Here is a 72,089-nt window from a genome sequence, read left to right on the forward strand (position 1 = left end):
TAGTCAAGGAGGGAGACATAGAAGTTTGCAAAATACACACGGATCTGAATGTGGCAGACCCATTGACTAAGCCTCTTCCACGAGTAAACATGATCAGCACCAAGACTCTATGGGTGTTAGAATCATTACTATGTAATCTAGATTATTGACTCTAGTGCAAGTGGGAGACTGAAAGAAATATGCCCTAGAGGCAATAATAAAGTTGTTATTTATATTTCCTTATATCATGATAAATGTTTATTATTCATGCTAGAATTGTATTAACCGGAAACTTAGTACATGTGTGAATACATAGACAAACAGAGTGTCCCTAGTATGCCTCTACTAGACTAGCTCGTTAATCAAAGATCGTTAAGTTTCCTGACCATAGACATGTGTTGTCATTTGATGAACGGGATCACATCATTAGAGAATGATGTGATGGACAAGACCCATCCGTTAGCTTAGCACAAATGATCGTTTAGTTTTATTGCTATTGCTTTCATCATGACTTATACATGTTCCTCTGACTATGAGATTATGCAACTCCCGAATACCGGAGAAACACCTTGTGTGCTATCAAACGTCACAACGTAAATGGGTGATTATAAAGATGCTCTACAGGTGTCTCCGATGGTGTTTGTTGAGTTGGCATATATTGAGATTAGGATTTGTCACTCCATGTATCGGAGAGGTATCTCTGGGCTCTCTCGGTAATGCACATCACTATAAGGCTTGCAAGCAATGTGACTAATGAGTTAGTTGCGGGATGATTCATTACGGAACGAGTAAAGAGACTTGCCGGTAACAAGATTGAACTAGGTATGATGATACCAACGATCGAATCTCGGGCAAGTAACATACCGATGACAAAGGGAACAACATATGTTGTTATGCGGTTTGACCGATAAAGATCTTCGTAGAATATGTAGGAGCCAATATGAGCATCCAGGTTCCGCTATTGGTTATTGACCGGAGATGTGTCTCGGTCATGTCTACATAGTTCTCGAACCCGTAGGGTCCGCACGCTTAACGTTCGATGACGATTTGTATTATGAGTTATGTGATTTGATTACCGAAGTTTGTTCGGAGTACCGGATGAGATCACGGACATGACGAGGAGTCTCGAAATGGTTGAGACATAAAGATTGATATATTGGACGATGTTATTTGGACACCGGATGAGTTCCGGGAGGTACCGGATAAATATCAGAGTGCCGCAGGGTTATCGGAACCCCCGGGAGAACTAATGGGCCTACATGGGCCTTAGTGGCGAGAGAGAAGGGCCACAAGGGGCTGCCCCCCCCCCCCCGGGTCCGAATTGGACTAGGGGAAGGGGGCGGCGCCCCCCTTTCCTTCCCTTCTCCCTCTCCCTTCCTCCTTCCCCCTTTCACCAAGTGGAATCCTACTAGGACTTGGAGTCCTAGTAGGACTCCTCTCTCCTGGCGCGCCCTACAGGGGCCGGCCGGCCTCCCCCTCCCCTCCTTTATATACGGGGGCAGGGGGCACCCTAGAACACACAAGATCAATTGTCTTAGCCGTGTGCGGTGCCCCCCTCCACAGTTACACACCTCGGTCATATCGTCGTAGTGCTTAGGCGAAGCCCTGCGCCGGTAACTTCATCATCACCGTCGCTACGCCGTCGTGCTGACGGAATCTCCCTCATCCTCAACTGGATCAAGAGATCGAGGGACGTCATCGAGCTGAACGTGTGCTAAACGCGGAGGTGTCGTACGTTCGGTACTTGGATCGGTTGGATCGCGAAGACGTTCGACTACATCAACCGCGTTACTACACGCTTCCGCTTTCGGTCTACAAGGGTACGTGGACACACTCTCCCCGCTCATTGCTATGCATCTCCTAGATAGATCTTGCGTGATCGTAGGTAAATTTTTTGAAATACTGCGTTCCCCAACACCGAGGACATGTGCCCCCTTCTTTCAACAAATTCCAAAACATAGTTTCCGACACAGGAAACAATCCAAATATATTTGGTACGTAGGTATTAGAAAAATGTTTATTTATTTTTTTGAATTAGAGGCAAAAGATTTGCCTCATATAAATGAGGAAAAGAGTTTTACAAACGCCCAAATAAGCGGCATGACAATCACTCACCCGACATAATGTTTATTTATAGCCGTCATGGGGAAAACCGAGAAGCCAAAACTACAATTTTCGCAGTTGTGGGAAAAAAATGCCTGGGCTTGTTTTTTCTCACGGCCGATGTTCAAGAAACTTCACATTTGGATACAATTATCAGTCAACTATATGTTAGAATGTTTTTGAAGTTTTTTGATAGAACAGAAAATATATTTTCAAAAGGGGAACAATTATACAAGTGATCCCGAGCACCTTGTTTGGCTTTCTTTGAATCGATCCTTGTATAATGGATCCATATGCCGATAAGGATGGAGTTGGCATGCACCTCTTTGGCAAAGATCTTTAAGACGACTAGGGTTGACCCTAGAGTGACGTTTGTGACTTGGTTTATGAAGGGAGAGGATGGTTGACACTATTGCAGGAGTTTGATATCTCCTATAGGGAAAGAGAGTGTAGGGTGGCGCACCAGCCACCACAATTAGCTAAGTGCACTGTGATGTCCGTGCATACTCATTTTGGTAGTTAGTTACATCTCTTGTATTTTTAAGCTACTACAAAACTATTACAACAATATCTTAATCAAACTCCACATGTTTCCATGAGTTTTATGAAGATTTTGGCCAAAACAAGTACAAAGATGCTCAAAATCGATCAAAGATTCAAATCATACATTCAACCCCCACAAAGAAGACTACAAATCTGTCGATCATTATAGAGTTGTTCACCACTGACGGGTCGGCGGCCGGTCGGTAACTTTTTGTTAGTGGTGAGTGTCACCACCGACGGGTCGGCTGTCTCGTTGGCGGAGTAGGTACGACACTGTTGGGATCGATAGATATAGCCCACATGTACTGAAAATTGCAGGGCTAGCCAAGAGGTTGTTGTAACAATAGCAATACATGCAACATTTTTATTGTGAGGTTAGTTCACTTCGTTTCAAATACCTTTGGATTCCCGTTCACTTCCGTAGGCTTCGTAACAAAGGCTGGAGGACCCAATGAGTAGTAACTGGAAAGGAAAGCTTTTGTCATGTGGAGCGCGCCATTCTTATTAACACCGTTCTTTGAAATACCCAAAGGAGAACTAAAAAGACTGGAATTTAATACATCAAGGTTCTTCTAGTAGTGTGAGAAACACAAGAAGAAGTATCGGTTAGCTAGGTGGGATACTATGTGTCGCCCAAATGATCAGGTGGGCATGGGATTGAAGACATGGAGGTTTAAAACAAGTGTTTGCTCAACAAACGGTCATTCAACCTACTTAATGAGGAAGGTGTTTGGCCGGAGCTACTTACCAGCAAATATCTGAAATGAGAAGAATTTATCCCATGTAATGAAAAGAGCAACATACTAAACCTATTGTAAAGTTATAATGTGGGTGAAGGATGATTTCTTCAAAAGGGGAGAACTTGTAGTAGGCAACAACCAAACTACACGATTTTGGGAGGATTCGTTGCTTGGTAATAATCAGTTACGCCTATAGTACTGAAACCTCTATAATATTGCACGACACCAAAATGTGGCTGTTGCATTTGTACCAGGGGCGAGCCCATGAATATTGAGTTTCGAGGAGCGTTTTAGAAGTTTATGTTTTAGCAACAATATTTAGTTCCAAAATTTGCAGTTGCACGCACCATCCCAGCCGTGCACGGCCGCACGATCGTTTCATGATCCACAAAGTTTTTAGATTCGACACAAGGGCACACCAAATTTTAACTTTTATTTTCTGAAACTTGGGGACTTTTTCGTTCATTCGTATCAAGTTTCAGATGAAACTCTGAAACTTGATGGAGTTTTAAAAACTCGTCAAAACATATTTAAATGTGTTGTTATTTCAATGCCCTCTCGTCACATGAACACGATATGCAAATGAAACTTAATTTGAACTTTTGCTTCAAAAGATATAAAAGATTCAAAATGGAAAGCCAAAAGAAAAATGGGTTCGGGGCCCCCACACATGCGTGCCACAAATCCTCTCTCTATTTACTTAAGGGTGTGTAAAGAACAAACTGAACATGAACCCTAATGTTTTACTGTTAGACACTATTTAGTGAGGTCTTTACTTTCGTCGTACCCCAAAAAGATGTATGAGTTCGTCTGTATTATTCCGAATGTTAATAGAAAATATCTTTATTATAATTAGTAGTTATTGAAAATTTCAAAGATTGATTTATGTGTGAAAATTAGTTGAACATTGCGTGGGCTGATGGTGTATTCCATTTTTAGATTTTTAGAGCATCGTCTACTGAAATTGTTGTGCGCGCACCTCCATTTCGGGCTCACCAAAGAAAGAGTGGCGAGAATGATAAAATTGACATTATTGGGATGATTTAAATTGTTGTTCATGTGGCAACTGCTTTGTAACCGCCTTCCCTCAGGTACATATGTGGTTAACCGACATGGGGTAGACGATGGCCTTCGCCCTCTTTGCGTGGTTCCCGAGTGCAAATCCATAATTTCTTCTCCTGTCAGTTGCCCACTTCCTATGGAGCGTTCTTCATGAGGCTCTGGGACATGGGGGGTAAGCCCCGAAACTGGGCGAGTTTCTGGAAGCTCGGGCCAACTGTATCGGTAAGAAGAGGTGCCTCTTCTCTATTGTGTTCGATGCAATGACCTGGACCCTACGAACAACAACATGATGGTTATCATGGCGGTCTTTCTATGGCGTGTTTATGACTCTATTTGAATTACATTCAGTGCGTGGCACTCGCTTTGTGGGAAAAATGATAGGGAGTGGTTAGGCAGCATGATCGATTCTCTTCTAGCAGCCGGCCGCCAACTCGCTTCGTCTCCTAGTCGTTGATCTTTTTGCTCAGTGGAGCCTTGTGATGGTGTCCTGGATTATGGGTCATCCACCACGTCGTCTCCTGGACGGGTGGGCCAGGCCAAGGACCCCCATGGGGTACATTAAGGGGGCATCCTAAGAAGGCCCATGGTGATATACAAGGAAGAATCAAGAAGCCTTGTTGTTCAAGACAAAGACTCATCTCCATCGACGTAGCCGACTAGGACTCATGTTATCCTAGGTCTCCGGCAACTTATATAAACCGAGGCTAGGCTAGTCGACAGAGGATATTCTAGACAGAACAATTTCGTGGTAGACAAAACATATACTTTGTACTTCATCCGCAAATCAATACAAGCACACACACGACGTAAGGTGTTATCTCTTCGAGAGAGCCCGAACCTGGGTAAAAACCTCGTGTTTACTGTTACCATCGTGTCAAAGCTATCAGCTGGGGACCCCCTACCCGAGATTTGCAGGAATTGACTCCGTCACCTTGTATCACTTTTCTTTTGCTTTCCGAGCGTGTTTGTGATGTTGCTCCAGCAAACCTCTTATTTATTTTTGACAATTAAACTGCTTATTTGAACTTGATGGTTGCTTTTCATGTAAAGCAAGGCGAAAGCCTGTTTCTCAGATGATGTAGCCTTACCTTTCTAGCCTTGTCACCTAGATTAATTAGCGGTGGATGAATGCATGCATCGTCGATTGAGATCTTCTAAAGTCTTAGTACTATATTAGATAGACTATTTCGATGATTATTATTGTTGTTATTATTATCCAAACTATACTTCATCCATTCCAAAATATATTACATATTAGATATATATGTTAGGTCTTTGATCAACAATTACAACCATTATGTACTTTTGTGATATGAAATCATAATCACAAATACGTACCTGCGGATAGAATATATTTGACATCAATTTTAGGACAGATCTGGAGGAAATATATTTCTAAGGTCGACCCCACTCCACAAAGAAACAAAAGAGCAAAGTACCTTTTTTTTAGCTTCGCTACGAAGTTGATTGATGCTTATCTGCAACCATGTAGCCAGCCCATGCATGCGAGTGCAACTACGAAATTGATTGATGCTTATCTGCAACCATGTAGTATGTGACAAGAAACTCGACAGTTTAACTGTACAATGATGATTGTCTTCTTTGTATCGATAGCTAACCTCCCCAGGAGTGACCTCCAGCATGCATGTACCGTTTGATCAGGAATGATGGACCATTGGTAACCTCCAGAATTGACTCGGCCGATAAGTGTCGACGCCAGGTCAATTCCCATCACCTGAAAGTCAACTCACCTGGAATTTGTCGGACAGTATTTTGGTTGTCATTCTGGTTCCCACGAGAGCTCATATTTTTTCGAAAAGAAGAATAACCCCCGGTCTCTGCATTGAACGATGCACACATCTATTCTAAGCTCACATGCTTCCGAGACAGAGATGGAAAAACATGGAAGAATCACGTGCACTCTATTAAAATTTGAATTTATCCCTAACCATTATGAGTAATTTTAATTTTGAATCCCGCGTTGCTAACTTGACTTTTTTCTTTCGAAAATGAGGTTAAGCCCCGCATCATTATGATGCACACATCCATTCTATTAAACATGGCATAATACAATTATGCTAGATACAAAGATCAAAACCACAACCGGCTGAAAAAGTAGTTATGGCTACACCCACACGAAAACACACTATGGGTTAACAAGCAAGTTCTATATCTCCACCCCACATGTTGTTGAGATGCGTGATGTATTAAAAAAAAGAAGTAAGTATATGATTATCCAGGAATAAGAAATGCTTGCACAAGTAGTTGTATCAAATCCAAATAATCTTTACACAATTTCAATAAAATAAAGATCATCAATTAAAGTGATAAATAAAGTAATATACAGGAATAGTAAAAGATGAATTCTAGTAGAGGGAACTCTGGGAAGATAAAATTAAATTAAATTAAGTGGTAGGAATCTGTTAGCTGAATTACTTGTGTTATAATATTATGGGTATGGCCCTTTCAAGTTTGAACAGAACAACAACAATCAGAACTTAAGTTCCAATAATTTTTTCTTAAATTTTTATTGTAGTTTATTAAAGTTTCGACTGGAATTTTACTTTTGCGTTAACCGGGGATATGCCATTTTTTCTGAGTCGAGAACATGTAATTATCAAAATTGTTTTTCGTGCTCATAGTTAGGAAAGCACATATTACACTGCCAAAAAAATGACCATGGCCCACGCTGTTGACAAAGTTGAGTTGCACCTCATTTATGCTCAACCACGGCAACCTGCACTGAACTGGTAAATTTCCTTCTTGTTCCTTCTCTATGCCGTAGCTCTTCTCGTCTCGTTCATCCCCCTCCTGTCAATGTGCTCCTCAATGTTGCACCGTCGTTCATCGGCTCCTCCAATTAGTTGCCCCAAGTGGGCTATGTTGCCTGGTATGTTTCAAGGTGGATCTCCTACAAGTACGAGCATCATGGAATAAATTATTTCTTTCATCCGTAATAATTTGGTTGAACGAAAATCAGTTTGCATGTATTTCCATGTAAGAGCATCTACAGCCTATTCGCAAAAAAAAGAAAAGCATCTACAGCCACAAACCATCTAATTTGACCCCTCAAACGTCTGCGGACATATCCGGTCGGTATCCGGGTACCTCCGTTTTCATCCTCACCTTCTCTCTCCAAAACAATCTCACTCCTCAAATCCGAATCCTCATTCTATGGCATTTTAACGAACACGTTGTGTGCGACACCGTAGAGCACGCAGCCTGGGAAGAAAGAAGGCAGATGAATCCTTGCTGGATGCGGTGGCGGGCGGCCGGCGAGCGTGGCATGCGCAGGCACGAGCGCCTCGGCCATCACGCGGCGGCAGCACGCAGCCAGCACACGCGACGGCGGCATGCACGGCCAGCACGCACGGCTAGCATGCTGCAGCACGCGGTGGTGGCTAGCGTGCACCCGGCGAATAGTATGCACGCGCAAGCCAATAGGCAGCTGTGCACAGCCAGCCCTGACACGGCTGCGCGCGCCAACCAGCACGCACGGTGGCACGCCGCGGCTACGCACGGATGGCAGCATGCGAGGCGACCAGCCCGCACGCCGCGGCCACCACGAGCGCATGGCCAGCACGGCTGCACACAGCGGGCGCACGGCTGGGCTGGCAACGGCCGCCAGTGTTGGAAATAAGCCATGCATTGTCTGGGCATTATCCGGCCATTATCTGGGCATTGTCTGGGCATTATCCGGCCAACTCGTGGCAGCCAGCGCGCACGCGGAGGCCACACGCAGCGGCTGCACGTACGAGGCTGTGTCAGACGGACTCCGCCCCTGCTAGCTCCGGCAATCACCGGAGAGGTGGGGGAGAGAGAGAGAGAGATGTTTTTGCGCAGCTCAACTGTTTGCAGATTTTTTGCTCTTTCCTTTTATTCAGTCGTTGCAAACTCTAACAGAAAACGAGAGAAAGCCGGGCACGAGCAGGTCGCGAGTGCTGCCATCCCAACACTCCCTACTCGTTGCCCGTCATGGCGCCGTGACCGTTCAGTCGTTCCATCCATCCCAGGATCAGGTCAAGGCGCAGTGATCCTAGCTAGCTACTCCAATGCGCAACTCGGTTTATTCTGACGAAACTGAAGAAGGAAAACTACTGTCGAAATTGAAACTTTCGACACCTAAAACCATACTGTCAACTGAAACTGAAGTTTACCCTGACAATCACCCCCTTAAGCTGAAGGTTCAGGTAGTTAGCTCGACCATGCCGATGCTTGATCTCAGCTGCTGCAGTCGACCACGCCCAAGAGGTTTCGTGAGCATGTCCGCGAGCTGCAGCTCTGTTGGCACATACTCGAGCTCGATCTTCTTCGTTTCCATGCAACGGAAAGGTGTGAGGCTAGTCATAGTGGGAGTAACTTATCTAGTAACATAGCGCACTTCAAGAAAATTCTGTTTATGTGGCAAGTAATTAATGAGAGGTGGTAACATAATATGTTACTGCAACATAACGCTTTTCAAGACAAGATGAGTCTACGAGCTAATAAATGAAGCCATCTATGATAGTACTATTACATTACTTTGCATTATGAAGGTAGTAACTTAGACTAGTGTCATAAGTTACTCCCCACTATGACCAGCCTAATGACACCCGGGAGCCCCGGCACCCTTTTATCTCGCGCGTCCAGCCCTTTAAGGCCCCTCCCAATGCTCCACCTTGTACAGGTGCTAATGCTGCCATGTAGGCAACAAATCTGATGTGGCAAGGTAATTAAGAGGAGAGAGATGAGTGTGGTGACCCCAGGAAGAAACAATGCCAAGCGCGAGAACCTAGGCAAAACACTTAAATGGAAGAATCCCACCAATACATGAAGAACTTTAATTGCAAAATCATTAAATGAAGGATACTTAGCACCAACAAGTTAAGCACCTATGCATTGGGGTCTTTAGTTGCTAAAGTATTTAATATGCTTAGCACCTCATGTAAGCACCAATGCATTGAAAGCAGCCTAATGATTCGTGCGGTGGTGCAGCCAGGAGCAGGCCATTAGCGATGGCAGTTTTAATTAATCAGCTAAAGCGCAGTGCTGGACAGGGCATATGCAGACTAGGCTTTTGCATATGGGTAAGACAGCGGGCCATAGTTGATAGGACAGGTCACAGGTGGTGCATGCAGCGTTGTGCTTCTTTTGACCGGAGTTCTCATCATGTTATGTCAATCTCGTCTATCTCTACTCTTATAAAAAAATCGAGTTGGTGATGATGGTGTGCCTACCATCCTACAATATAGACCGTCCGATCTATATCTGGCGGATAGAAAGCAAACTATATCAATTTTACAAAAAGATACCCGCACCCCTCTCCACATTTGCAGATAAGGCCTTCCCTCGTTCATCTTTGTTTCCCACAAGATAAATAACTCGTATAAATGCATCTCGATGTTCCATGCAACGCATGGGCCTCTTGCTAGTTCTAGTATATTTTTCTGTGTTCTTCTTTTGATTGGAGAGAGGAGAAAGGTGAGGAGAGAGAGCCTCTTCTTTCAGTGAGCCCGTGTGTGAGAGAGGAATGGCGGGGGAGAGAGGAGAGAGAGGCTGTGAGAGAGAAGAGAGATAAAATAGCTTTTTTCCATGAGAGAGTGACGGGAGTTCGGGGAGGAGAGAGAGGTTGTGAAAGGAGTGAGGGGAGAAAGGTAAGGAGTGTTTTCTTTTTGTGAGACGTGTGTGACAGTGATACATGTCAGAAGAGAGAGGAGATAAAAAAGAGGTATAGTCACATCGATGCATGTTCCGCTGTCGGCAAGATTTCGTGTTTTGACCCTTTTTGGTAAGAAATTCAGGATCTGACCCCCGTTTGAACTTATTTCATGATCTGACCCTTTTGCCTACCGCCAGGGGGGCTGGCGGTAGGTGTGCACGTCCTACCGCCATCCTCTCTGGCGGTAGGACCTTTGACGACGACTGACGGTCGTCTGAGCTGGCTGACGTGGAGAAGGGCCTACCGCCAGGGGCTCTGGCGGTAGGGTACTGAAGCTTACCGCCGGACCCTCTGGCGGTAGGGTCCTGTGTGGTGGATAAGGTGGGGAGGGGCTGGTTTATGGGCCCCACCACCACTCTTCTTCCCCACTCACCTTCTTCCCCGTGCTCAGCTCCTCTCCCCTCTCTCTCCCACTCACAAACCCCCCTAGATCCCCTCCACTTGCTTGAGATTTCACCGGTGGATTCGGATCATTTTCATCACCCAAGGTACCTCTCTCATTCCCCCTCCTTTTGATTGGTTGAGATCTTTGTTTTGTGTGCATTTGCTTGGTTGCAAACCCTAGTTTATCATTTTTGGTGTGGTCAAATCAATTAATATGATCCATTTAGGTTTATGTTTGTGATTTCCTTATGTATGATGTGGTTCGAATTGCTTGTAGAATAGTTTGTGTACCTAGATCTAGTGCTAGTCTTCGTGTACATAATTGGGGTTGGGTTAGGCTTAAGAAAGCAATTAAACCTAAGTTACTTTAATAGCAACTTTTCGAAATGTAGGATGGCACGGTTCGTTTCTTTGAAGCTTCTGCTGAGGCGGCGGCCAACCGTGAACGCGAATTGATTGAGGAAAAGATGAACTTGTGGATCGAAGCCATTGATGCGTTGAATACGGAGTGTAGAGCCTTTTCACATTATTATTTCAATAATGACCGTTCCGAAAATTTTATCAAAAAAAAGGAGAGACAGATGAACAAGCTCAAGACGGCGGAAAAAAATTGTAGGCGTGATCTAGCAATGCAAATTGCATTGTGTGTGACAAGGGGAGAATATGCTGAGATAGACATGGGAAATCATGGTCAGGTCATTGATTGGTTAGTTCGCCAACCATTCTCGTCGGACGAGAACCGGGTTTCTCGTTGGGCATGGGTCAAAGAAAGAAATGATGTTATTTGTTGCAACGCGGGACCGTACGCCACGTAGAATTGCATGAGGCTATGTAATCTTTGTCATTTCGACTGTAATGACATGTACCCTTTGCTTGGTCATCATTTGAACTACTATGACTTGTACCCTTAACATTTGAACTCATTAAGAACTACTATGACTTGTACCCTTAACATTTCGAAATGTAGGATGGCACGGTATGTCATATCAAGTAACCAAGTGTTATACTCTACTCAATTTATTTTCTGTTTTGTTCTATGTCATCTTAAACCCGTTTATTCATGTAGGATGGACATTCGATCCATGACTATGAACATAGCGTGTGAGAAGCTCATTTCGGAGCGGCACCGTTGCTTGAAGAGGGAATGTGAAGCATGGTTAAAGAGTTGTGATGAGGCAAATGCGGCCATGAAGGATTTTAGCAAGTATTATGTTATCGGGGAACCTTGTGATGCTAAGGAGAAAAAAGCTTTCCAAAAGCTTGTGAACAAGAAAGAGAGGATGATTGAGGAGCTGCAAGACCGGGAATATGCTTGCAGACACGCTTTGGCAATTGAGATTGCATTCACTGCAAGCAAAGAAGAATTCCTTGAGATGGACTTGAGGAAACCCGGCCAGTTCATAGGATGGGCAATCAAACAAGGCGTGTCAGAGAATCCCGCCCGCCGTGCTGCATGGGCTTGGTTCCGTGAAACGAATGGTGTGTTGGGTCAACTGAAGCGTAATCAAGCGCGTGACGATCAAATTGAACGTCTGATAAGTATGAGAAATATGTTTACCTGTTTAGAAAATGTGCCGTTGAGCATGAGTTATTAGTTTCAACCGATGTCATCCGAACCGGCTCATGTTTTAATAAGTTTGAACATGTGTTATTCATGGATGTAATGAACTATGTTGAGTTGAGTTATGTATGTGCTAGCGAGATGGTAATTCTAATATTTGATAGAATTGGGTATATTATTCTAACATTCGACAAATGGGGCAAAACAGAGGGGAGGAGAGGGATCAAACCCTACCGCCACACCCGCTGGCGGTAGGTTGCAGGACCCTACCGACAGGGAGCATGGTGGTAGGGGGTGGCAAACCTTCTGTAACGAGAAACACGAGCACCCTGACGGTAGGGTCCACCAGGGAGCATGGCAGTAGGGGGTGGCAAACCTTCTGTAACGAGAAACACGAGCACCCTGGCGGTAGGTTCTTCTGTAACGAGAAACACGAGCACCCTGGCGGTAGGGTCGAACCTACCGCCAGGGTGCTCGTGTTTCTCGTTACAGAAGGTTTGTCACCCCCTACCGCCATGCTCCCTAGCGGTAGGGTCCTGCAACCTACCGCCAGCGGGTGTGGCGGTAGGGTTTGATCCTACCGCCATTCACTTTGGTTTCTTCGTCACAGCAGGTTTGCCCCCCTACCGCCATGTGCGCTGGCGGTAGGGTCCAGCATCCTACCGCCAAGGCCTGTGGTGGTAGGGTTAAAAACTCTGAAAACAGAGCACTCTGTTCTGTTCTATCCCTCTTCTCTTCCCAGCACAACAGTTTTTCAATAAGAATTGTGACAAATCATAGAATATGCTGACAAACTGAATTCATTCACAACACCTTGCAAACATCTTCACACCAAATTCAATTCAAATGGCAAATTCATTCACGACAAGTTCACGACACTTGGCTTCTTGCCTTAGTACTACATAGTTCATGATAAATTTGGCATGGCTTCATCCGGTTACATGACGAGTCCACCGAAGCGAAGGCTTTACTGAGTCATACGGGGCCATTCCCCTTCTTGTCACGTGCCTCATCCTCCTCTTGTGCCTTGCGAGCTTTTGTAAGCTTTCTTGCCCTCTCCTCCTCACGAGCAAGTTTCGCTTGGCGTGCCCTCTCCTCCTCGCGTTGCTTCCGCTCCATCCTCTCTTTCTGACGACGCTCTTCCTCCAAGCCTCTTTGAAACCTTTCTTCGAACAGCCGCTGGCGCCTAAGACAATCTTCATATTGGTCCTTTTGGATATCTTTTGGCACTTCATGATCTATCCAACTGAAGTATTTGCATAGAGGAGGCGGTGACTGCATGTAAAACGGATGTTAGTGTTGACACACATTTTAGAGTAACATGTTACTTCTCTAGCATACCTGTGGAAGGTCATAGGCGTTAGTTGGAAGCGCACAATACGTGAATGCCTCAATGCATTGTCCAAAGCTCCAAAAGGCACGACGAAACACTCCGTCAGTTGACTCCACCCGATGGCGCATTCCCGGGTTTCGATGAGCAATGGCTGCCAACATCTTGGGAAGAATGTTATATGCGGCCTCATAATCACCATGCAACATCCTAATAGCGTTTGCCTTCGCCATCCATGCCTTCCCATACTTGACCGGGTATCCGAAAAGTTCCTCAATCGAAGACATGAGAAACTTGACCTTCACGGTTGGATCATGTGCTATTTGATGCAACAATTTGTATCCTAGATACTCAGACATGAGTTGACGGTGTCCTTTGCTTCGGTCGGCCTTGTCCGGGGGTACGCACGTGTGAGTGCCAACATGACTCTTCAACACCCATTGCCCGGTTTCTTTGATTTTTCTCCCGCGGACCTTCCATTTGCAATCTTCTTGGTCACATTTGACTGTGTACTGAAGTTTTTGATTTGAATGACCAACAACAAACGGCCTATGGTTCCTAATGGCATAGTCACACAACCATATCTTGAACTCTACCAAAGAACCAAACTTGATGCCTTTCTTCAAATGAGCATTCTCATCCTCATTTTCTGGTCGAGGATCACTAAATTTGGGGCACGGCGTTGGCTCAGACAACCAGAATCTCAGCCCACCGTCAACGACGACATTGTTCGCAAGACTCACATCCCTAAACAATGGCGGCCCTCTCTCCTTGCCGGCCACCTTCTTGTAGATTTCATTTTCTTGCGCAGTCAACCCATCCTCATCCAATTCTTCCTCCGGACCCTCGTCATCCGAATTATACCCACACATACGGTTATAAGGGAGGGTACGGTCCATGTCTTGTTGCCGCACAATGACATCCAAGTTACCAATTGGATTGTAATGGATCTCTTCATTCTCCAAGTAAGCATCCTCTTGAGAAACAATAGCATCATCATCAACATGACCACTAGCATCTTCTTCAACATGAGGAATAGCATCATGATGGAGTACTATGGCGCTAGCATTGATATGATCTTCATTGGGTTGGCTACTTGATGGTTGGCTAGAACAATTGGGGACATACACCTCGACACTATCATCATGTATTGGGGAGGATGCATTGCGGTTGAGATCAATTTGCAAAGGAGGAGGAGGATCAACCTTTGTGGCAAAGATCTCAAGATACTTGTCTTGTGATGCGTCTACTTTTTCCTTGTACACATTCCAATGCAATTGGGAGGTGATGGGCATACTCTTTAATCGGGACTTTACTCCCAATCCAACGTCATACCTCCCAATAAGCTTAACCTTGGCATTCGGGTCATTCCAATGTAAGACGCTTCTCACTTTAACTACAAGATCATCAAAGCTTGGACTTGTGTCAAAAACCATAGCCTCTTCCCCTTCATCGTCATTTCCAAGCATAAATGTCGACTTGTCCAAATAATGAACATTAACGAGCTTATGCATCTAAGAAATTGGAAACAATATAATCAATCCATATATGTCATCCAACCAACACAAATGGACAAATGAACTAAATTTTGCATAAATTGGACAACTAACTACTATTCATACTAAAGTTAACCTAACCATTAACCCTAACCCTAACCATAACCCCTAACATAACCACTATAACCCTAAACCCCAACATATATAACCACCAACATAACCCCCAACATAAATACCATAACCCTAACCCTAACACTAACCCCTAACATAACCATAACCCTAGCCATAAATGCATCATAAATGCACACAACAAGATCAACACCTAGGGTTTGCAATAAATTGACCAAAAGCACACAAAACAAAGATCTCAACCAATCAAAAGGAGGGGGAATGGGGGAGGTACCTTGGGTGATGAAAATGCTCCGGATCCACCGGTGAAATGTCAAGCAAATGGAGTGGATCTAGGGGGATTTGTGAGGGGGAGAGAGGGGTGAGAGGAGCTGAGCACGGGGAAGAGGGTGAGTGGGGAAGAAGAGTGGTGGTGGGGCCCACAAACCAGCCCCTCCCCACCTTATCCACCACACAGGACCCTACCGCCAGAGGGTCTGGCGGTAGGCTTCAGTACCCTACCGCCGGAGCCCTTGGCGGTAGGCCCTTTTCCACGTCAGCCAGCTCAGACGGCCGTCAGTCGCCGTCAAAGGTCCTACCGCCAGAGAGGATGGCGGTAGGACGTGCACACCTACCGCCAGCCCCCCTGGCGGTAGGCAAAAGGGTCAGATCCCGAAATAAATTCAAACGGGGGTCAGATCCTGAATTTCTTACCAAAAAGGGTCAAAACACGAAATTTTCCCTCCGTTGTCCCGCTGATGCATTCAACTGCACTGCGAGAATAGGTCCAGTGTCGTTTCAAATATTAGTAGTCTTCGCCGCTTAAAGAAATCCTAGACCTGCTAATACAACTAGTGATGCAGGGTCTGGTCCATATCCCGAGTAGCTGTTTCCTGGACGGATGGTTGGGATAACCGGGTGCCTAGACACCCGAGTGGTGAAAATTCAATCTCCCATTTAAATAATGGCATGTTGCTGCCCTCTCAGTGGCCGAGGAGGGACACACATATGAGGATAGAGCAACAAAGGGGAAATACCCCTTGGCTCTCTGGTGTATATGCACCTCATATGGAAATAGTAATCACAAAAAAAGCCAAAAGTATCTGAAACTTTTTCGGAAACAAACTTGACATTTTGTTGTAGTCGTATAAAAAGTTTCGTGAAGGAAAAACCCCGTCGAATTCAGGCAAAAAAATTCAAGGAAAAAGTGTGATTAGTAACTTTTATATAGTATTGGTTTTGTTTCCAAAGAGGTTTCAGAACATTTGACTTTTTTTCAGTTACTAATTACTAAATTATTTTTACATATCAGATGCATATATACTGAGAGCCAAAAGTCTGCTTCCAGCGAAAAAAGTGTTATATGCTTGTTCCACATGTATCCATATGTTCCCCAGGTCAACTTGAAGCCAGATAGGTCTAAGGTCCTATTATTTTTGCCAAAAAAAATCAAGGATGTAGGTATATACAGTACATGTTTTTTTAGAACATATACAGTACATGTATGTGCTCTACCACGCTGACTGTTATAATTTGAAACTGTACCTACCTTCAGCCAAGCAGCCCAGCCCACCTCCCATTATCTAACTCCTCTTCTTTCTCTGTCCACAAAAATGGCGGAAAACCCTATTTCACGCACGCTGCCGGAAATAGTATGATTTTCGTACGTTACCGACTCCTTGTCTCTACGTCAAACTCTGTATTAAGTCAGCCCAATTAGAGGGCTATTTTGTTTCGTTGGTATGATTTTCTGAGTTTTGAGAAGACTCCACTCTATTTTCTTTCCTATCTCTGTTTTTCTGCTGGATTTACTTTTTTTCTTTTGTTTCTTTTACTGTTTTTTTCCTTTTTTTTCTCTTCTACATCATTTTATTTCCTTTTTCCATTATTAATTTTTATTTTTGGAAATAACTCGTGAACATTTTTATTAGTGAATATTTTTAAATTCCACTAAATTTTTTAATTTATGAATACTTCTAAAGTTTTTGGACATTTTTTAAAATATAAAAAATGTGAAATTCCCAAAAAAAATCCTGAACATATTTTATAAATCATGAACATTCATAAAGTTGACGACATTTTTAACATCTATGATTATTCTTTAAATTCGTGCACAGTTTTAAATTTTGGGAATAATTTTTCTGAATATATTTTAAAATCCACAACTATTTTTAACATATTTTAAATTATTTAATTTTTTAAAATTAATGAACACTCTCAAAACCCTCTGTGCATTTTTCGAATTTGCAAAAGCTTTTTAAATTCATGGAACATTTGAGAAAATTCGTGAACATTTTTTTCAAATCCAACATTTTCAAAAAATCATGACTCTTTCCAGGTTTGTGGAACATTTTGAATCTTCCTGATCATTTTTTTAATTTGTGAATTTTCTTAATCACTTGTTTTAAGTATGTCAAGAAATAAGCTACTTAAAAAATATTGTGTGCTACATCACCACGTGCTAGTCATCTGAACGGAACGACCCGAAGAACAAGAAACACAGAGGTTGTCGTTGCCCGCGCCGTATATTCATTAAGCAAACAAGTGGGCGTAAATCCCAAAACGAACCCTCGAAGCTTCCCCACTGAAGGCGGGGAATAGGAGCTCCCAAAAAGGGCATATATTTAAGCAGTTGGTGCATCTTTCCAAGAGCACAACCGTCATGCATCTTCAGTTCTCCAATCGATTGTGAGCTCTAGAAATCCGGAGCTAGCAACGCGGTCGCACCACTTCTGTTCAAGAGCTCGAGGCCCCCCTTTTTAAGAAAAGAGCTCAAGGCCTCGAACAACTGGTTGTATATCGCTGCCACACCATCCATGGCTTGTGAGACATTGTCTTTTGCTTAAAATATAGTCACTGACGGAGAGTTTTCTGACAGCTGGGCCACGATCTGAGACGTCGGATCGTGGGTTGTCACGGACTCGGACGGTGTGCGGTGTCTCCTAACCCTAGCCGCCACGAACAGATCACATCTGCTCCACGCGCACGTCCACCGTCGTTCCCTTGCTGCTGCTGCCGCCGGTGACTCCATCCCGTCCGCCGCGTACACGGTCGACGGGAGAGCAGGTCTCCGAAACCACGCCCTTCTGGTTCCTGTACGGGGTGAGGGGCGAATAGGTTTTTGGGCAGCGATTACGCGACTGCTCACTTCCGATCGTCTACTTCCTCTACGTCCGCGTCGCCTTCATCATCACCATGTCCACCGACGCCGAACGTGCCGCCGCCGAGAAAGCTGAAGCTGATAAGAAGGCCGCCGAGGACGCCGCTGCTGCCACCAAAGCCGCGGCCTCTGCATGGCCTACTGGAGGGTATAACTCGTTTATCCCGCTCCTACTGTTTTCTGTTTTAGCCATGCTAGCGTTATACGTAGATTTTTCTGCAATTAGCGTAGTATGTGCTACTTTGACTGAATATCAATATGCGATCATATGTGTCAATGCCATGCTAGTGATTTACTCGTGGATTAATTTAATCGAGAAATTGCCTATTTACTCAACAATCCAAAAACCTAATATGTGTAGGAATTTTTCGGCAAGTGGCTTTGCCGCTGCACTGAAACCGGATAAGTTTACCGGTACATACTTTAAGCGTTGGCAGACTAAGACCACGTTATGGCTCACGGCTATGAACGTGTTCTGGGTCACCGGTGTCTCCACGGGAACGATTGCTCCTGAACAGGAGAAGGCGTTCAAGGAGGCTACCGTTGTGTTTCTCGGAGCAGTTCTTAGCGTGATCGGAGATAAACTGGTCGACGCATATTTACATGTGCATGTTGCCAAGGACTTGTGGGAGGCGCTCGAATCTAAGTTCGGGGCAGCCGATGCCGGAAGCGAGATGTATATTATAGAGCAGTTCCATGATTACAAGATGGTTGAAAACCGTCCTGTATTGGAGCAGGCTCATGAGATAATATGCATTGTTAAGGAGCTTGAACTTCTTAAGTGCGAGTTACCGGGCAAGTTTGTCGCGGGCTGCATAATCGCTAAGCTCCCTAATTCCTGGAGGAACTTTGCCACCACTCTGAAACATCAGAGGCGTGAATTCTCTGTGGAGGATGTCATTGGCCATCTGAGTGTTGAGCAGAATTCAAGGGCAAAGGACTCGCACGGAAAAGGGGCCGAAGGGACTTCTGTCGCCAACATGGTGAACCAGAAGAACTTCAACTCCCACAAGCCCAAGGGAAAGAACGGTGTCCAACACAATACCGACTTTAAGAAGAAGGGTAAGAAGACCTTCAAGAAGAACAAGAAGGACGAGGGCTGCTTCACTTGTGGTTCGGTTGAACATTGGGCCAACAAGTGCCCAAACAAGTACAAGAAGTCAGGACAGGACTCCAAGTCCGTCAACATGATTGTGGACAACAATGAGAATGGTGCACCTGGGTACGGTAGTTTATTTACTGTTTTTTCAGTGTTTCAGCCCACCGATTGGTGGGTGGACACAGGTGCAGGTGTACATGTGTGTGCTGACATGTCATTGTTCACTTCTTACCAGGTCACAGGCCACGGGTCCGTATTGATGGGGAATGGCGCGAGTGCTTCTGTTCATGGTGTTGGCACGGTCGATCTGAAGTTTACTTCGGGAAGGATCGTGCAGCTGAAGAACGTGCAGCATGTCCCCGCCATCAAGAAGAACCTCGTTAGTGGCTCCCTTCTATGTAGAGAAGGGTTTAAGTTGGTTTTCGAGTCTAATAAATTAGTTGTTACGAAATATGGACTCTTTGTTGGAAAAGGTTATGAGAGCGGAGGGATGTTCCGCCTTTCCCTCGCAGATTTTTGTAATAAAGTCGTGAACCATGTTCATTCGAATGTTAATGAATCTGAGGTTTGGCATTCACGTCTTTGTCACATTAGTTTCGGTGTTATGACGCGGCTAGCCAAGTTGGATTTAATCCCGAGTTTTACTTTAGCCAAAGGCTCTAAGTGCCTTTCATGTGTGCAAGCTAAGCAACCTCGCAAGCCTCACAAGGCCGCGGAGGAGAGACACTTGGCACCATTAGAACTCATACATTCTGATCTTTGTGAGATGAATAGTGTGTTGACTAAAGGTGGAAAGTAATACTTCATGACATTGATAGATGATTCCTCTAGATATTGCTATGTGTACCTGTTAAATACTAAAGATGAGGCTCTACACTACTTTAAAATCTATAAGGCAGAAGTTGAGAATCAACTTGAAAAGAAAATTAAACGAGTCCGGTCAGATCGTGGTGGAGAGTACTTCTCGAGTGAGTTTGATTCTTTCTGTGCGGAACACGGCATTATTCATGAGAGGACGCCTCCCTATTCACCCCAGTCAAACGGGGTTGCCGAGCGGAAAAACCGTACTCTAACTGATTTGGTTAACACCATGTTAGATACATCGGGTTTATCCAAGGCATGGTGGGGAGAGGCTATATTGACGGCATGTCATGTCCAGAATAAAGTTCCGACAAAGGATAATGAGATCACTCCCTATGAGAAATGGGCAAAGAGGAGGACAACACTCTCGTACTTGCGCACTTGGGGCTGTCTGGCGAAAGTCAATGTGCCGATCCCCAAAAAGCGTAAGCTTGGACCCAAGACTGTGGACTGCGTTAATTTGGGCTACGCTAAGAACAGCGTTGGCTATAGATTTCTAGTAGTGAAATCTGAGGTACCTGACCAGAAGGTCGGTACAATTATGGAGTCTAAGGATGCTACATTCTTCGAGGATACTTTTCCTATGAGAGATATGCAAAGCACTTCTAGACAGGAATCTGAGGAGACTCCTGAACCTGCCATCCCTATGGAATATTATGAACAAACACATGATGAAAATCCTGAGGAGGATGACGAGGAAACCCTTGGTAGGGGCAAGAGACAAAGGACTGCAAAGACCTTTGGTGATGATTTCTTCGTGTACCTCGTGGATGATACTCCCACTTCTATTTCAGAAGCGTATGCCTCTTCAGAAGCTGACTACTGGAAGGATGCGGTCCGTAATGAGATGGATTCCATCATGGCTAACGGGACATGGGAGATCACTGAACGTCCCTATGGTTGCAAACCATTAGGATGTAAGTGGGTGTTCAAGAAGAAGCTTAGGCCCGATGGTACAATTGAAAAGTACAAGGCTAGGCTTGTGGCCAAGGGCTATGACCAGAAAGAAGAGGAAGATTACTTCGACACTTATTCACCTGTAGCTAGACTGACCACCATTCGAGTATTACTCTCGTTGGCAGCCTCGCATGGTCTTCTCGTCCACCAGATGGATGTTAAGACGGCTTTTCTGAATGGAGAGCTAAAAGAGGAAATCTACATGCAACAGCCAGATGGCTTTGTGATAGATGGTCAGGAAAGAAAGGTGTGTAGGTTGCTGAAATCTTTATATGGCCTGAAGCAAGCACCTAAGCAATGGCATGATAAGTTTAATACAACTCTGACATCTGTTGGTTTCGTTGTTAATGAGGCTGACAAATGTGTATACTATCGCCATGGTGGGGGTGAAGGAGTTATACTGTGCTTGTATGTTGATGACATACTGATATTCGGAACCAACCTCAAAGTCATTGAGGAGGTCAAGTCGTTTTTGTCTCAGAACTTTGAGATGAAAGACCTTGGTGTGGCTGATGTTATCTTGAACATCAAGCTACTGAGAGATAATGAGGGTGGGATTACACTTCTGCAATCCCACTATGTTGAGAAGGTGTTGAGTCGTTTTGGATATTTGGATTGCACACCATCTCAAACACCATATGATCCTAGCGTGTTGATTCAAAAGTCCAAAGGCACGGCTATAGATCAGTTGAGATACTCTCAAATCATTGGTTCACTGATGTACCTAGCGAGCGCAACGAGGCCCGACATCGCGTTTGCTGTGAGCAAACTGAGCCGGTTTGTTTCCAAACCGGGTGATGTACATTGGCATGCTGTTGAACGAGTCATGCGCTATCTGAAAGGTACTATGAACTATGGACTTCACTATACCGGAGACCCGTCGGTACTTGAAGGGTATAGTGATGCAAATTGGATCTCTGATGCTGATGAGATGAAGGCCACAACTGGGTATATGTTTACTCTTGGAGGTGGCGCTGTTTCCTGGAAGTCTTGCAAGCAAACGATCTTAACGAGATTGACAATGGAAGCAGAATTAACGGCATTAGACACATCTGGTGTCGAAGCGAGATGGCTTCGAGATCTTTTGATGGACTTGCCATTGGTTGATAAACCGGTTCCGGCTATCCTTATGAACTGTGACAATCAGACTGTCATCACCAAGGTGAAGAGTTCAAAGGACAACATGAAGTCCACCAAACACATAAGAATGAGATTAAAAGCTGTCAGAAAATTAAGAAACTCCGGAGTGATAGCGTTGGACTATGTCCATACGGCTAAGAATCTGGCAGATCCCTTTACGAAAGGGCTATCACGTGTTGTGATAGATAATGCATCGAGGGAGATGGGTATGAGACCCACATGAGTTGCCATGGTAGTAACCCAACCTATGTGATCGGAGATCCCGTGAATTAGGACCTGGAAAAACAAGCCAGTGGTGAACTGAGGAGAGTAAATATACTAACCCACTCCGTTGGAGATGCAATACTCTCGATACTGTATGGTAGGATGACTACTGTCTTAATGTGTTCCGAAGCTTATATAAGCAAGATGCTATCCTACAGAGTGATCTTTGGAGGAACACACCTATATGAGTCCGACTGCTGGTCACAGTCTATGAGATTGGGGTGATCTCTAGTAAACTCATGAATAGGCCAGGAGTGTGACTTATATGCTCCACCCGAGGGGTCAGCCTTCGGCAGCCCAGTACTAGTGAGACATGTGGTGAAACTTCTTTACGCCAAACTGACAATTCAAGGCATAGTCCATTGTTCAGTTGTGAAGGAGTGTAGCTACTTGCTCTGGGTGAAGCTCAACCTTAACAGGTCTTCACTGAAACACTGGTATATCGAAACAGTAATTGGAACAGAGGACACAATGGGCCCTCGAGATCTGGTGGGGGATTGCTGAAATTTGAGATGGGCTCTAGGCCCATGTAGCAATTTCTGAAAAATCTCTAAGGGCCCATGTGGGTTATATGGCACTAGGTGTAGTGGGAAGTTTAGTCCCACCCCGGAAGTGGAAGAGGAGTTGGACCTCCTTATAAGGGTTTCTCTTCTACATGCTATTGGAGCTTGAGAAGAGAAGAGGCCCTCGCGCACTCCTCCTCCGCCGCCCGCCTCGCCACGCCACGCCTCGTCACGACGCGCCGCGCCGCGGGTTGCGGGATTGAGCCGAGCCGAGCTTACACCTACGCGTCGGATCGTGGGCTGTCACGGACTCGGACGTGGGTCGAGCCCACGTCTCTCCACGCGGCTGCGCCTATAAGTGTGCGGTGTCTCCTAACCCTAGCCGCCACGAACAGATCACATCTGCTCCACGCGCACGTCCACCGTCGTTCCCTTGCTGCTGCTGCCGCCGGTGACTCCATCCCTCCGCCGCGTACACGGTCGACGGGAGAGCAGGTCTCCGAAACCACGCCCTTCTGGTTCCTGTACGGGGTGAGGGGCGAATAGGTTTTTGGGCAGCGATTACGCGACTGCTCACTTCCGATCGTCTACTTCCTCTACGTCCGCGTCGCCTTCATCATCACCATGTCCACCGACGCCGAACGTGCCGCCGCCGAGAAAGCTGAAGCTGATAAGAAGGCCGCCGAGGACGCCGCTGCTGCCACCAAAGCCGCGGCCTCTGCATGGCCTACTGGAGGGTATAACTCGTTTATCCCGCTCCTACTGTTTTCTGTTTTAGCCATGCTAGCGTTATACGTAGATCTTTCTGCAATTAGCGTAGTATGTGCTACTTTGACTGAATATCAATATGCGATCATATGTGTCAATGCCATGCTAGTGATTTACTCGTGGATTAATTTAATCGAGAAATTGCCTATTTACTCAACACTTATCTCATTCATAATTGTATGGTGAGGTGACATACTTGCTTGTTGAGATAAGTTAGTGGGGATGACTTTCTTAGGTATATAGGACAACCCACATAATCATCAAGCATCATAAAAAAATATACAACAAGAAAGAAGAAAAATTGTACAACACCAAATTAAATATGCTTTAGCGCAACAACCAAAAATACTAGCGCCATTAGAGCATCCAAAAAGCATTACGCAATACCAAATTCTATAAAATCCTATTGGTGATTCTCACTATTCTATTTCTCTCGACTTGAGAACATGTCACTTCGGCATGCAACCATGCATTGAGAGAAAAAAAACCAACTCAACATGCAACCACATGATGAGTTTTTTTTTCATTCTAGTATACGACCTATATTTTAAAAAAAATACAACTATACAATACTTGAATACAATAAATCACATATATTTCTCATATTATTAATCCAAATATGCATATTTCATTCAAGCATATCTCATTGAAAATATATTGCTACTCATTTCGTAGTAATGCGCAGGGTATCATCTAATATGCTTTATCACAACGACCAGACAACGCTAGCAGCATTAGGACATCCAAGGCTTTAGAAAAATTCATAAAGAAACAATAGATTAGGGTTCAGGGGAGATGGTTGCCAAGAATTCTTTAAGGCAGTGGTTATAGACACAAGGCCTCTCTAGCTGTGCTAGATGCCCTGCCTTGCTTATGCTTCGCAGCATCGCCTTCTCCCCCAGCTTCCTACATGCATCACATCATTAGTTTTTTGTATTTTGCATCTAGGTAGAGGATATGAAGTAGTCAAGCTTGTTGATAGATAGCATATATGTGGTTTTCTTACTCTTTTAGCATCTTGGCATTCTCTATGGGAAAGAAGTCGTCATCCTCGCCCCACAACATAAGTATGTTCTGCATGAGTGCAAATCGGTGATATATGAAGCAGTAACTGATTTTGTATCCATAATGAGATTGCTACATTACTATGTAGTTTTTTTCTCATTCAGAAATGTTCATAGTCTTATTTGTCGAAATTCATACGTGTGGGCATAGTATGGATTGTTGGATATTGTCGTTGTTTTGCTTTTGGAAAAATTTAGTTGAGCCCCCATGCAGGTGCACCTCTTATCTGAAAAACATCCAATTTTGTATCAGAGTTCGTGCATAGAAACTTGTCTTTTTTGTTTGTCCCAAACAAGAAAACATTTTAGCCTGTATCTTTGCAGGTTAACATCACATAAGTACTCTTATGTGCAGAATAGTTTCAGATTTTTTTGACACGACAGAAATATCTAAAACGATAAAGCATACTGTAAATTAAAACATTTTGTACACACAGTGGTACTTGTGTGGCGTTGACCTGCAAAGTTTCAAGCTCAAATGTTTATCTTCTTGGGATCACCGAAAGGAGAAATTTCTATATAAAAGTAGCATAGATCTTGACGCGAAATCTAGTGAACCGGGGTGGACTACCATGCGTGCTCAAGAAATCCAGTCCTTAAATTTCACGATACAAGTTATGATAATGAGAACAGGCATCAGCATGAATAATCGTGGAAAATCAAGTTTTAAAACTATAGAAGTGTTGTGAACCTGCTGAAAAACAGGGGCCGATTCTTGTTTGTCCATCATCACGAGTTTTTCCAGCATCTCTTTCCTCTCCTGTCGGTTGGCATACATCACCTGCATCCAATATGTACATGAACGCGCATGCATGCAAGATTCTTATGACACATGCCATCTTATTTACACTCTCGGTTGTACAAAGTTTTATACTTCTACATTAATATCCGAGCTTTAGTAATAACCGAACTTATAAAAATTGAGTTATATGACACAAAGGATGGCACCAAAAATGTTTTTAACACATTTACTGTAACATATATATTTTACCTCAAACCAAATACTACATCATATATGTTGTTAGTTTGTTACTGACCTTGAGGAAATCGCTGAGAAGGCGTTCGGGAAACCAGAGCTTCTTATACATGGCGTCGGAGAAGAGCGACCTCAGCCGCGCGACCGACTCCGGCAGCAACAGCTCCGCGAGCGTCCCGGCGCCGAACCTCTCCAGCATTGCGTCGTTCATGGCGCTGGTGTAGGCCACGTCGGCGCCAGACACCACGACGGACCCGACAAGGGCCTGGTGCGCCGCGGCCATCTCGAACGCCACGAACCCGCCGTAGCTGAACCCGACGACGGTGCACCCCTCCCCCACGCCGAGCTTCCGCAGCGCCGCCGCGAGGCACCGCGCCTGGAACGCCACGGAGCGGTCGGGCGATTGCGAAGTGGAGCCGCCGAAGTGGACCAGGTCGGGGACGTACACGTCGTAGCCGCACCCGGCGAGAGCGCCCACCTGGAACCCCCACGTCATCAACCCGTCGCCGGCGAAGCCGTGCAGGAGCACCACGGCGTGCCTGCTGGTGGTGTGCTTCTCTCTCTGGTCCGCGGCGGTGGCTCCGGATCTGGCGATGATCTTGTGCTCGGGTAGCCAGAAGCTGAGGACGGTGCCGGTGCCGGCTTCGTCGTCCACGGCCACGACGTGCTGCCGGAGGCCGGCGTTGGTGGCCAGCCGGGCCACGAAGTGCTCCCTTACCACCTGCACCCAGTTCACCATCCTTGCTTGATTGGTTATGGCGGGTTGGGTGGCACGCAGCTCGATTTGTATATGCAAGGCAACGACGACCGGAAGGCAGTGAGGCCCATGCATGCATGCCGGTCATTTATGACAGTGCATGACCCGCCATCCATGTTCATACGCTGCAGTAGTGGCACTGTGGTACGTCGTCTGCCCGTGTTGCACGATATACTTGGGGCGTATTTGGTTGCCGTGCGCTACAGTACCCGCATTGCATACACTTTTCCGTCCAACCTGGCTATGCAAATGCAGACTCAAATGCACCATATGCATGTTGTTTGGTTGCCTGCATGCCCTCTTGCCTGCATGGCACGAACCACACTGCCTGGTGTTTGGTTGCCTGCATGTTAGTGGATAAACACAAGGCATGGTGTTTGGTTGTATGCAACGCCTGGTGTGTGGTAACCTCTTTGGCTAGTTGGTGAGGTTACCACCACACTTCGGCAGCACACATCATAAGCACAACAGAGTATAAACAGAGCATGAACTAGCATAATTCAGATATAAGTAGTACCACACTTCATAACAGTTCAACTCATAAACCATAAACTAGCATAATTCAGATAGTACGCTGGAAAGAGGTGGCCCGGCTCTACTTCTTGGCGGCGAAGGCTTCGTCGTGTTTCCCGCACTTGTTGACGACCTCAACGCCATCGTCGTCGAAGATGATGACCTTGAGGGTGTCGGGAGTGAGGAGCTTGAACGTCACCATGTAGCCGATCTTGATCTGATGAACGGCTGCGTAGGTGGCCCAACCCTGATCCAGGGTCACCCTGCCGTTCATCAGCTTGACCGTCACCTTCCAGGAGCAGCCGGTGTTGTTCCTGAGCTTGAACTCCGTTGGCACCGCGACGAAGTGCTTGGTGAAGTCCAGGGGCATGGGGATGCACTCAAGCTTCGGTGCAAGGATGACCTTGCAGAAGTGAGTTGGGCCATCCTCCTGATGGTAGTGGTCATAGTTGCGGCGCTTGTTGCTGGGGGCTCCTCCATGCCCTCGTCGTCGCTATCCTCAGGCGTCTTCGGGTCTTCCTCGGTGGTGGGCGGCAGCACAACCTCGTCGGGCATTGGGTGAAGGGGCTACTTGCCCTTGTTGTCAACCTCCGTGCCCATCTCATTGCTCCCCTTGATCTGCACACAATTCATGGAGTCACGCACAACACCGAGTTCATGGCTAATTGAAGAGCTTGTAGTTACAACGGCATGACTGTCACTCTCCTCCTCCTCTCCATCCCTCCTATATTTACTCACCCTGCCCACCACTACTTACCCACCCCCTCTCTTCTCTCACTGTCAACCTTCCTCCTCCCCATCGCCATGAGCTCTAGCTCCAGCTCCAAGGCCAACCCCTTCCCTTGGGGTATTGGCTGGAGGGCCTTCTTCCTCGGGTGGACGGCTGGTGACCGGACCAAGTTCGAGAACACCATGGAGGTGTGCTCGAACTTCAGCTCCATGCCTGAGATGCAGAACGAATCAAATGCAGTGCTCATGAAGGCCGGTAAAGAAGAGCTGAAGACGCTGATTCCTGACCCAGCGAAGGGCGCGATGGCAGTTGACATCATTCGCTGGGCCATGAATCAGGCCGTCTCCGTCGACCCTAAACAGAGGAAGAAGTGGTGCAAGTACAAGACCTACTGGGCTCCTAATGACCGCCGTGCCGCAGTGTACTGGGAGACGGCTATCGCGCCGCCGGCGGTCATCGGCGGGGAGTCTAAGGAGGAGGAAGAAGAAGCGGTGCAGATGCCAGCAAGGGCGCCGGAGCCAGGCCGTCGTTCCTGGCAGATCGACCTCGACTCCGCCGAGGACGACGACGACGACCCGCCGGCCCGCACGGCGATGAAGAAGAAGATGAAGGCCAGCGACTCGGCCAGCCGCTCCGCACGCCGGTGACGGCTGCCGCGGTCAGCCGGTGTCCGTTGTCCACCCCCTATCCCCCAATCCCCCAATTCCCCTTCTGCATTCCGATCTTGCATGTATGAACTCGTATGAACTAGTATGAACTACCCCTATGCTTATCTACATATTCCCCATTCCCCTCCGCCGTCGATCGAATCTATCGCCATGGATCGAATCTAGCGTGCAGGTTGAAGAGATAGAAGTGCTTACCGCCATTGATGGAGCCCGGTGGTCTTCTTCCTCTGCTCCGATCCGCCGCCGCCGGTGATGGAGTCCGGTGGTGTTCTTCCTCTGCTCCGATCCACCGCCGCCGGTGAGAGTTGGGAGAGTGGGGAAGAGTGGGGAGAGGGAGCGGTGAGGGGCGGTGAGGCTAATAACTGCCGGCGCTTCGGGAAGCAACGCGGCTTCTCGAGCGTGGCCGTGCGCGTGCAGCCGCCCACGTGCACCGCTCGGGCCTGGCCCTGGAGAAACTGCCGATTCGTGGGTTTCCAATAAGCCAGGCCCAGAGCTGCTTTAAGTTTCGTGTGATGCAGGTCCAATAGTAAAAACACACGACCAAACAGCCCACACACATCCCGCACGGGCCTGGTTGGGCTCGATGCTGGCAACCAAACACGCCCCTGACGTACGTAGAGGGACCGGCATTGGAATCCAGCTATATATATAGAGTAGTTGCACGAGTAGTCATTTAGGTGGGCCGAACCTCGCTTCGAGCGTAGTACATCTGAACATGGGAGCCCGGTTGGTTGGTTGGTTGGGCGGTGAAGAAGTTTACAACTCCACACACGCAGGGCCGACCTCCGGCGAAGCAGTAATTGCCATGTGCTTCCCAAGTCCATTTATACGAGGGCGTCCTTGAGCAGTTGAGCCACTGTTGGTCTCTTGACCTCGTCAGATGATTGCTTGCTTGTTGATGTCTGATGTGGAGTGGATCAGTCGTTTTGAAACGAATGGGTCGCGGCCAGTCTTTAGCTGCCAGGAAACTACAAAATTAAAGGCACCGTCGGCCGCCGCACGCCACCGTCCGCAGGGCCGACTTCCGGCGACTGCTTACGAGCGACTACTGCTCCGGTCCGGTGTTGGGCCGACCTGCGTTCACCGTGGACTCTTCAACGAAGAAGAAGAAGAAGAAATAATTTGATAGCAAATACCTTCGACGCGTTTGGTTGGCGAACTTTTCGCTGTCTTCCGATTGGGAGCGGCTAGATTTCAATCGACTGAATATAATATTACGGTCAGTCACTTTTTTGCTTTTACACAGCCGCTGATGCATGCAAAGATGACTCTCATGTATGCTGTTGCCCCGTCCATGCCTAAGCAACTCGTACATTAGCTTCATTGCCGTCTACAGGCGCATGCATACACGCGGATGGCTGCTCCGTATAAAACTGCATATATATACACTCCGTCCACGTATATATGTCTGTATGTATGTATGTATGTATGCATATGTGGAGGCAATGCGACACATCCCCAATGATGTAGCTCATATAGAAGAGAGATAAATAGTACATCACATGCAGTGCAAATATGAGCCAACTACTCACCAGTTTTCTTACAACTATTATTTTAACACCGGTCGTAGTGTGCAATGACAAAAAATCGTAAGCATCAATATTTAATCAGAAAAAGCATAAGCATCTGTATGGAATTAGTGGCGGTATTACCATTAAAGAAGAAAGAAAAATTAAAAAAACTAAAAAATCAAGATATTAAAGATCTATAAATATGAATAAATAAGTGACAATGGTACTACCCTTTAAGAAGAAAAAATGAAATAAACACCAATACAAAATAGAAATATGATGTTTCACGACAAAGAATAAATTAGTGGCATTTATATTACCCTTTATGAAGAAATATAATAATCTAAATCAAACAATGTATAAATTTTCACATAATTTACACAAAAATTGTGTATTTTTATAATATGCAAGAATAAGCATATAATAGTGGAATTTTCACAAAAAGAAGGGGTGAATTAGTGGAATTGGTATTATCCTTGAAAAAGAAAGAAAATGGAATATAAACTAAAACAAATTCAAAATAAGAATTTTTTGAATAGTGAAAACTAAAATAAAATAAACAATAAAAATAAGTTTTCTATGGAAGAATGAATTCGTGGCATTGGTATTACCCTTTCAGAAAAAAAATATTCTAAATCTAGATAATGAAGTTTTCTAAGAAAAAATGAAACTCTTTAAGAAGAAAGAGAATGAAAAAAGAAAAAAAAAATTCAAAACTTGCACACAATTTAAACTGAAATTGCATTTTCTGAAATATGCAAAGACTAATCATATAATAATGCAATTTTCGCATTCTACTATAATTTACACATAGTGTAACTGAAATAATGTATTTCGTTTATGAAGAAGATTAAAAAAACATACGCACAACTTTACCGTAATATGGTATACACACTATATAGTACACACCTCAGCCGCGACCTGGGTCGGCCCATTTTGCATTTTTCTTATATCCGTTGAAAGTGCAAAAATGGTCCGTTGGTGACATATCAAACTCGAGACATGTACTCTCACAGCGCGCCACGCTAACCACTAGGGACATCGCAGACTTATGCATAGTAACTTCTTTTGTTCTTTTATTCTTTCTCCGGTTCACGTTTCTTTTTCTTTTTCTTTTTTCTGTTCCTTTTATTTTTCTTTTTTTATTTTTCTTAAATGCACAATTTTAAATTGATAAACTTTTTCTTCATCGACAAACTTTTTTCAAAAACCCGTGAACTTTTTTCCCAAATTGATGAATTGTTTTCAAAATTTGTGAACCTTTTAAAACATTTTTAATGAACTTTTTCCAAAATTGATAATTTTTTTCAAATTTGATGAACTCTTTTCAAAATTAATGAACTTTTTAAAATTAGATGATTTTTTTTCAAATTCGATGATTTTTCCCAAAATTGATGAACTTTTCCCCAAATTCGATTTAAAAAAATTGAGAAGTCCACGGTCAACAGGGTTAAACGATAAAATATAGCGGAGCCGAGCGAGCGAGGATCGATCTTGTAGCAACCAATCGAGCGACGCAAGCACCTTGAGCGCCGGTACGGCAACCAGCGCTCGAAGCGCAGACTAGGAGCTCTCCCTCATGCGCGCGAGTTGTGTAGCGACTAGCGAGGCATGGAGGCAGCCGGCATGCTCTCTCCGCGACCTAGTCGCCGGACCAGTTCGGTGGCGGCGTCCGGAGACCGGCATGGTGGCGACACACAACGCAGACCTACCATACTATCCGAGGCTCCGAGATCGCCGCCCACCGAGGATGCCAGCACGGAGAAAATGGCAGCTCGTCGCCCAGGCCCTTCAGTGCTTGCCAGGTCCTTCACCGCCTAGCTGTCGCCCATCGCCCAGGCAGCCGAGGATCCCCTGCACGCTGGCAGATTTCTTCTTCTCTCTCCATTTTCTTCTTTCTTGTTTTTTTTTGTTGCTTGTTTACTCCTGTGCTGCAGTGTGCTTTTGTGTCGTCAAATGTCAATCATTTATATGGTGTACGCTTTAGCTAGTTTAGTTCTAGTCAATAGCTTTTTTGCGGGTGAAGTTCTAGTCAGTAGCTACTAGTTGGTTCTGGTTATCACAAACTAATTTGCGTCTTGTTTGATTATTTGTAGGAATGAAGATAAAGAAGACTTTGCACAGTTGGTTTGCAAGCAGTTCAAATACGCCCCCCCCCCCCCCCCCACTGTTTATGAATCCAACACTACCCCCATGGAGAACACAATCCGGGGGAGGCATTTTGCCCCCCGGGAACATTTGTTGCTGGATGAACAGTAACTCAAAAAAAGTGATAAAATGTTTTCAAAACATTCTGAATTTTTTGTGGATGTTCGTGTTAGTGTCGCAAGCATGCTTGACAATTTTCATGTGAAACGAAGCTATAGTGTTTCGTCGGTGAAAAAAACAAATTTAGGTTGACATTTTGGGGTAACATTTGGTGTTTCGATTTGGTATTTTGATTTGTTTTTTTTTTGCACAGGCCAAAATGTTTAGCCTTTTTGCCTAAAACTTTGTAGGTAGCATTTGGATGTGACTATGAATACATAAAAAAATTGTTGGGTTTTTTTGACATTTCAAAAATCATTTTTTGCACGCAGGAGCACGTGCTTCCGGGAGCCAAATTGGATTTCTGACACAATCCCCTCTATACAACAAATGAGAGCATATTTTTGCAAAACAGATTCAAAATTTTGTTCAAAAAATGATATTTTTCAAAAATACAAAAAAATCTAGTATATGCTACATGTTTTCAGTAGTAATCTGTGGAAATTTTAGTATATTTGCATAAAATGATTGGGAGATAACTGATTTTCCTTTGAAAGAACGTTTAGTTTTCTCGGCATAATCTTTGATCCCACCCTCCATTTTCCTTTTAGATTCACCACTGATCTGAGGGGAAGGGACATGATCAAATCATTGAGCTATTTACGTATGTCCCCTTGGAAGATTTGCTTCTTGCCCCATGTAAGCATCAACATCACAAGATCAAACATAGCATCATCCTGGCTTCATTACCCATAGTACATTAACTGGTTCATTACTTAACATGGTAGTCAACACTTAATATAACAGTCTACGAGCTTAGACAATTACCACTAACATAACCAGGTTTGCAGAATATACAACTAGCATCATCATTTTCAAATTATACAAGCAGTATCACTAGGTTCCCAGACCAACTATGTAGTTCTCAGGCCAAATACTACTTAACATAGCTAACTATTGGATTCATACATTTCAAAAAAAAAAACTATTGGATCGATAAAGTTAATTCATCTCAGATGGCCTTGATCTTGAAAAGCTTGTCCTTACTCCCATATCCCAACTTTTAGCAGGTTAGCAATGGTGAATTCTCTCTTCTTCATCTCCTCCTTAAAGCAAATCTATATCATGTTTGATATCATCCCTCTCCTCCTTTAGATTCCCATAATGCCTCACGTGTTTGAGAGATCTAAGTGCTCCTTAGTTCCTTGTAGTTAATATTCTGTTGCCGCATGCCCTTGTCAATCTTCATGTTTGCCCTCTAGAGCTCTTCCTTCGTCCACATCTCACTATTCTCGTTTCATCTCTTCTATTGGTGCATCTCATGTACGTGCCTCTCTTGCCAATCAAATAGTTTACTCACATCATCAATAGGCTTCTTTTCTGCAGGTTCACTTCCTCATTCTCCTTCTTAAGCTCACTCACCTCTCTCTCATGAGCTTGCTTTTTTCGACAAAGGGTGGATTTTATTAGCTCAAAATGGATCATCAAGAGGATACAAACACAATGAGCCCACACCCGGCCTCTGCATAACGAAGATGCACACATCCAATACCAATACACACACTAATGCCTAGTAGTCATATAAATTCAAAACTATGTAAGCGAGGGGGGGGGGGTCTAAGCGATCAGATTCGCAGTCGGCAAACTATAGCAATGACATATCCTCACCAACCATCTCATGACATCACATCGATGACAAAGTTTTCCAACAACAATGCCTTCAGGAAGGAAGCGACGCTCATGCATTGTCGTCACTAGATCCAACCATCAAAGCCAGAATCTTGGTTTTCACCCTGAAAAATCAGCCTGAGCATATCCAAGCAACGCCTCAATAAGGTAACAACGTAAAAAAATGTCGTCACTGCCAAGTACAACCAACTCGGGTCAGACCTAGGTTTTCACCCCGGAGCTCGAGACCAGGTGCACGCATCACCACCATCGAGGGCACACATGTGTTGTCGGCACCACTTTTCGCTATCCCTGCATCTACATGTGAAGTATCATCATTGCTGCACAACCCTCCCTCTGCGTCAAGTCTTCATCCATAGTTTGCATCTCATCACCAAAGTCAACCACCGGGTCTGAAGATGAACTCTCTCCGAAGACCTTTCAGTGACCTCCGTCATCGTGGAACCGCGGGAGGTCATTGTAGTACAATGTGCAGCCACCATCACCCGCCCGACCAGGTCTGTATCACCACTGCCAAGTTGTCCAGATCTGAATCAGGGCAACTATAGTGGGGTCGGCCATGGACGACGCCGAAGCTCCGTCCGCCCGCCATCAGATAATTATAAAAATTTGTGTTGAAATAATTAAAATTTGTTTGAAATGTTTACGAAACGTTTCTGTAATTGATTGGAAGATTAATAAAATAATTAAAATGCATATAGGTATTTTGAATTATATTCTTATATTATTTTTATAAAAATGTAGTACACGTATGAAAAGTTTCTCAAACTGAATAGAAATAAGCAATTAAATTTTGCATGAAACGTTGCTGAAAGTGTTTGAAATATGACTGGGATAATTGCTGTTTGAACATTTATGAATATGTAAGCAAAAATTTAAAATATCAAAACACGATTGTAAAGAATTAAATAAATTGAATAATTCATTAGTAAATTTTTAATGGCAAATAAAAAATGGAAGATTGGTGAAATAAGGGAGACGTGAGAGACCTCCTTGCCCATTGCCCACGGCCCCTTCGTCTCTCCCTCATCCATCTCCGCAGCCGCCGTCGCCGCCGCCGGCGCCCCCGCCCCCGCCGTCCCCATCCTCAGCAGCACAGCACAGCACAGCGCGGGCGGTTGCCGAAGCCCACGCCTTGCCCCTCTCTCTCCCCCGCCAACGACCCGCCCCCTATCCGAGCAGGCAGCACAGGCAAGAACTCCCCCAAATCCCCAGCCAATCTCGCCCCAACACCCAAGACCACCGCCGAAAGGATCCTATAGGCAGTGCCGCCCATGGTCAGCGCCGGCGGCAGGTTCGAGAAGAGCCCCACCGCAGCGCCGTCCGTGGTCAGCGCCGGCGGCAGGTCCGGGGAGGTCCACGCCGGCCAGTACAACATCTACCAACCGCCAGCCTCTCTCCAGGGCTGGCCCGACGACCACGACACGGAGGCCGCCCTCCGCCACCTCGGCCTCCTCGATTTCGCGCGGCTCCAGCTCCCGGACGGTGTCCCCCGGCACGACCTCGTCTCCGATCTGGTCGCCTCCTACCACCGGGAGAACTGCCGCGGCTACGCCTACCTCTGGGGGGTCCGCGTCAGTGTCGACCGCGAGTCCTTCCTCAGCGCGGCAGCCCTCCAAGCCACGGCGGAGCACAAAGTGCTCCCTCCACGGCGCAGGACGAGGAGCACAAGGAGCTCTTCCACGGTTACCTCCGCCGCCTTGCAGTTCATGGAAATCTGGATCCTCCCGCAGTTCCAGGGCAGGGACATGTTGCCGTCGAATGTGTCGGCTGCGATGCGGGAGGTGAAGGCGGAGTTGGCGCATAACGTCGACTGGGGTGAGCTGATCTGGGACCTAGTACAGAATGAGATTCTTGAATTGCCAAAGAGGGATGATAAAAATTCATACTTTGGGTTGTATCTCCTGAGACTCATTTGGGCAAAGCATCCAGAGGTGTTCGGGTTGAAGGACAGGATGGAAAGACTCGCTCGGGTGCATCTTGACAGAATCTTACCGCAGGTAGTCGACAAAGTGACGGAAAGAATCCGGTTGGAGTTTACGAGACCCAAGAAGATTACGAGATTCTTCCGGGAGCAGCAGCCGCAGGTGGTCAACAACCTGTCCAAACCGGTGGAGTCTGGGGATGAAGCTGCAGCAGGTGTTCAAGTTCAACAGCAATCCATGGTGGGGGATGAAGCTGCAGCAGCTGTTCAAGTTCAACAGCAATCCATGGCGGGGGATGAAGCTGTGGCAGTTCTTCAAGTTCAGCAGCAATCCATGGTGGTAGAGAGCTCACCGCTGACCATGGTGCTGAATAATGATGCAAGCGTGGGCAAGAGGAACAGCTTGGAGGCTGCCCTGGCAGAGCCTGGGCACGCTGATATGCACAAGCATGGAGTGAAGCATGTGAAGCAGCAGTTTCAGCAGGGCAATCAACAGAAGCAGACCTGTAACTGTAACAAGTGTAGTGTACCCAGTGGATCCATAGTTCTGAATGGTGATGCGAGCGTGGGCAAGAGGGACAGCATGGAAGCTGCCCTGGTGGAGCCTGGGCAGGCTGATGCACACAAGCATGGAGTGAGGCATGTGAAGCAGCAGTTTCAGCAGGTCAATCGACAGAAGTGGACACGTAAGAGGAGCAAGCGTAGGGTACCCAGTGGATCAACAATCTCTTCCGCAAATAGTTCTCGTGACATTATAGGAATAAAGAGTGAGGTTAAACGTGCGCGACTGGAGAACCAACCTCCAAAGGAGTTGCTTGAAGCAGAGATGTTTATCCAGGCAATAAAGGTGCTCAACGAGACACTGTCTGCAGAAACCATCGTACATATCTTGCAGGACTCCACCGTCTGGCTCCCCGCTGATGCGGGGTGGTGCAGTAGTGGAGGTCACTAAATAGGCGAATGGTTCTCACGCTCGAATGTGATCCTGGTGGGATCAGTAACAGGATGTAGATTTGCTCTCCTCTGATGAGCGTTTGGCTTCTGGAGCTCGGCATTTGTGGTCTGTAGCGAGAAGGATTATCTGGCTGTGCTAGCTCTTGGTTGGCTAGTCTCGGAGAACTGGGATCATTGGTGCATCTTCTGGATGTGTTGCCCTAAAACCTGGAGCCAGAGTACTTCATATGAAAAAAATTGATATATGTGTTGGATGGTTGTACTTTTTTGGGAGTACTCAGCATGTGGATGCTCAGGATTTCCAGGTCTGATCCTTATCTTGATTCCTGTTATTTATTAGTACCACTAGTAGAGCATGTCATGTCGGATGATGCTTATGTCTTGAACACTCTGTGATTATTCTGAACTGTGAAGTATCTATGCTATTTTAGTTTTTCTACTGATTGTCCCTGCTGTCCAAATTTACTTTTGTGTTGCATCATGAAGAAGCAAGAATGGCAGTGTTTATGATGCGATATTTAATCTTGGTTTGTTAGAAATATGGCATTTCTGTTGTTGAAGAATGGCAGTGTTTATGATACGATATTCAATCTTGGTTTGTTAGAAATATGGCATTTTTGTTGTTGAAGAATGACAGTGTTTATGATACGATATTTAATCTTGGTTTGTTAGAAATATGGCATTTCTGTTGTTGAAGAATGACAGTGTTTATGATGCGATATTCAATCTTGGTTTGTTAGAAATATGGCATTTCTGTTAATCAAGTGGTTAGTTTGGATCTTTTCTTCCATATGATTATATGTCGTTGCTGAGAAGTAATACAGTGGTATAATATTTTCAATTACTGCTAGAAGTTTGTATCATGGTGTGATCAGTATTGTTTGTACTAACGACATAAAGCATAAAAATATGATAACATTTATCATAAATCTAGCAATAGTATGACCAATGAAAATGACCATGTATTTATGATATAATGATGGTCTAAAGATAACTTTGACTAAACGCCTTCTAGAATGTTGTGTATTTATGAATGGAGATAGTAATTACTTGTCATGATTATCTCCTAATATAATCTTGGACTAGCTGGAGTAGCTCATCATGAATTAGTTTGCAGTCTACAGGAAAATTTAGCAGTCAGTTAATGCCCGTAAACTCCGCCACCATGACTGGCTACAAGCTAGCATTACAAGTGTTCTCCTGCTATATATTTAATGGAAACCAAAAGACATTCATCATCATCCATCTTGCAGGTCCATCTCCATCTCCCCTCCTGGTCCGCGTGCTTCATCGTCGTTCTTGTCGTTGCTTCTGCCGCCAACTATGACTGTAGTATGCCGTTGGGGGCGGTGACTTCGCACTGCAGGGATGAACTCACATGTGTCAACAAAGCAACATGTTCTTCCCTGCCAGCAACTTAAATGTGTCAACAAAGCAACATGTTCTTCCCTGCTTCACATTGCTCTATTTTCATATACATGAACATGCAATTTGTCACTCAGATTGTGACCCTGGTGGGACCTTGTAATAGGGTATCTACTGGAGTAGTAGATTTGTTCTTGTCTGGTTAGAGTTTAGCTTTTGGAGCTCGGCCTTTGTTGGTCTGCAGTTCTTTGTCTCGGGTGTCAGAAAATTTGGATGCTTGGTTCGTCTTTTGGATGCTTTGCCATAAAATCTGGAGCCAGAGTACATCATATGAACAAAAAAAAGATTTATATGTTGGATGTTCTGTAGTTTCTTGGGAGCATGTGGGTGCTCGTGATTTCCAGGTCTGATCCAAAAGCCAAAGGCCGAGCATGTCATTTAGAATGGTACTTATGATTGTCTTGCACATCCTATGAATATTCTGAACTATGAAGTATGTATGCTATTATGGCTTTTCTATTGAACATCCAATAGAAATCCAAAGCTTTTCCCGCTCAACAGTTCCGAAATTCAAGATTCAAACTCAAGTTCAGGTGTGCAGATGGTTCACGGCTTCACGCCATGTTTCAAATACCGCACTCAACTATTTTCTGAACGCGGTCTGGTTTAGTTGACAGTGTTACCATGTTTGGTCAGCCAACCAAAGACGCATATCAATTCATCTGCAAAAGCTAAGATGTGGCAGTACCTCTGTAAACATAAAACATTCGAGAAGATCTGAAGATTAATAGGAAAACAGATGGTAGTTCATCGTTCTCAGGAAAAATCGCTACAACATGACGACAGCACGGCTCACAAAGTACGGTGACAATCAGTACAACTTGTAATGGTGAAATAACAGCTTCAGTGTGACCACAAGAATAATTATCTAAGTGTGAAGTTGCTAGTGCATACAAAATACTAGGATTCGGAGTATGCAAAGTCAGTACAAAAGCACAAAAGTACAGAATGAAGGTGAAAAGAAAGCAAACCCAACAAAAATGAATGCAAAGAAATTGGGTCATTTGTTCCTACTTTTTGTTAACAACTTTCAAAATGCACTGAAAAACAGTACAACCCAGTGGCTTTTGATTTAGACTATTGGAAGTCACAAAGGAAGAAGAAAAGGCAGATTTTCTCCAGACTGAAATCATATTTGATTCTGATAATAGTGCAATTATCCTTTTGGCTTTTGGCTACACATCGTAAAATAGTTGTCTAATTTACTGTCACTTTAGAAATCCATTTCAATGTACTCCCTCCGTCCCAAAATTCTTGTCTTAGATTTGTCTAAATACAGATGTATATAGTTACGTTTTAGTGTTAGATACATCCGTATCTAGACAAATCTAAGACAAGAATTTTGGGACGGAGGGAGTACATCATACCACCATACATCAGTTTCAGAAAATAAGGAGGATTACTAAAATATAGATTTGTCAAAGAACCGAAGCTTGTAAAAGTCATATGCTTCACCCAAAAGAATCGAAGTCCAATGGCAATAGTCGAAGGCTTCACTCAAACAATCAGCTTGTTCCTAGTGCAGGGACAATCACATCATCTCCTGGATTTTCCGCAAAACCATGAATTGCCTTCTCCAGTGCACTAGTGCGATTAGGACAAGGTGACCTTCCTGGTGCGGCAGCACCGATCCCCACTGTGCACGCAAGACCAGATATGCCATCAGCTACAGATATAAATATATGACAGCAGCAGCAGCCCATTTTTAGTTAACCCGCTTCATGAACTAAGCTTTCAAAAATAAAAATACTGCCGCATTCCAGCTAACATTTCAAGTCTTTTATCAGTGACCATGAACTGCAAACCTCATTATATTGTATTATATCAGAGTAGTAGTTTCAATGCAGCACACAACAGAATAGAAATCCCAATTTATGGACAGCCTGCCACATTCTTTGTCAAATTTGTACTTCAGCCCACACTAGCTCCATTACTCATATCAGCAACCACTGTCGATATAATTATGGATGTTAATTCATAGACAGCCTTAAGTTGCTAAAGCTTCTTAAATTGTGACCATGTATTTAGGATACTGAATATGTAATCCAAATTTTAACCTGTGCAATGTCATATTTTTTAAAGTACAGTGCAAAATTTTCCAACTGCATTATGTATGCCATCCACTGTCTAATGACACTCTCAACCTGAGTTCACCAAGGTTTATATGTTTGCCACAGTTCATAAATTGTACATATCCACATCTTAATTCTTACATACATAAGTGCTAAGCTAGTCCCAGGGTAATCAAAATTCCAAGATGTGCTAAGCTAGTCCCAGGGTAATCAAATTCTGCTGGTCCACATGTAATGGCAATTGCATTTCGTGTTTCTTCAGACTGCACAGCTGAATAAATTCATACCTTCGAGTCCATGCTGGGGCTTTTGGGTCGATCTAACAAATCAAGTAATCGACTGCTCAGATGCTTGCAGTAAACCATCGATTTCAGTATCGACCACGCCATCAGCCGCACAGATCTGGCCTTCCGTACTAGCTGCCGCCCATGGCGGCAGCGGATCTGCAACGGTTGCGACCACTGGCAGTGTAGTGGCTCCATGAGTACATTGCCATCGTTAACGTCCTCCAGCATGGTGGTTCTGCTTAGAAAAATTGAAATTGAAGACAGAACTCAGCCAAAAGCTATACCTAATCCGAGGCCAATAGAATACAAGCGCTGCAGAATCATACCTTTTAATCAATTGCATCAAAAATTCCATCTTCTGCGCTAGCCTTTGTTTCCTTCGAATAGAAGCTCCGCCGCCCATCTAGCCCCACTCGATAATAGGAAAAACCAGGAGCCGGAGGTAGGAGAGAACTCTGCCCAGCAACCCATCCCTCCATTTACTCGGCTACTGAGGCCCTAAACCTGATCCACGGATCAGGACGGGAATGACGGCATGAGCCACGACCCTGTTTTGAATCGTTAAAGGAGGTGCTCCTCCGCCACAAACCTGGCCCACCGTACAAGATACCCGTCGGCCGTATTTCTGCATTTCCCCCTTTTCCAGTGAACAACAGCCTGACGCAGAAAGTAAATGCACCGCATCCCAATGCTATGACGAACCGCCCAGATAAAGAGCACATGTGTGCTCGAGTTCAGAAACACCACTTCCTTGCTATCATAGCTTTTCTACTGATCATCCCTGCTATCCAAATTTACTGTAAAGATGAGAGATCCCTGCTGTCCAAATTTACTGTAAAGATGAGAGATCCCTGCTGTCCAAATTTATTTTAAAGATGAGAGATTCAATCTTGGGCATGATCTTTGTGTGAATAATTTTGTTAAAGACATGTTATTTCTTGTTTTAAAATCCAGATGCTTTGCGTCTAAAAATCCAGGATGGACGAGGTATGAAACAAACTGGCATATGGTACAATGTAACTTGGGTTGAAAGTGTAGAATCAGCAGGAACTTGAGTTGAAAGTGTACAATCAGCAGGAATTAATCATCAAATTAGCCGGACTGTTTTGCTAGTTGTCAATCAAATTAAAACTAGGAAATTCCCAGTGAACCAAGCAGATGCAATTGAAGATTCCATGGTCCAGATCCCACTGAAGAAGCACCAACCAGAAGAACATTCACTTCTAAAAAATCAATTCCACAAGAAAGGTAGGCAAACTATTTGTTCAAGTTCCCAGTTCAGAACCTTCAACTCTGCATTGTTTTAATCCATAGCAACAATTCCTAACCTCTCTCCGCATATCGAGTCATCAACATTATCCAACTACAAAGTCAGGAGGCCAGGTTAAGTGTCAACAGAGAGCGAGCAAATTAGGCGTGATCTTTCTTTATCAACAAATTTCAAAGTCTGCGTATACCAAAAACTAATTTTGGATAATGTTTTTTGACATAAGGTACATAAATTAACAAACCAAGTGCAATCATCGAGAACAGTATGTAGAATGGTAGTCTGATAAATCCAAGCGTGACCCCAAAGCAATTCAAGTATATATGGAGATAATCAGAGCTCATGTAGATGCAACCTTTACTTCTATAAGGTGATACATTTGCAAGCTAAAGGCCAAAATTTGATTATCTACTATACAAACTTTGGGTATGAAAGTAGGACCCTCGTTTGAGCAAAAGGATCTTCCATCATTTACTTCTAGCCTTTTGTATATACTGGGAGCTAAAAACGAGATCAGATTCCATCAAAACCGCATGCAAGTTAGCAGACACCATAAACCACGTAATATGCTTCAGGAAAAAGTCAAGAGATTCAGATGTGCACACTACTAACTCCAGGCTGCACCAAAGAGGATGAAGCCACTGAATGCCAGTTCAAACTGAAAGCTGCCACAAAGACCAAATCATCAAGTAATATGCATCAGAATCACTAGTCAGAAGTCAAAACCATCGGGGAAGTAGACACAGTCGAGGCTGATGACTTCACCAAGTCCCTGCACCGACTTGACGTTGTACTATACTTTCCAACTCTACAATCTTGCACTAACACCTCCAACACTGCAAATGCACAAACAACCCAAATAAAAGATACTTCAACAATTCTTCAGAAAAAGTCGGGCATAATTACGAAGTCTATGTAGAGAGTACTAAGATTTTGACGTTGTAGGAAACTCTTCCATCCAGAAGCCCTGAACTCTGCGGATCAATTTGAATACTCAGACTAACAACTCAGGAAACTGGTTTTCTAACCGACAAAATAGAAAAAAATACGAAATTAGATCTCCAGGCAGATTTTCATGTAGCATGACATGCTCTTATCTTATATGCTCGTATCGTATATGCCCTCAAACTTGATAATATGGTAAAACTGTTCACTTAGGAGACTTGATTGCACACTCTAATTTGCTAAAGTTTATATGCTTGGAAGAGAAAAACTGTATAACAAATGGACATAAAACCAAAGTATCAATGAGTGTGCCTCATCCTTCCCACCAGGAAGCTCTATTTATGAGCATCATATAGACTATTTCCACCTGGCAGCAAGGCATACTAATAGGCACATAAAAAGTTAACCTGTACATGATGTTTATCTCTTATAATATCTATCTTTGCAAAGGGAAAAAATGCAGAACAACCAAATAAAAGCTTAGTATTATTATCTAAAATAGTAGTACATCATAAATCACCTATCATATCATTTGTTTTCCACCAAATCTTATTTCCATTGTCTAGCATAACAAATCATCAATCCTCTGATCATGAAACATGCCCAACCAAAATATAAAAAGCAGAAAGGTAATATATTCTGGGTGCATGATGGAAGGGCAACATGAGCTAAATTTTATTGTCTCATTTTAAAGTGTAAAGCATGGATTGCACAATTGCACACGGAAATTAAGGAGACATATGTCCAGAGCAGGGTCCGCACGGACCTTCAGATCAGCACCACCGAGCATCAAATAGAGGCAGAAAGAAATCCATTGTATGTCAAAAAATTCAGTTGGTAGTTTGCTACTACACCATGATTCATCACACACGTACTACCACACATCAAATGTCTGCGGTACAATTAAGATAGTTAAACTGGCAGATCAGGTGGAAAGCATGGTGCAAATTTGAATTTTTGGAACAATCATTTGGTTGTATAGTTTACTTGTAGTAGTTCATAGATTATAATATGTCAATTTTGAGGTAAGGTGACCACATGGCAAGCAAGATGTCATGGAGCAAATTTGAGGTAAGGTGACCACATGGCAAGCAAGATGTCATGGAGCAAATTTCAGTGGACAACCGACGAAGTAGAGTGCTAATTGGGTGCGTACTCGATCGAGCATCCAGAGCTTCGCCTAGTTTCTTTCCCTGTCAGACATCACTTCCCTTCTCCTTGGAGGCTGAAGGACCCCTTTGAAGGAAGTGTCGAATGTTAAGCTGCATGGCATTTTGGCAAGGCCAACAACATAAACTTTGGTTCATTAACAGTACCTTAAACTGATCTACAAATGTGGTACATAGAATGAGTAAGGAGTGAGCTCGCCAGGTTATGTGGCATGAGTGTGGTGAGATGAGATGATAATGATCTCCAGGGAAAAAAGTGATGCCAAAAAAAATCAATTCATTGGAGCTAAATTTGAGAGAAAGATGAAATACTTGAGTAAAAAAACTAAGCACAAGATCTTCCCCTCAATCTGCTTGGATTTTGTCAAAGACATAACAGGCATAGATAAAACAAAAATCCACAGAAATAAAGCTGAGAATTTACGGGGATCAAATCAAGAGGAGGGAGAGGTGTGGGTACCTGCGAGGCTGCAACAGGGCATACGTTCCATGTGAGCAGCTGCAGCGGCTGCCTATGCTGCTCGCTGCGCTTACAGAAGTTAAAGTAGCAGCATTTTGTGGCGGCGCAACTTGACATTTGAACTCGAATTACAATAGAACATAGCAGGTCTACGAAAATGAACAAATGTACCTGTGGGCAAGAGAAACAGAGCAAGAGACAACGAGAACATAACACTAACAGAACATATCACAAATGAACAAATGTACCACTTGGGCTAGAGGATGTGCTTCAGAAGGAACTTCACGCGCCGCCATGATGACCTGGCCGCCGCTAATGAGTCCATCACTACTCTTAGCCCCGCCTTGACCACCGCCAAGGCCGTGAGTGCAGCTGCCACCCCCGCCGCCTCCGCTAGTCAGTCCAATCCAGGCTGGTCCCCCCAACCCCTCGACCACCCGAATCGCCGACTCATTCCAGGTTCACCTTTCCCGACAAGGAGCCACCCGCCCCTTCGTCGCTGGAGCCTTCCATGTCGGCTAGGTTCGCGTACGACCCAGCGAGGGGCAACACCCGCTCGCGCAAGACGAGGTGCCTCATCGAGGATATGTTCTTACCTATGGGATTTGGCGCTGGTGCTCATGGTGGCGGGTACGAGGTCGTCTCTAATCCTGGTAAAAATTGTTGAGGGCATCAAGGACGACTTCCCGGAGCTTTCGAACAAACGGCTTTCAGGTCTCTCTCATGCAGCTAGGATCTTTCTTCGCTAGCTTCACGCACTACCGGTGGTTCGACATGGTTCGTGGGGTGGACGCAGTACACTACCGCGGCACGCTGCTCCTAGTGTGGCGGTCGAACAAGATAACCTTCGCCACATCGGTTCAATGCTGCTACAGCGTTGGGTTGTCCATCCAACGCATCCCCTGCGGGAGTTCTCGCCTCAAACCGCCCAAGAACTGTTGCCCGAATGCCTAATCTACCATATGGCCATTGAATCCTTCGACAGGCTCGACCTCTCGTACTTTGTTGTCAGGGCATGGGTGGACGACCCCAACGAGGTGCCGATGAAGATGCTAAAGTGCAGCCTTGTGCTTTCTGCCCCGACCCGCTCATGCATGTCTCCCTCTCGCCAGGTTTCGGCCTTGACGGTGGCAAGGGGGAGGTGTGCCTCCTATGCTACCCCCTCCTACTACTATTGCATCTAAACTAGCACAAAGACATAATAAACGCGAGATAAGCTGCTCCAAAAAGGCACATACCATTGAAATTGCCATCTATTCTAATTAATCCAAATCATCCTCCCATGATGATCTTGTACTCGTAACATTCTTGGGGTGGGGTGGGGGGGAGGGTTGTTAGCAAAATCATCAAAGTCTACCAACTCCATGCTCGTATCCATATGGGGCACATACAAGCTACTAAGCTTAGGTCAAAATATCACAAATCCAAGTGCCCAAGTTATCTCCAACCTAGAATCCAAGTAGCAATATCCAAGACGATCCCAATAGTCCACCGATACCGTAGTCATGCTAATCCTACTATACCTATATAAATCCGATATATCTTAGGTTGATCATACTACACCCTAAAGTTTTCCAGCTTCAATCTTCAAAGGAAGGAATCTAGCACAAATCATAACTACGATCCAACCAAGCCTAGTATCGTAGTTATCTAAGTCCGGTACATATGAGGAGGGTTAGCAAAATCATCAAAGTCTACCATCTCCGATCCATTTGTATCATCTCCATGCTCATATCCATATGGGGCACATGCAAGCTATCACACTTGCTCAGTTCTCTTACCCTCGTGCTCAGGCTCAGAATGGTGCCGCTCTGAGCGCAAGCATCGGCACCTTCATGAGGCGGATAGTGCGTTGATGATCGTAGCCACCTATCTCATCAACATTCATACTTCCTCTGCTCTACACGGTTCTATTCCTCTCGTGCGTCTTTGTGGCATTCTCGTAACTACTAAACACTTTGTTTGTTTGGTTGCTTCTGCTACGTTCTTCACGCACCAAATTGTCTGATCAATATGTTGAGTGTGTCTTTTTAGGTTATAGTGATGAGCACAAGGGTTGTCGGTGTTCGGATCTGGTGAGTCGTCGGATGCGCATTTCTCGAGATCAGCTGCTCCAACAAGGAACATACCAACAAAATTGCCATCTATTATAATTAATCCAAACCATCCTTCCATGATGATCATGTACTCATAACATTCTCACGGAGGGCCATCAAAACTATCAAAGTCTGCCCCTTTGTATCATCTCGATGCTCGAATCCACATGGGGCACATACAAGCTACTAATCTTAGGTAAAAAAAATCACAAATCCAAGTGCCCAATTTATCTCCAACCTAGAATCCAAGTAGTTATATCATCTAACCAAACACCATTTCTATTACTCAAAGATCTTTGTTTCCTTGCAAGTAATTCAATCCAAGATGATCCAATGGTCTACCAATTCCACAATCATGCTAATTGTACTACACCTATATAAATTCAATATATCTCACGTTGATCATACTACACCCAAAAGTTCTCCAGGTTCAATCTTCAAAGGTGGGAATCTAGAACAAATCATAATCATGACCCAACCAAGCTTAGTATCACGGTTTGGAAGTCCAATATAAAGCAAGCTTGCACTTGATGACTATAGATAAAAAAATTAGAAAAATTATCATCCACGAGATTTTTTTCAAGATCACAATCACCCAAGGTTTATTAAAGATCTATTTATCCAAGAATATAATATCACTTCATAAGTCATACTCTCCAACTACTATTGCATCCAACACATAATAAAAGCAAGATCAGTTGCCCCAAAAAGGCACATACCACTGAAATTGCCATCTATTCTAATTAATCCAAATCATCCTCCCATGATGATCTTGTACTCATAACATTCTTGGGGAGGGTTAGCAAAATCATCAAAGTGTACCAACTCCGATCCATTTGTATCATCTCCATACTCATATCCATATCGAGCATATACAAGCTACCAAGCTTAGGTCAAAATATCACAAATCCAAGTGCCCAAGTTATCTCCAACCTAGAATTCAAGTAGTAATATCCAAGATGATCCAAAAGTCCACCAATACTGCACCCATGCCAATCATACTATACATATAAAAATCGGATATATCTCAGGTTGATCATACTACACCCTAAAGTTCTCCAGCTTCAATCTTCAAAGGAATCTAGCACCAAATCATAACTATGATCCAACCAAGCCTAGTATCATAGTTATCTAAGTCCAATACACATGAGGGCTAGCAAAATCATCAAAGTCTACCAACACCGATCCATTTGTATCATCTCCATGCTCATATCCATATATGGGGCACATACAAGCTACTAAGCTTAGGTCAAAATATCACAAATCCAAGTGCCCAAGTTACCTCCAACCTAGAATCCAAGTAGTAATATCCAAGATGATCCGATGGGGCATATACAAGCTACTAAGCTTAGGTCAAAATATTACAAATCCAAGTGCCCAAGTTACCTCCAACCTAGAATCCAAGTAGTAATGTCCAAGATGATCTAATAGTCCACCAATACCGCCCTCATGCCGACCATACTATACATATCTACACCCGAGAGTTCTCCAGCTTCAATCTCCAAGGAAGGATCTTCCCTGCTTCCTATCGTCATACCCTCGCCACTCGGCTCTGGATCTAAAGGCTAACTAATGGCAGCAGCAATACGCTCCCGGCAGCGGTTTCACCCCTACCCACACCTCCCGTGTACTCTCCACTGCCTGCATGTACGGCTAGGTATCATTTCCCTGGTTGCGAGTTACTCGTGTGCTGCCTTGTTCCTACATCATCTGCTCCCATGCAAGTTGTCGCCATAGCTGCAAGCTTGGGCACCGCCCCCGAACTTACCCAAGGACGCCAAGCGCCCAAGTGCACGTCGCTACCTGTCGCCAAGGCTAGGGACTCCCAGCAAGGGAACGTGTGATGCGGAACCAAGTCCGTGACACATAACCCTCAAACAAGGTAAGGACACCAAGTCGAATCGGCAGGAAACGAAGAGTGCACGAGAGGTATGAAGAAGCGATGCAAACGCTATCAAGAGCGGCACGCCTTGCCATCCTCTGCCTTTTCACTTGAACTTGCAAAGAGGAAACCTTGAGCTGAGTCACTCGTCCAAATTTTGCCCTCACAGTCTTAAGACCCCTGTCACTTCATTTCCCCCGGCGCCAAGGGTCCTTCACCAATGCAGGGTTGCCTGCACTCCATAACCTCTTGCAAGGTGGCTTCGTACTAGAATCCCCTAAATTAACATTTTTTCCATTGGCACTGCATGTACACGTATTTCCATTCGCATGGTCAAAATCATATTTCTTCTTATACATTGGGTTGAGTCATGCCTAGTTTTCCCTCCACGACCATGACGATCTTGTTCATAACATTTTTGGGGAGGGTTAGCTAAATCATCGAAGTCTACCAACTCCAATCCATTTGTATCATCTCCATGGCTCATATTCATATGGGGCACATACAAGCTACTAAGCTTAGGTCAAAATATCACAAATCCAAGTGCCCAACTTATCTTAAACCTAGAATCCAAGTAGCAATATCCAAGATGATCCAATAGTCCACCAATACCACACTCATTTCAATCATACTATACCTATATAAATCCGATATATCTCACGTTGATAACTCTACACCCTAAAGTTCTCCAGCTTCAATCTTCAAATGAAGGATTCCAGCACAAATCATAACTATGATCCAACCAAGCCTAGTATCATAGTTATCTAAGTCCAATACATATGAGGAGGGCTAGCAAAATCATCAAAGTCTACCAACTCCGATCCATTTGTATCATCTCCATGCTCATATCCATATGGGGCACATACAAGCTACTAAGTTTAGGTAAAAATATCACAAATCCAAGTGCCCAAGTTACCTCCAACCTAGAATCCAAGTAGTGCTTCAATCTTCAAAGGAATCTAGCACAAAACCATAACTATGATCCATCCAAGCCTAGTATCATAGTTATCTAAGTCCAATACACATGAGGGCTAGCAAAATCATCAAAGTCTACCAACTTCTATCCATTTGTATCATCTCCATGCTCATATCCATATGGGGCACATACAAGCTACTAATCTTAGGTAAAAATATCACAAATCCAAATGCCCAAGTAGTGATATCCAAGATGATCCAATAGTCCACCAATACCACGCTAATGCCAATCATATATACCTATATAAATCTGATATATCTCAAGTTGATCATACTACACCCTAAAGTTCTCTAGCTTCAATCCTCAAAGGAATCTAGCAAAAATCATAATTATAATCCAACCAAGCCTAGTATCATAGTTATCTAAGTCCAATACATATGGGGAGGGCTAGCAAAATCATCAAAGTCTACCAACTCCGATCCATTTGTATCATCTCCATGCTCATATGCATATATGGGGCACATACAAGCTACTAAGCTTAGGTCAAATATCACAAATCCAAGTGCCCAAGTTACCTCCAACCTAGAATCCAAGTAGTAATATCCAAGATGATCCAATGGGACATATACAAGCTACTAAGCTTAGGTCAAAATATCACAAATCCAAGTGCCCAAGTTACCTTCAACCTAGAATCCAAGTAGTAATGTCCAGGATGATCTAATAGTCCACCAATACCGCACTCATGCCGACCATACTATACATATCTAAATCCGATATATCTCAGGTTGATCATACTACACCCGAAAGTTCTCCAGCTTCAATCTTCAAAGGAAGTAATCTTCCCCGCTTCCCCTGTCGTCATACCTTCGCCACTCGGCTCTAGATCTAAAGGCTAACAAATGGCAGCAGCAGTATGCTCCCGACAACATTTTCACCCCTACCCACACCTCCCGTGTACTCTCCACTGCCTGCATGTACGGCTAGGTATCATTTCCCTGGCTGCGAGTTACTCGTGTGCTGCCTTGTTCCTACATCATCTGCTCCCAAGCAAGTTGTCGCCATAGCTGCAAGCTTGGGCACCGCCCCCGAACTTACCCAAGGACGCCAAGCGCCCAAGTGCACGTCGCTACCTGTCACCAAGGCTAGGGACTTCCAGCAAGGGAACGTGCGATGCGAAACCAAGTCCGTGACACATAACCCTCAAACAAGGTAAGGACGCCAAGTCGAATCGGCGGGAAACGAAGAGTGCATGAGAGGTATGAAGAAGCGATGCAAACGCTATCAAGAGCGGCACGCCCTGCCATCCTCTGCCTTTTCACTTGAACTTGCAAAGAGGAACCCTGAGCTGAGTTACTCATCCCAATTTTGCCCTCACAGTCATAAGACCCCTGTCACTTCATTTCCCTCGGCGCCAAGGAAGGGTCCTTCACCAACACAAGGTTGCCTGCACTCAATAACCTCTTGCAAGGTGGCTTCGTACCAGAATCCCCTAAATTAACATTTTTTCCGTTGGCACTGCATGTACATGTATTTCCATTCGCATGGTCAAAATCATATTTCTTCTTATACATTGGGTTGAGTCATGCCTAGTTTTCCCTCCACGGCCATGATCTTGTACATAACATTTTTGGGGAGAATTAGCAAAATCATCGAAGTCTACCAACTCCGATCCATTTGTATCATCTCCATGGCTCATATTCATATGGGGCACATACAAGCTACTAAGCTTAGGTCAAAATATCACAAATCCAAGTGTCCAACTTATCTTAAACCTACAATCCAAGTAGCAATATCCAAGATGGTCCAATAGTCCACCAATATCACACTCATTTCAATCATACTATACCTATATAAATCCAATATATCTCACGTTGATAACTCTACACCCTAAAGTTCTCTAGCTTCAATCTTCAAATGAAGGAATCCAGCACAAATCATAACTATGATCCAACCAAGCCTAGTATCATAGTTATTTAAGTCCAATACATATGAGGAGGGCTAGCAAAATCATCAAAGTCTACCAACTCCGATCCATTTATCATCTACATGCCCATATCCATAAGCTTAGGTCAAAATATCACAAATCCTAGTGCCCAAGTTACCTCCAACCTAGAATCCAAGTAGTAATATCCAAGATGATCCAATAGTCCACCAATACCACACTCATGCCAATCATACTATACCTATATAAATCCGATATATCTCAGGTTGATCATACTACACCCTAAAGTTCTCCAGCTTCAATCTTCAAAGGAAGGAATCTAGCACAAATCATAACTATGATCCAACAAAGCCTAGTAACAAACCCACATGCAGATACCAGATTTGCCCACAACCATCCACCGTCATGACTGGCGCACATATGTATGTACGGTGGCAAATGATGCCTTTCTCCTCCCAGTACCATCTTCTCGCCTTCCCTAATCGCCATCCCCTCGACGCTTGTCTCCAAGTACAACAAACGACGGCAACGACAGTCCGCTCCCAACAATGTTTTCTTACCTTCCGCCACACCTCACGTGTACTCTCTGCTCCCTACCAGTCTAGCTGGGCATCCTTCGCCTGACTTTGGGCTGCTATGTGTGACGCCTCAATCCCACATCTCGTGTTACCTGTAGCGCGTCGCCATAGCCGCACAGGCAGTCGACACCGCAATGGCCCTCTAAATTCTCATGTACATGTTCTTACTGCTAATGATACTTAACAGGTAGCTCATTTCAGGAGGTTAGATTTTTAATTTGGTTGTAGGGTCATTCTCGACTTCGACTCTTGTTCCGATTTAGGATCGGCACACGGGTTCTCTACTTGGTGTTGGCCCTCAGCGCTATGACTCACACGCCCTCTGGAGTGTGCCAGGCTTCGCCTTCCCTCCGCTACCACCGCCGCCAGTCTCTTCGACTCACTTACCTCGTCTACCCACTTGTTCTGGCATGATCGTTGCAGTCGCATGTGTGGTTCTTGACTCTCATCCTTAGTTCGACGTGGTCTCCTTGGATCTGTCTTTGGTAATGTGTCTTTAGACAGTCAAGATTGTTAGTTGGGTAAACACGTCCTTTCGATCTTGTTCACTCTGATTTTTGGGATCCAGCTGCCTTTGCCTTGAAAGGAGGCCATCGCCACTATATTATCTTTATAATGATTTCTCTCGACACAAGTCGATATATTTTATGCCTTCTTGTAGTGAGGTCTATCTGTAAGAAGTTTGCCGCCTTGGTTCATACTAAGTTTTCCACTCATATCCATGCCTTTCGTGTATATCCCTCAATTGCTGCACGAATTCCTTGTTGAGAAAAGCACACTTGCTCAGTTCTCGTCTTGTGCTCGTGGTCAGAATGGTGTTGCTAAGGCAAGCATCGCCAGCTTCATGAGGCGGCTAGTGAGTTGATGATCGTAGCCACCTATCTCATCAATAATCATCCCTTGTTTGCTCTACATGGTGACATTCTGAGCGTCTTTGTGGGTATTCCCCTGACAGCTCCCTTCATCCGGAATTGCTTGTCGCACAAATGGATAAAAAATGATGTATCTAGAACTAAAATATGTCTAGATGCATCCATTTCTCTGACAAGTATTCTCGGACGGATGGAGTACTAAACACTTTGTTTGGTTGTGTTTGCTACTTTCTTCACGCACCAAACTGTCTAATCAATCTGTTGAATGTCTTCTTAGGTTACAGTGATGAGCACAAGGGCTATCAGTGTTGGGATCTTGTCAGTAATCGGATGCGCATTTCTCGAGATGTGACTTCTCATTGAGTCTCATCCTTTTTATGCACGTCCATCCTCTGCTTCGCCCCCCCCCCCCAATTGAGGATACTTCCCTCAATTTTCCCGATACACTTATCACTCATTTATTGCCCTCGCCCACCTATCCCAGCGTGTCCTCCCGTACTACTGTTATAGACCCCACACGTCGTCACATGTGGCTTCCCCACCTCGTTCATTACTTGAGGCTACCTCACCTAGCTCGTCCATGAGGCTTCCCCGATGATTCCCCTTCATCATCTTCACTACACTTGTGGTCCGCGTGTTATGGATCCTTCTGACGAGCCATTCCCTCTACTACAATGTCCTCTCCTGTTGGCAATGCACCGCCTCCAGCTCAGCCTACTTATGGCTTTCGAGCTCTCGCTTCCGCCTATTGACCACTATGGTTATTCTGGCGCCGCTTTTCTCGAGACGACTTCTTATCATGACGCATTTGTTCATCCCGAATGGCGGCATGCGATTGTAGAGGAGATTGTTGCTCTTGTGCGCATCGACACGTGGGATGTCATTTCTCTTCCTCCCCGTGCTCGTCCAATCGCTTGTAAGTGTGTCTATAATGTTAATACACTGATGGTTCTCCTGAGTGTTACAAAGCTCATCTAGTGGCGCGAGGCTTTCCTCGGGAACATGGCCAAGACTACAATGAGCATTTGCTCCCGTGGCCTTCGCACACTTCTCATTGTGGCTTATGTTCACCACTGGTCTGTCTCTCGGCTTAATGTTGAGTTGCATGAGGTCTACATGTAGCCACCACCTGGGTATTCTCTTCTTGATGACATGGTTTGTCGTCTTCGTCACTTTTTTATGGCCTTAACCAAACCTCTCATGCCTGGTTTGAACGTTTCGTCTCGATGGTGACTACGGCTAGTTTTCGGCGAGTGCTCATGATCCTACACTTGTCCACCTTTCAACTCGTGGTCGAACTCTTCTTCTATATGTCGATAACACTGGCAATGGCTCTAAGTACATTTGCCTTTGTGAAGGCTCGTCATAGTGGATTTCTTATGTCTAATCTTGGTCCTCTTTGCTACTTCCTAGGGATTGAAGTTTCTTCTACCTCTAATGGCTTCTTTATCAAGTTCGTCATCACCTGCGGCTTCCCCGCCTTGTTCATTACCTGAGGCTACCTCACTTGGCTTGTCCCCTTGGGCTTCCCCAGTAATTCTCCCTCATCCTCTTCTCTACTACACTGGTCATCCGCGTTTTGTGGATTCTTCTGATGAGCCATCTCCCTCGACTGTCTTTCTCTGCCCTCCACTATATGCTCTGTCGCATTGTCGTCGCGGCTAGGATGGTGGCAAACTTAGTGGCGGCGATGCCTCTCAGGCGTCATCGCTAGAGCCTCTCAAGTTGCATGAACGGACGGTGGGGACACTGCCGCCATGGCTGTTGGCATTCCCTCTCTCAGATCATGAAGTGTTTGGGAATGAGACTAAGAGAAATACAGGAAAGGAGACAATTACTAGCGTATTAGGGGAATGAGGCCCAAATAGAACTGTTGAGATGCCCATTACCAAAATGGTTGGTGTATTCTTATCCAAAGTGGGCCACGCTTTTGATGCAAACAAGACCGTGTGGGATATCATCGATCCATGCAGTGATTTTCATGACGGTTATCATCTCTGGATACTCAATACAACAATAGTTGCCTGATTTTGGCATCAAGCATGCTCGCCGAAGATGTGGCCGATGTACGGGGACGAACATATTAACTGTTTTAGCAAGCATGTGGTGGCAGTAATGTGGATGCTCCACATAGTTGCAGCTTGCCGGGTTTGACCACACGCCAAAGATGCGGCTAGCCTTCACCCTACATCGGTTTACAATGGTACGCCCCCTCTTACTACATCATATGGAAAATTGTAGTATTGAGTTGATTTCTCTTGCCCAAGCAATTGCAGTTTGTATTGAAATTACGCTTCTCTAGCCCGACACAAATAGTTCAGTTTCAGAGTTAATGTGCAAAAGATATAATCACCATAAATATTGAAAAAATCTGAATATTCTAAAATATTGCTATCATTAATTCAAAATAAAGATATAACTACTGGTGGTCATTATGTTTCTTCTTCGCAGTTTACCCTTCTATTGTTTATCCAAAAGATATAACCACAAATAGAAAAATCTGAATATTCTTCTTTTTCCTCACAACGTTGAGCAATAATAACCACCATAAGAGTATGCTAATAAGGCATATTCCCTTACTGATAATCCAAGAGTTAATGTTTCTTTTCTTAACAGACAAGAACAGAAAACCAAATTTAGGATGTCTCTGATTTTGTCGGCTTCTATAAAGACAGTATAGTGCAACACGATTACACGTCTTCTACTATGCACTCACCTATACTTATGGTTCTCTTTCCCTTGAAATTTATTTCTACTGTTATGAGACCATAGTGCATCTGAAACTATTTATCAAGCTTCAGTCAACCCATAGGCTTTGAGGTAAGTTTACAATGCTATTTGTTTGTTCTCAGGCATATAATCCTAGTTTTTGGAGAAACACGCACAATCCAAATCAGAGCCGTCATATGCTAGATTGTGTCGTGCAAATAAAGGGAGCTATATCGAGGGGGGTTATCTAGATGGGATTATAGTTCACTAAGAAATCCGAGAGTATTTGCCTCTAGAAATGAACATTGGCCCCAGAACATCAGAATTGTGCGTGTCTTTCAACAAAGTTAGAACTCAATTTTTTTCTAATATCATATAAAAGAATGGTGGAGCTTCTTAAGCCGGGAGCTAAGCAATCAAGGAATAGTATATCTGGTAGGTAGGAAGATAAGTTGTTGCTTTGGTAGTGGAAAAAATACTAACAGAAACCATGACTATGTTAATCAGGCAACCATGTTAAGTAAACAAAACCCCTCTTTTATCTAGTAGGCAGGAAGATAGCTTGTTGAATATTACTGCAAGAGAACTGGGAAATAATGCAAAAAACAAACTGATAATATTGTACTAAGTAACTTACAAAAACGGTCAAGCATTTCCATACCTGATGATTTCATGAACCTTTTATATCACATTGTATTCAGGAGCGTAGCTTTCAGACCAAACACCTTATAAGCGCAGTTTCAGATGACAAAAATTGTGTCGTAATTCAGGTGCACTGATTTTTAATATTGGAGCTGAGACCTGTCACGAGCAGAGTTAAGGCATAATCTATTCCATTAAAAAAATAACATATTTCCTGTTTTGCCCAGTACAATTTCATTATCACAGTTGAGACCTATCTTGAACAGAGTTAAGGCATAATCTATTCCATTAATCAAATGTTTTCCTGTTCTGCTCAGTACAATTTCATTATCACAGCTGAGACCTGTATTGAGCAGAGTCAAGGCATAATCTATTCCATTAATCAAATGACCTTTCTCCTATTCTGCTCAATACAATTTCATGATCCATATACTAGCAACTTTTATCAACACAAAATTTCTGGAGATTAGAGCAATTATGCAAGAAGGAAAGCAATGGAAATATTAATGATTTGAAAAATAAACAAAGCAGGGTCAAAAGAGACGTCACACTTACATAGCGCTTGCTTCTGCAGCTAACATCTTCTGTCACAATCATCATAGCACCAGAATGCACTTGATCATAGTGCGGTCCATGTCAACTTGAGATCCTCGATAGTTGATATACAAATGCTCAAAGATTGCCCCTTTAAACCCAAACCAAGGTACATATCCCCAATCCATGTGGCTGCACATAACAAGTGGAATTTAGAAGGATATCGCTGGAACACATAGCCATAGGCAGGCAGGGAATGGCTGACTGAACATGTGACTTGTCCGGTCATCCCAGCGCATTCCATGCTACTGAGCTGTGCAGTTTACCCAGAAAATTAACCAACCACACACAATCAGGCAACAGATCGGTAGAAGAACAGCTGCCGCATAAACCGTGAACCACACAGTTGCTGCATTGCCATTTAGTTACCAAATGGCGGAGCAGAGTAGATCTATAGCAGCAACAGTATGGATTCTGAAATTCTCTAGCCACTTCACTGAATCCACGGCTGCTCATCTTATTAACCTTTACTACCATATGAATCCGCTTGTCCTAACAACGCAATGTAATGTATGGATTGTTCATGGCAGAATGTGTATGGTTGTTTCTGGTTCCTGGGGGGGGGGGGGGGGGGGGGGGGGGGGGGGGGGTTGGTTCAGTACCTTTCTTGCGGATGCAGGATCGCGGGAGCATGTCGTGGCAGGGCTCCTCCCACCGCTGCCTGCCAGCATCCATGGATTCTCAGATCAGAAACAAATGACAATACAATCCAAAGGTTCCTGACAGAGGGTTGAAGGGCACGCACAGTAGTTGAGGGTCGCGCACGAGCGGCCGAGGAGACGTAGCCGCGGAGGGGAGGAGGATCTGCGGCCTCGGGGCACTCTGCCGGAGCGCCATAAGGGAGGGGGGACTCCGTGCCGTCGCGCGCCCAGCCGTCCACGGCGCCGTCGTCCTGGGCCTGGTGCGAGGGGACGGGCGGCGCCGTCCTGCTCCATCCCCGCGAGCTGAGGCGAGCAAGAACTGGGCGAGGCGGCGGAGATGCTCCATCTCCGTGGCGTCTAGGGTTCGCGTGGTCACTCTCCCCTCGGTGGACTGGCCGGCGGCCGGTTTGGATGGAAGCCGAACCTGACATCAATTGACCCCTGAATCGTACAGGAACCACGGAACGAGGCGAGCGAGGAAGATGGGTCTACGCGTGCGTGAGTGCGGGGAGGGACGGCGGACGAAGAATTCGGGAAACACTCGTCAATCGGCCGACGGCGGATGCGAGACGGGGATGGGAGGAGACGGCGGCGGCGGATTGTGTTGGAGACGGACGATTGCGTGGGCTACTGGGCTGGGTTTTCCTTTCCTGTGAAGAACAACTTTGGTAAGTTGAGGCCACGCACCAACGGTCAGAAAAACAAATACTGCAGCGCCTTACTGTAGCTTCTGCCTTCTCAAAAAAAATACGGTAGCTTGTGATTCCAAAATTTGTGAACGAAATTTGAAAAAATAGGGAACCTTATTCTTTTGAAACTTTTGAACCATTTTTGGAATTTCGAACATTTATTGGAAAACCTGAACAAAAAAACAAACATTTTTTGAAATATAAATTTTTTATTAAAAAGTGTGAAGAATTTTCGAAATTCCAAACAAATTTTGACAAACATGCGGAATTTCTAAAACCGTGCACAAAAATTTGAAATGCTGATCTTTTTTAAAAATTGAATATTTATTGAAATGTTTGAGCATGTTTCGAATTTGTGAACACTTTTGAAAAATATGAACAAATATTTGAAATTGTGAACATTGTGTTTTAAAACACGAACAATTTTTTTGAATTTTGAATTGTTTTCAATACGCAAACAACTTTTGAATTTATGAAACAACAAAAAGGAAGAAAAAGAAACATAAAACACAAAAACTTAAAAATGAAAATAAAAATAAAAATAAAAATGAAAATGAAAACCCAAAAAGGAAAACGAAAAAACAAGTAAATAGAACAAAAAAGGAATAAAAAAAACCAGTCAAGAACTAGGACCATCTAGAACGTTCCTAAAACTGGAACAAAACGCCTCTGTGTGCCGCTATAAATTAGGGACTTGCCCATTGCACGCTCTATCATGAACCTCCTATGCGATGCCCCGACTATTTGACGCAAAATGCATCAAATAGTGAATTCCTAGGAGGCGGATGACGTAAAAAAAACATTATACAGACAAACAAATTGGAGAAACAAACCTTCTTTCATATCTCTACTACAATTTATATCTATACCATTGTTATATAATTTTCTCTCCCTTTTATTAGCAAGTGACGATGGTTACATCGTTCAACGAGGAAGAAACTTCGATGGGGCATCATTCATCCACATGCAAGAAGGAGCTCTCATGGGCATCCTAACTAGCTCATGAGCTACGCCATTATAAAAAATATATGAGGAAACTTGCAAGCAAGATTGTAGTAGTCATCAAAAATCACCGGTGCTATCCCCATTGATCAACCTTCATTCTTCATAGTTTCCACGACTTTTAAGTTGTCTGAGTTGATCAACAACTTGTTGCATCCCACTTTTGGCCACAAATAAACCCCAACGCAATGCCATAGCTTCAGTAGATAGTAATCTGTACACATGTCGATCTTTCAGTTAGCAGCAATTAGTAAATTACCAGATGAATCACGAAGGACACAGGTCTGGATCGATGCACCTTTTATGTGGTCTTGATCAAAAGCTGCATCCACATTAACTTTTGACAAAACTAGCTGGTGGCTTAAGTAATCCATCTTTCTTTATCATTGCCTTTGGAGCTAATGAGGAGACAACATTCGTTGTTAAAGCTTTGATGTTTGATACTATTTAATTAGAATTCTGTATTTGCTCAGCACGGACAATTTTCCTACTTTCCCATAAAAAATACCAATAGGAGATGGCTATTATTTCATGTATATTATTTTGGCTGAGAAGACCAAGCTCTTGTATCGGAGTCTGAATCAGAAAATCCATTACAGCTTCACCCGCCATATCGACGCTGCACGCCCTCTTGATCTATAATCTCATCCAACCATAAAAGATGTCATACCTCGGCTGCTTTGTTGCATGTAAATAGTAGGTGAGTTACATCCTCTGCACCTGTGTTGCACATGGGCATTGTCTAGAAACCATAATGTGTCGATTTGGAAGATTGAGTCGCTAGGGAAGCGTCCTCCTTAAGGTTCTACATAAAAAAATCACCTTAGTTGGGAATTGTAGTTTCCATATTTTCTCCCAAACTCCATTCAGACACACAGACTCAATTCTCTTTGTACTCCTCAATTTCTAGCCACGTTGGTGACCCCAATTCACGTGATATGCTGAACGGACTTAGAACAATCCATCCCACAAAATCATCCATGTCATGAGCAGGCAAAGGAATAGACAAAACACGCTAAACATCTAGTTGTCAAAAAGTTAAAGTTACCAACTCCCCATCCCACTACCTCATAACCGGATCAATAAGGTCATTAACCTAAGCATAATTCATAGTGGCATCATAGCCATAAGCATAGCAAGCATCATCTTCATCAAAAAAAGGGATATTTCAAACTAATCCAATGGATCATAGCATTCATCCGCCGGTAAGTACCAAGGAAAATTAAAGAATGTATGAGTTAAAGAGTTACTCTAGTTAGAAGGTGGGCATGGGTGATCAATCCGCTCTTCCTCCTTATGTCCTTCACGCCCCTCTTCATCTTTTTCATCTAATGAGCTCACGGTTTCAGCAATTTCTTCTTCTATAGATTCCTGCAAAATATTAGTCTTTTCCAGGGCAACAGACATTCTCTCAATAAAATAATTAATACGAGCATTGTATCCATAGTTTTCATAGTAATATTTAAGTATGGCAAGATTTTCAAATTTGTAAAGTGCATCATCATATTTTCAAGCAAACAAACAATTTCATAAGCACCCTTAGAAGCAACAAATTCTTCTATTTGTTTCACGTCAAAGTAATCATATACAACATTAGCGTAAGAATCCAAGGTTTTATTATCATTAAAATCATATTGAAAGTGAAGATGGTTAATCCTCATTCTAGAGCAACAAGTAAAATCATACATAGAGCACAAATTCCAAGTATACCAATGTAACATTTTTATTTGATTCCAAGCATACCAATTGGCCATTCTAAAGCAACAAGTAAAAGGGAGCTTTCTGTACGCCCTCCTGGGCCGGCCCATGTGGGGCGCAAGGTTCCCTCCTATTTTTTTTCTTTGAGATTTCGGAAACAATTCCGAATTTCAAAAACGTTCACGGATTCAAAAAAAATTATCAAATTTGAAAAAAGTTCTAGAATTCAAAAAATGTTTGGGATTTCAAAAGAATAAACAATTTTTTATTTTGATGAACAATTTTCATGGACATTTTTTGGTAAACTTTTTTTAACTTGATGAACAAACTTTGTATTAGACGATTTTTGTTGAAAAAAATGGATGAACAAATTTCATATTTATGAACATTTTTGGAAAAATATGAACAAATTTCGAATTTGATGAATAGTTTTTTAATTTGCTGCACAAAAATATAAGTTTAGTGAACATTTTTTCAATCCCAATGAAAATAAATAAATTCAATAAACAATTTTTGAATTGATGAACATTTTTTACATTGATAAACATTTTTTGAATTCGATGAACAAAAAATGTTTATGAATTTGGAAAGAAAATTCGTAAACAAAAGTGAAAAGTAAAGAAGGAAAAATAAAATAAAAAGAAAACAGAAAAATAATAAGAAAGGGAAGGGAAAAATAAAAAAGAAAAGAACAAAAGAACGAAAAGAAGGAAAAACCAAAAGAAAAAGGCGTGAAATGGGTTGGCCCATCCGACTCCCAGCGCACGAGGATGCGCATGGGTGCTCGACAGCGCCCTACGAGCCGAATAGGAATCCCGTGGAGACGGGGTCGTCCTATATGACACATTCTGTATCGTATAGCACCAGCACACACAGGCGGGCAGCGAACTGGGATGGCCCATTGGCAGGCAAGCCAACTAATGCCATGCTGCATCGGTCCACTGCAGCTCGTAAAAATACTGTAGCGCCTAAATGTAGTTCGCGATTCAGAAGTTGTGAAGGAAAATTCAAAAAAGAGTGAACATTAGTTTTTGAAATTTTAACAATTTTTTAAATTTCCAACATTTTTTGGAAAATGTGAACAACAAATGCAAATTACGAACATTTTTTGAATTCACGCACATTTATTTAAAATTCTGATATTTTTTCGAAATTTCAAACAAATTTGCAGAATTTCTGAAAGCATGAACAAAATTTTGTAGTTCACATCATTTTTTCAAATATTTGAACATTTATTGATTTTTTAACAAGTTTCAAAATTTCAATCTTATTTTGAAAAACATGAAAAAAAATTGAATCCAAACATTTTATTAAAACATGAAAAAATTTGAATTCCAAACATTCCTTTTATAACACAAACAAAATTTCGGAAATCCGTTTTTTTAAACATGAACGATTTTTTAAATTATGAAAAAACAAAAAGGAAGAAAACAAAACCAAAACCAGTAAAAACCAACAACAAAAACCAACCAGGAACTGGGAACCTTCTAGAAGGTTCCTAAAACCGGAACATAACGCCTCTGCCTGGACCGACCCATTGCGTTCAATGGTGCGATCCTCATGTGCGGTGCCCCGACTATTTGACGTAGTATGCATCAAATAGGGAATTCTGAGGAAGCGGGCGACGTACAATTTTTTTTTTTGGAGAAACAAACCTTCTTTCTTTTTTCTATATATATTATTATTTAAATCTATACTTTTTTATATAACTTTCTTCTTCCTTTATTAGCAAGTGCAAGGCGATTTGATGGGGGGGAGGGGGGAAATGTTGATCGTACTCCAACAAATATAAATAAAATATTATCATGTTTAAAATATAGTATCAATATCAACATTATTAAAATATATGTGTCACAAATGAAAAGAAAATTGTGTTCACATCTTCTACAACCACGAGGCCTATCTAACTAGTCAATAATCTCATCAAATGCAAGGGTGCTCGAAAGCTGGAAGGGAGGTGTTGATCAAATCAGTGCTTCAAGCGACTCCTATGTTCTCCATGAGCTATTTCAAATTCGCCAAAGAAATAACATGCCGGAAATTGACATCTATTTCATCAAAAAATTGGTGGGGAGCGGAGAATGGGAAACGCAAAGGTTCACTGGATTGGTAGGGACAAAATGTGCATGAGCAAGAGAATGCGAGGCATGGGGTTTCGAGACTTCGAAGTTTTCAACCAAGCATTTTGCTCTCCAAACAGGCTTGGTGGATTCTATCTAACGCGACGTCTCTTTGTGCTAGAGTGTTGAAAGAACGGTATTTTCAAGAGACGGGATTTCTGGACGCCACATGCCCAAAGAACACATCATACACTTGGCGTAGCATCATGTTTGGGCGAGAACTGTTGAAGGTCAGCCTTGTTTGGTGCATAGGGGACGGGTCTACTATCGATGTGTGGGCAAACGGCTGGATCCCGAGAGCTAGATCAACGAAACCACCGGGAGCGCTGGACCGCACCAACGTTTCCAAGGTCTGGTCGATTTGCTAGGAAGAGACTGGGACTTGCCTACCTTGGAAAGAACAATGCTTCCATGTGATATCGAGGACATTCTAAAGGTGCCAATCAGTGGCGTAGGGCGAGAAGATTATCCTGCATGGATGAGCCATGCTACGAGACCCGGGATCGGAGAGATCAGCCATGGAGACGTCTGGCAATAGGGGCAGCAGATCATCTGGTTGTAGCATGCGTCACCACCGGTCATAGGAGGCTCGATGGAAAAAGCTTGACGAAGTGGCGAGGGGTGGAGTGGAGTTGTTGAGTAGAACAACATGGAATGGGAAGTATGTACGCATCGATCAATTAACTCACGGTCATACCAATACCATTTTGGGCTTGGGCTGACCAACGTGTTTGGAATTGGGGATAAGGAACTCTCCTGGCCATCCTAGCTAACTCATGTGCTACATCATTAGCTACTCTACTATAATGATCAAAAATAGTAGGAGGAAACTCGCAAGCAAGATTGTAGCAGTCATCAAAAATCGCTACCGTTTTCCCCATTGATCGGCCACCATTCTTCATAGTTTCCACAACTTCTAAGTTGTCCGAGTTGATCAACAACTTGTTACATCCCACTGTTTGGGCTAGAGATAAACCCCAACGGAATTCATAGCTTCAGCAGATAGTACATCCATGAAGACGTCGATCTTCCAGTTAGCTACAGCTAGGAAATTACTAGATGAATCACAACAGACTAGTCTAGATGCACCTTTTATGAGGTCTTGATCAAAATTTGCATCCAAATTAAGTTTGACAAAACCAGCTAGTAGTTTCAGCCACCCATCTTTCTTCGTCGTTGCCTTTGGATCCAATGAGGGGGGGGGGGATTCGTTGTTAAAGCTTTGATGGTTGATACTATTTGATTAGAATTATGTGTTTGCTCACTACGGGAAATTTTCCTTCTTTCCTACCAAAGGTACCAAGAGGAGATGGCTATTATTTCATGTATATTATTCTGACTGAGAAAACCAAGGTCTTGTACAGGAGTTTGAATAAAAAAAGTCTAGTACAGCTTCACCTACCCTGTCGACGTCGCATGCCCTCTTCATAATCTCGTCCAAAAAGGCGCCATAACTCGGCCACTTCGTTGCACTTAAACATGAGGTGAGTTACAAAGTTGGACAACTGGCTCTCAATTCATTTCGTGAACTAGTCGTTATGTACTCTGGACACATCCCCCACTTCATCGTGTCGTGAGCACACGTAGCGGGTGTCTGCCAGAGCCATGTTGTAGACCAAGACGAGGTCCCGCTCACAAGTACAAGGTTGTATGTAAGTCCTCACACATATGCCTATTTCAATATTATTGTTTACATCTAAAAGGTTGTTTAAAAGGTCCGGACCCTAGACAATTTTACGAGAACAATATCTTGTTTGAATCTTTGTCATAAGCACATCCTCCCGTGGGTTCAATGCCCAAGATCACTCCTTGGGGAAAAGGTAAGATGACTATTTGCAATTCGAAACCGGATCACAAATGGTCATCAACCATGTTTTTGTGTGACATTGTCGGGAAGGGCTGTCACTAGTCATTGGAGTAGAGTTTTTGTTTCAGTTATTTTTCTGTTTTTCTTTCTGTCTCCATTTGTTTTTCTAGTTCTTGTTTCAATCAAAAACCCAAAAAATAGCATGGCTAAGAAACTCGGAGAGTTTGCAACTCCCGGTGAAAAATTTATGAGTGCACCAATCGCATTACCCAATGTTGCTACGAAACAATTTGAAATTAAGCCCTATTTTGCTACTGTGGTTCAACAAAACCAATTTTGAGGCTCTACATTCGAAGATGTCAGTATGCATTTGCATACTTTTACTGAACTGTGCGACATGCCACATATTAATGATTATGAACCTGACACTTTGAAGTTGCTCTATTTTCTTATTATTTAAAAGAAAAAGGAAATAATTACTTCTAGCTTTGCCTATAGGAATTATAATAACTTCGTGCAATTTATATTGAAACATGTTTATGTCTAAGTTTTGCCCATACAAACATAATGCAACTACGATTGCAGATTGCAGGTTTTAAGCAGGAAGATTGCAAGGCACTAGCACCAGCATGGGACCGCATGAAGGAGGCCATAAGAAACTTCCCGAACCATGGGGGTGAAAAAAGTGACTTATTATTCATATATTTTATAATGCCCTTAACCCCATGTCAAAATCCATAAATCCATGTTAGAGACAGCTGTAGGAAGAATCATCATGGGACGACCAATTGAATAAGCTAAGAAACTACTTTATGACTTGCAAGAAAACCAGAACAAAGGTGAACTCCATCTTTGAGGAGATGAACGATGAGCTGACTGCCAAGATCGATGAATTGATCGACACTATCCAAGGTAAATAATACGTAAAGATTTGACTATATCCTAGCTCACACTGTTTCGGACGAAACCCTGATCTGTGGGCCCCACGCCGTCTTGCCATTTGTCCGTCTTCGAAAGGGGTGGACCATGAGGATTTTCTCTTTGTTTGTGTTAGGGTAGGTCACATCAATATTGAAAACCAAAATTGAGCTCAAGCTATGTAGTACCTATATCCAACTTACACCACCCTTATACACATGCAAGTGAGGGAGCCTTTCCACAATTTGGATGCATGTTAACAGTGGGATTTATCATATTATTTGAAAGCAAGTATCTTTACCTAATTCTAAAAGACGGAGTCTTTCATAGTTCTCCATACGTCAGACATTTATATCCGTTGATTTTACGTTAAACCACAAAGATTAACGGCTGAGATTTAAAAGGAGAAAGTTTTTTTAAAGGAGGAATCTTTCATAGGTCTCCATATACGCCTATTAAAACTGTTATCTATACGTCTCAGTTATTCGTCAACCCGGTCGTCCGCTGAGTTTCAATCGATCTGGTCGCTCCGATCCGTCGGTAGCTTCGCAGGGTCCGGCCACGTTGTTCTCAAAAGGACACGTCCACTTGGGCCTTGGCCTATGTGCAGCTCAGGGGCTGGGCTCTAGATAATCTGCTCCTGTTATTAGAGCATCTCCAACAGCCGCCCAACGCGCGGCGCGCTAAAACCAGTTTGCAGCGCACCGATCGCCTGGTTTGGCGCGGCGGGCAGTGCTGGCTCCAACAGCCGCAGTAAAATGCAGTGCGCGCGTAGCTCCAGCAGAGTGCAAAAATGCAGCGCGCGCGAGCAGCCGGCGCATGCCATATGTTGCATTTTGGCCACAAAATTGAATTTCAAACATCAAAACAAAGACATGGCATAAATTTAAATCACACAAACAAGTTGATGACATAAAAGTTCATGCCCACAAGTTCAAATTCATGCCCACAACATCATCCAACCAAGTTCAAAATCCAAACCAAGTTCATGACATAAAAGTTCACACCAACGAAAGGCACATCAACAATCAAGCCTCATCGTCGTCTTCATCCTCATCTTCCTCCGATTCATCCGACTCCTCCGAAGACGATTCTTCTTCCTCCTCTTCATTGCCGTGCGCCGCATCATCATGTGAAGCTTGGAAGGTGTTGGCAAGATCTTCAACGGCATCTTCATGCGAAGGTGTGTGAGGCACACGGGAAGACATTCCGGCCATGGCGCCCGGAGGTGCACCCATGCCTCCCATGAGAGACGTAAAACTCGTGCCTCCCATGTCGGCCATGCCGCCCGGAGGTGCCTCGATGCCACCCATGCCTCCCATGGTCTCCATGGTAGCTCCAAAGCCACCCATGGTAGCACCGAAGCCACCGATGCCTCCCATGCCGCCAAGGCCACCGCCACCCATGCCGCCAAGGCCACCACCAACCATGGCGCGAATCATGGCTCTTTTTTGGATCAAGACTTCTTCACGGGCAAGATTGACATACTCCTTTTGCGCCTCATTGAGGATAGATGTGTCCAAGAAGAACAAGTGCTTCTCCCAATCCAACAATCTAGATCGCTCTTCCATGCCCACCTTCCTCTCCTCCAATGCCACCTTCCTCTCCTCGGCCGCCACCCTCCTCTCCTCGGCCGCCAACCTCCTCTCCTCGGCCGCGGCATCTTGGTTCCTTGCCATCTTCCTCACCTCGTTGGCTTATTTTCTTGCCTTCACAATAGCTTCCATAGCATTTTTTAGTTCATCGTCTCCTTTCCTCTTCTTCTTTTATTTTGCGTCTTTCTTGGTCCCATCCGGTTGTTTTGGCTTCGAGTATGAAAACGAGTTTGGTGTGGGGCTTCTCTTGCCGTCATCACTTGATGCCTCCTCCTCATCATCATCCAATTCAATTGTTCGCTTGCGTTTGTTTCTCAAATCCAAATCATCCATATCATCACGCTTCTTCCATTTCCCATCATCCTTCAATGCTTCATAGTAATGAGGCAAGGTAAATGGCCTTCCTTTCTTGATCTTCCCCTTCTTGCTCTTCTTCTCCTCTCCTTTGAACAAGTTTTGTGCAATATTCAACTACATAAAAAACAAAACAAGTTAGCACTACAAACACCAACAACCAGCATGATGAACATGGATGAAATGGCACTTACCCTATCTTCATCATTAGTGTCACTTGGGTTCAACTTGTCAACCGCCTTTTATGCGGCCGCCCACTTTTGACAATCCTTGTTGATTGTCGACCACCGGGAGCGAAGAGATTGAGCGGAGAGGTCAATTCCATTCTCGTTGCATAGATCAAAGTGTTCCTTTATCCGGTTCCAATAAGCATCTCTACTTTGATCACCTCAAACAGATGGATCCCTCAACACTTGCAACCAAGTATTGCATAGCAAGACGTCATCTTCGTTGGTGTAGTTTGAAGGAAATATGCCCTAGAGGCGATAATAAAGTTGTTATTTATATTTCCTTATATCATGATAAATGTTTATTATTCATGCTAGAATTGTATTAACCAGAAACTTAGTACATGTGTGAATACATAGACAAAACAGAGTGTCCCTAGTATGCCTCTACTTGACTAGCTCGTTAATCAAAGATGGTTAAGTTTCCTAACCATAGACATGTGTTGTCATTTGATGAATGGGATCACATCATTAGAGAATGATGTGATGGACAAGACCCATCCGTTAGCTTAGCATAATGATCATTTAGTTTTATTGCTATTGCTTTCTTCATGACTTATACATGTTCCTCTGACTATGAGATTATGCAACTCCCGAATACCGGAGGAACACCTTGTGTGCTATCAAACATCACTACGTAACTGGGTGATTATAAAGATGCTCTGCAGGTGTCTTCGAAGGTGTTTGTTGAGTTGGCGTAGATCAAGATTAGGATTTGTCACTCCATGTATCGGAGAGGTATCTCTGGGCCCTCTCGGTAATGCACATCACTATAAGCCTTGCAAGCAATGTGAATGATGAGTTAGTTATGGGATGATGCACTACGAAATGAGTAAAGAGACTTGCCGGTAACGAGATTGAACTAGGTATGAAGATACCGATGACCGAATCTCGGGCAAGTAACATACTGATGACAAAGGGAGCAACGTATGTTGTTATGCGGTTTGACCGATAAAGATCTTCGTAGAATATGTAGGACCCAATATGAGCATCCAGGTTCCTCTATTGGTTATTGACCGGAGATGTGTCTCGGTTATTTCTACATAGTTCTCGAACCCGTAGGGTCTGCACGCTTAATGTTCGATGACGATTTGTATTATGAGTTATGTGATTTGATGATCGAAGTTTGTTCGGAGTCCCGGATGAGATCACGGACATGACGATGAGTCTCGAAATGGTCGAGAGGTAAATATTCATATATCGGAAGGTTGCATTTGGATATCGGAATGGTTCGGAGACATTCGGGCATTTTTTCGGAGTACCGGGAGGTTACCGGAACCCCCCGGGGAAGTTAATGGGCCTTAGTGGGCTTTAGTGGAGAGAGGGAAGAAGGGCCATGAGGTGGCGCGTGATACGTCTCCAACGTATCTATAATTTTTGATTGCTCCATGCTATATTATATTCTGTTTTGGACATTATTGGGCTTTATTATACACTTTTATATTATTTTTGGGACTAACCAATTAACCGGAGGCCCAACCCAGAATTGCTGTTTTTTTTGCCTATTTCAGAGTTTCGCAGAAAAAGAATATCAAACGGAGTCCAAACGGAATGAAACCTTAGGGAACGTGATTTTCGGAACGAACGTGATCCATAGGACTTGGACCCTACGTCAAGACATCAACCAGGAGGGCACGAGGTAGGGGGCGCGCCTACCCCCCTGGGCGCGCCCTCCACCCTCGTGCCCCCCTGTTGCTCCACCGGCGTACTCCTTCCTCATATATATACCTACATACCTCAAACTACCAGATACGGAGCCAAAAACCTAATTCCACCGCCGCAACCTTCTGTACCTGTGAGATCCCATCTTGGGGCCTGTTCCGGAGCTCCGCTGGAGGGGGCATCGATCACGGAGGGCTTCTACATCAACACCATAGCCTCTCCGATGATGTGTGAGTAGTTTACCTCAGACCTTCGGGTCCATAGTTATTAGCTAGATGGCTTCTTCTCTCTTTTTGGATCTCAATACAATGTTCTTCCCCTCTCTCGTGGAGATCTATTCGATGTAATCTTCTTTTGCGGTGTGTTTGTTGAGACTAATGAATTGTGGGTTTATGATCAAGTTTATCTATGAACAATAGAATCTTCTCTGAATTCTTTCATGTATGATTGGTTATCTTTACAAGTCTCTTCGAATTATCAGTTTGGTTTGGCCTACTAGATTGATCTTTCTTGCAATGGGAGAAGTGCTTAGCTTTGGGTTCAATCTTGCGGTGTCCTTTCCCAGTGACAGTAGGGGCAGCAAGGCACGTATTGTATTGTTGCCATCGAGTATAACAAGATGAGGTTTATATCATATTGCATGAGTTTATCCCTCTACATCATGTCATCTTGCTTAAAGCGTTACTCTTTTCTTATGAACTTAATACTCTAGATGCATGCTGGATAGCGGTCGATGTGTGGAGTAATAGTAGTAGATGCAGGCAGGAGTCAGTCTACTTGTCTCGGACGTGATGCCTATATACATGATCATACCTAGATATTCTCATAACTATGCTCAATTCTGTCAATTGCTCAACAGTAATTTGTTCACCCACCGTAAATACTTATGCACTTGAGTGAAGCCACTAGTGAAACCTATGGCCCCCGGGTCTATTTTCCATCATATTTAATCTCCCGACAGCAAGCTATTTCTGGCGCTATTTTTATTTTGCTTTCTTTACTTTGCATCTTTATCACAAAAATACCAAAAATATTATCTTATCATATCTATCAGATCTCACTCTCGTAAGTGATCGTGTAGGGATTGACAACCCCTTATCGCGTTGGTTGCGAGGATTTATTTGTTTGTGTAGGTGCGAGGGACTCGTGCGTGGCCTCCTACTGGATTGATACCTTGGTTCTCAAAAACTGAGGGAAATACTTACGCTACTTTGCTGCATCACCCGTTCCTCTTCAAGGGAAAACCAACGCAATGCTCAAGAGGTAGCAGCGCGCGCCTCCCCCTGCCCAAACCAAATTGGACTAGGGGTGGGGGCGCGGCCCCCTCCTTCTTTCTCCTTCTCCCCTCCTTCCTTCCCCTCTGGTGGAAGAAAGGAAAGGGGGGGGGGCGAATCCTACTTGGACTAGGAGTCCAAGTAGGACCCCTTGGCGCGCCCAACCTGGACGGCCTCCTCTCTCCCTCCCTCCTTTATATACGTGGCCAGGGGGCACCCCAATAGCACAACAGACAATCTCTTAGCCGTGTGCGGTGCCCCCCTCCATAGTTCAACACCTCGGTCATATCGTCGTAGTGCTTAGGCGAAGCCCTGCGCCAGTAACTTCATCATCACCGTCGACACGCCGTCATGCTGAGGGAACTCTCCCTCGTCCTCAACTGGATCAAGAGCTCGAGGGACGTCATCGTGCTGAACGTGTGCTGAACATGGAGGTGCCGTACGTTCGGTACTTGGATCGGTTGGATCGTGAAGACGTTCGACTACATCAACCGCGTTACTAAACGCTTCCGCTTTTGGTCTACGAGGGTACGTGGAGACACTCTCCCCGCTCGTTGCTATGCTTCTCCTAGATAGATCTTGCGTGATCGTAGGAATTTTTTTGAAATTACTACGTTCCCCAACAGTGGCATCCGAGCCAGGTCTATGCATAGATGATATATGCACGAGTAGAACACAATGAGTTGTGGGTGATAATAGTCATACTGCTTACCACCAATGTCTTACTTTGATTCGGCGGTATTGTTGGATGAAGCGGCCCGGACCGACATTACATGACCGCGTTCATGAGACTGGTTCTACCGACGTGCTTCGCACACAGGTGGCTAGCGGATGTCTGTTTCTCCAACTTTAGTTGAATCGAGTTTGACTACGGCCAGTCCTTGTTGAAGGTTAAAACAACACACTTGACAAAAAATTGTTGTGGTTTTGATGCGAAGGTAAGAACGGTTCTTGCTAGAAGCCCGTAGCAGCCACGTAAAACTTGCAACAACAAAGTAGAGGACGTCTAACTTGTTTTTGCAGGGCATGTTGTGATGTGATATGGTCAAGACGTGATGAGATATAAATGTTGTATGAGATGATCATGTTTTGTAAAAGTTATCGGCAACTGGCAGGAGCCTTATAGTTGTCGCTTTATTGTATGAAATGCAATCGCCATGTAATTGCTTTACTTTATCACTAAGCGGTAGCGATAGTCGTAGAAGCAATAGTTGGCGAGACGACGACGATGCTACGATGGAGATAAAGGTGTCAAGCCGGTGACAATGGAGATCATGATGGTGCTTTGGAGATGGAGATCAAAGGCATAGGATGATGATGGCCATATCATGTCTCATATTTTTATTGCATGTGATGTTTATCTTTTATGCATCTTATTTTGCTTAGTACGGCGGTAGCATTATAAGATGATCCCTCACTAAAATTTCATGGTATAAGTGTTCTCCCTGGGTATGCAC

General features: G+C 44.1%; 4 protein-coding genes across 42 annotated transcripts; 2 read left to right on the top strand and 2 right to left on the bottom strand.

Annotated features, from left to right (window-relative positions):
• The first annotated feature begins 18,070 nt into the window (after positions 1-18,070).
• Positions 18,071-24,511, top strand: LOC141023013 (uncharacterized). The gene is made up of 2 exons (XM_073499318.1): positions 18,071-19,386; positions 24,442-24,511. Exons 1-2 carry the CDS (start codon positions 18,200-18,202, stop codon positions 24,509-24,511), a joined length of 1,257 nt encoding a protein of 418 aa, XP_073355419.1. The 5' UTR covers positions 18,071-18,199.
• Positions 24,335-26,570, bottom strand: LOC109755395 (uncharacterized). The gene is made up of 4 exons (XM_020314307.3): positions 25,858-26,570; positions 25,512-25,601; positions 24,763-24,830; positions 24,335-24,662 (listed from the first exon to the last, which is right to left on the bottom strand). Exons 1-4 carry the CDS (start codon positions 26,533-26,535, stop codon positions 24,536-24,538), a joined length of 963 nt encoding a protein of 320 aa, XP_020169896.1. The 5' UTR covers positions 26,536-26,570; the 3' UTR covers positions 24,335-24,535.
• An 8,284-nt stretch (positions 26,571-34,854) lies between these two features.
• On the top strand, positions 34,855-38,672 carry LOC109755331 (uncharacterized). The gene is made up of 2 exons (XM_020314247.4): positions 34,855-37,094; positions 38,043-38,672. Exon 1 carries the CDS (start codon positions 35,186-35,188, stop codon positions 36,785-36,787), a length of 1,602 nt encoding a protein of 533 aa, XP_020169836.1. The 5' UTR covers positions 34,855-35,185; the 3' UTR covers positions 36,788-37,094; positions 38,043-38,672.
• Positions 38,673-39,326: 654 nt separating this feature from the next.
• LOC109755338 (uncharacterized) lies at positions 39,327-58,134 on the bottom strand. Of its 39 annotated transcripts, XM_073498137.1 has the most exons (9): positions 57,391-58,134; positions 57,248-57,306; positions 56,607-56,777; positions 56,071-56,210; positions 44,415-44,478; positions 43,942-44,047; positions 42,779-42,863; positions 42,606-42,676; positions 42,109-42,505 (listed from the first exon to the last, which is right to left on the bottom strand). In XM_073498137.1, exons 1-3 carry the CDS (start codon positions 57,630-57,632, stop codon positions 56,671-56,673), a joined length of 408 nt encoding a protein of 135 aa, XP_073354238.1. In that variant the 5' UTR covers positions 57,633-58,134; the 3' UTR covers positions 42,109-42,505; positions 42,606-42,676; positions 42,779-42,863; positions 43,942-44,047; positions 44,415-44,478; positions 56,071-56,210; positions 56,607-56,670. The 39 variants fall into 39 exon arrangements, 3 of the variants coding, with proteins under 3 accessions (XP_073354238.1, XP_073354237.1, XP_073354236.1); XR_012183109.1 differs by lacking the exon at positions 44,415-44,478 and adding exons at positions 39,327-39,850; positions 40,574-40,808 and having other exon boundaries at positions 40,900-42,863; positions 57,391-57,917; XR_006664534.2 differs by lacking the exon at positions 44,415-44,478 and adding exons at positions 39,327-39,850; positions 40,574-40,808 and having other exon boundaries at positions 40,900-44,047; positions 57,248-57,302; positions 57,391-57,917.
• Positions 58,135-72,089: the final 13,955 nt, after the last annotated feature.

The sequence above is a fragment of the Aegilops tauschii genome, chromosome 5 (genome assembly GCF_002575655.3).
Source record: "Aegilops tauschii subsp. strangulata cultivar AL8/78 chromosome 5, Aet v6.0, whole genome shotgun sequence".
NCBI classification, from domain to species: domain Eukaryota; kingdom Viridiplantae; phylum Streptophyta; class Magnoliopsida; order Poales; family Poaceae; genus Aegilops; species Aegilops tauschii.

Bases quoted from the DNA above. Each gene is read 5' to 3' on its own strand.
- LOC141023013 (XM_073499318.1), top strand. From the start codon at position 18,200: ATGTCCACCGACGCCGAACGTGCCGCCGCCGAGAAAGCTGAAGCTGAT. The intron at 19,387-24,441 runs GTACGGTAGTTT...AGTAATGCGCAG, and splicing joins AATGAGAATGGTGCACCTGG to GGTATCATCTAATATGCTTT.
- LOC109755338 (XM_073498136.1), bottom strand. From the start codon at position 57,632: ATGGAGCATCTCCGCCGCCTCGCCCAGTTCTTGCTCGCCTCAGCTCGC. The intron at 57,307-57,390 runs GTGCGTGCCCTT...GGATGCTGGCAG, and splicing joins GTGCGCGACCCTCAACTACT to GCAGCGGTGGGAGGAGCCCT. The intron at 56,778-57,247 runs GTACTGAACCAA...TGTTATGTGCAG, and splicing joins ATCCTGCATCCGCAAGAAAG to CCACATGGATTGGGGATATG.
- LOC109755395 (XM_020314307.3), bottom strand. From the start codon at position 26,535: ATGGTGAACTGGGTGCAGGTGGTAAGGGAGCACTTCGTGGCCCGGCTG. The intron at 25,602-25,857 runs GTCAGTAACAAA...TATTGGATGCAG, and splicing joins TTCTCAGCGATTTCCTCAAG to GTGATGTATGCCAACCGACA. The intron at 24,831-25,511 runs GTTCACAACACT...GCACTCATGCAG, and splicing joins CGGCCCCTGTTTTTCAGCAG to AACATACTTATGTTGTGGGG.
- LOC109755331 (XM_020314247.4), top strand. From the start codon at position 35,186: ATGGTCAGCGCCGGCGGCAGGTTCGAGAAGAGCCCCACCGCAGCGCCG.